At 41.9% G+C, this 60,402-nt stretch overlaps 5 protein-coding genes across 15 annotated transcripts; all 5 read left to right on the top strand.

The window, feature by feature from the left end:
- The first annotated feature begins 14,963 nt into the window (after positions 1-14,963).
- Positions 14,964-15,616, top strand: LOC130134478 (putative F-box/LRR-repeat protein At5g02930). The gene has a single exon (XM_056304022.1). It carries the CDS (start codon positions 14,998-15,000, stop codon positions 15,568-15,570), a length of 573 nt encoding a protein of 190 aa, XP_056159997.1. The 5' UTR covers positions 14,964-14,997; the 3' UTR covers positions 15,571-15,616.
- Positions 15,617-24,082: 8,466 nt separating this feature from the next.
- Positions 24,083-28,569, top strand: LOC115690192 (putative F-box/LRR-repeat protein At3g18150). The gene is made up of 3 exons (XM_056303979.1): positions 24,083-24,109; positions 26,196-26,504; positions 27,357-28,569. The coding sequence occupies exons 1-3, from the start codon at positions 24,083-24,085 to the stop codon at positions 27,573-27,575; spliced, it is 555 nt and encodes a 184-aa protein (XP_056159954.1). The 3' UTR covers positions 27,576-28,569.
- Positions 28,570-30,150: 1,581 nt separating this feature from the next.
- LOC115690191 (putative F-box/LRR-repeat protein At3g18150) lies at positions 30,151-41,480 on the top strand. Of its 2 annotated transcripts, none has more exons than XM_056304021.1 (3): positions 30,151-31,280; positions 32,160-32,299; positions 32,787-33,445. In XM_056304021.1, exons 1-3 carry the CDS (start codon positions 30,333-30,335, stop codon positions 33,214-33,216), a joined length of 1,518 nt encoding a protein of 505 aa, XP_056159996.1. In that variant the 5' UTR covers positions 30,151-30,332; the 3' UTR covers positions 33,217-33,445. The 2 variants fall into 2 exon arrangements, with proteins under 2 accessions (XP_056159996.1, XP_056159994.1); XM_056304019.1 differs by lacking the exon at positions 32,787-33,445 and adding an exon at positions 41,354-41,480 and having other exon boundaries at positions 30,250-31,280; positions 32,160-32,332.
- On the top strand, positions 38,459-43,000 carry LOC115669090 (F-box protein At5g03100-like). 7 transcript variants are annotated; one of them, XM_056304014.1, is made up of 6 exons: positions 38,459-39,481; positions 40,508-40,681; positions 41,168-41,631; positions 41,721-41,801; positions 42,262-42,376; positions 42,639-43,000. In XM_056304014.1, the coding sequence occupies exons 1-3, from the start codon at positions 38,528-38,530 to the stop codon at positions 41,555-41,557; spliced, it is 1,518 nt and encodes a 505-aa protein (XP_056159989.1). In that variant the 5' UTR covers positions 38,459-38,527; the 3' UTR covers positions 41,558-41,631; positions 41,721-41,801; positions 42,262-42,376; positions 42,639-43,000. The 7 variants fall into 7 exon arrangements, with proteins under 7 accessions (XP_056159989.1, XP_056159985.1, XP_056159984.1 ...); XM_056304010.1 differs by having other exon boundaries at positions 42,457-43,000; XM_056304009.1 differs by lacking the exon at positions 42,262-42,376.
- Positions 43,001-43,931: 931 nt separating this feature from the next.
- On the top strand, positions 43,932-60,181 carry LOC115664178 (F-box protein At5g03100-like). 4 transcript variants are annotated; one of them, XM_056304007.1, is made up of 4 exons: positions 43,947-44,386; positions 57,605-58,168; positions 58,939-59,112; positions 59,587-60,181. In XM_056304007.1, the coding sequence occupies exons 1-4, from the start codon at positions 43,994-43,996 to the stop codon at positions 59,983-59,985; spliced, it is 1,530 nt and encodes a 509-aa protein (XP_056159982.1). In that variant the 5' UTR covers positions 43,947-43,993; the 3' UTR covers positions 59,986-60,181. The 4 variants fall into 4 exon arrangements, with proteins under 4 accessions (XP_030441978.2, XP_056159981.1, XP_056159982.1 ...); XM_030586118.2 differs by lacking the exons at positions 57,605-58,168; positions 58,939-59,112; positions 59,587-60,181 and adding exons at positions 45,812-45,985; positions 46,469-46,968 and having other exon boundaries at positions 43,932-44,953; XM_056304006.1 differs by lacking the exon at positions 57,605-58,168 and having other exon boundaries at positions 43,940-44,953.
- The last annotated feature ends 221 nt before the right edge of the window (positions 60,182-60,402 follow it).

Raw genomic sequence — 60,402 nt, 5'->3', positions numbered from 1 at the left:
TACTTCTAACATGATATGTTTACGTGATAGAATAACCCTTCATAGTTTGATCCATTTGCCTTTTTTAGCCAAAAGGCTAAAAAAAGAAATGTGACTTTTTTATTTATAAATTTGTTAATGCATTTCTTTTACATTGTTCTCAACATTCAAATTGTAAAAGTTGTGGTCTTTTTTTAATTCCTATTTTAAACAAATTAAAAATTAAGAAGCTTAAATTGATCATAGTAAAGGATTTTTCAAATGTGTTTCTATCAAACCGCATTTAACTAAGAGTTGCTTCCAATGTTCTTTTAAATTACAATTTACAAAATAGTCTTTGCATTTCATAAAAACCCTTTAGATTAATGTCCTTTGTACTTACTCAAAGGCTTTTCCCAAATACTGGACCAAAAGTAGCCTTATTCACTTTCTTTTGATAGGAAAGTTATATGAACTATATGACAGTATTAGGTATTGGGTTTTTAACAATTACCGAATTTACTCTTCTTTCAAGCTTAGTTTAGTTGTAAATATGAACCCTCTAAGAAAAGAGTTTAGTAGCGATGTTTTGGATTATGGACATATGAAAGGGTGTTTCGCTTAAGAAATTGTTCAGCTCTCTCTTCTTTTTCAGTATATATCATTTATCTGCACTCTGTGAAGATTAAGGAAACGTCCTGATCATTATGATACGCATTTTGGAAATTTTCATGTATTTGTAGGCAATTGCATAGACATCACACAGGACGAAGCCAATTTTCTCTTTCTTCTTCTTCTCTGAAATGGGGCGAGGAACCTCGAGGGTTTCATTAATGTCTTTACTAGACGCCCTAATTCACATCTTTTCCTTCTTACGCATTGAAGACATTGTCAAGACCTGCATCCTCTCCAAGCAATGGCGATCCATTTGGACCACTACCACTGACCTCCTCTTCTCCAATGGCTTCGTCTGACAAAACAAACCATGGTAGATGTTACTTCAAGAGTTAATACCATGATAAATTTCAAATTGATATGTTATGGTACATTAACCTAAACTTAATTTTTTTATTTCAAGAAAAATTCCAAACTGGCACTTTATTTCACATTTACCTCAAATTAATTTTCTTTGTATTGTAGTAGGTTTTGTTTATTTACAAATTGATAAGAGATAGTTGCCCAGGGACGACTGTATATATTATTTGATTGTACACATACAAATTCACATGTAGTGTATATTTGATTGGTATCTTGTAGGCTATGAATGTATGACCCCAATCGTTTTTTTTATACTGAATAGAAAAGAGCAAAATTGCAAAGAAAGCCCAAAGGCCCTGTATAATCCCAAAACACCATTTACCTTCAAATGGGAATCCAAGATGTCTTTTGGATCATTAAAGAGGAACAGTTACATAAAGTTGGAAACATCAACTATCGGCTATAACTTAAAATTAGGAGTGCCGTGAGGATTTACACAGAGAAATTATTGCGGGGTGACGAACGGTTAATGACGAATAGTGTTTATTTTAACTGTCATGATTATCTGTCGATTTAACAATTGACCTTTTGATCTTATCATATGACCGTGCAAAAAATCGCAATATGGATAGATCCCATCTTCACTTGCTTTCACTCAATCCGACTACAAAACCCCCCAACTTCAAAAGTTCTTTTGGCGGCAGAATTCACATAAACTTGGGAACTAAAAATTCATGGCCGGATGCTTTGCCTGCAGCGTGGTCCAAGGCAAATTCTCTGGCGAACGACTGAACCATGCAAAAACAAAGCCAACGTCATTCTTCTTCCTCTCCTCCCAAACAAAACGAAGTGAGAACTCCGACGATTTTATCCTCATGATTGCATTAGCGCCTTACCTGAAGCCATAATCCGCCACATCTATCCCTCTTGCACATTGAAGACACTGTTAAGACCCGCGTCCTCTCCAAGCGGTGGCAATCCACCTGGACCACTGCCACCTACCTCCTTTTCTTTGGTGGCTTCGTGCGCCGGGATGCTTACACTTGCGAGACGATCAAAGCCTTCTCCACCTTGGTAGACGGGGTTTTGGCCCGTGCGCCTCGCCCATGATGAAGAGGTTCTGGATTAGCGACATCCTCTATCGAGAAGCAAATCACCCCATCCATTCCCTCAAGTTCATAACTCCGGTGAAGATGAATTATGAGACTCGCAACACGGGAGCATTATGTTTGTAGCAAATCTTATTAAGAGAGTTGAAACTGTTGATTGTGTGTCTGTCATCATGCTTTGAAGCACGTACACTTGTGCTAGAGAAGATGCTCATCAAAGCTACTATGCACATACCTTGTAGAGGAAAATCTTTCGAGGCAGGTGATCTTGGGGAGCTGCTTGATTTCCATGTGCATTGTTATTGCTTTTCTATGAGCTTTGTTTCGTTGGAACTTGACTTCAAGTAGAAAGGGATCATCTTGTGATTTTGTCAATGGTGAGAGTTCCCGACAGCTTTTGTTAAGTAATTGTAAAAAGACATAATCATAGTTATTAGTACACCGACTCCTTTGCTTAACAAATGTTCTTTGTGAGTCAAAAGAACCAATAAACATGGTTTTTGATAAGGAATTATTCATCTTGCTCTTTTTGGAGTATAGCCTCTGAACTGCAACACTAGTTTCCTTTCTCGAAGCCTTCATTAGAGAGTAAATGGGATTTGCAAACAAGGAAGAGAGATTTGCCCCCCATCCTCTTACGAGCTTAGTTATTATAGAATTCAAGCAGCTGCATCGGTTATGGGGTTGCTTTTGTATCATGACTTTTCAATCGTCGCAAAAAAGGTACGCTATGTTGAGGTGATCAGTGCACAAATTAGGAGGACCAAAAGTATGATATTTTCCCTTTCCTTGATCTCTTTTCTGCATTTTCTCTTCTTCTTTTTCCTCCTCACAACAATTCATGTCATCTGACCAAAAGTATGTTATTTTCCCTTTCCTTTATCTCTTTTCTGCATTTTCTCCTCCTCCTCCTCTTCTTCTTCTTCTTCTTCTTCTTCTTCTTCTTCTTCTTCTTCCTTGCAACAATTCATGTCGTCTCTTGATCAGTGCACAAGCTACGCATTTTCTCTTCTTGTTCTTTCCCTTATCTGGTTTTACTCTCTCTCTCTCTCTCTCTCTCTCTCTCTCTCTCTCTCTCTCTCTCTCTCTCTCTCTCTCTCTCTCTCTCTCTCTCTCTCTCTCTCTCTCTCTCTCTCTCTCTCTCTCTCTCTCTCTCTCTCGTCTAGCAATTCACGTCGTCTCTTCATCATTGCGTCTTGATATAATTACGTCGTATGAAATTTCGTCCAACTTGAACACGACAAATTTATCATTGACCTTTTTGTTTTTGACATGAACTTTCATTATTTTCTCTCTTCTTCTCTTTTAGATTGAATTGGTCATTATTCAGCCAAATTAACCTTTCGGGTCGGGAAAAATTGCTTTGAATTTTACACGAGTGATCCCGAGATCAAGACACGCAATTTTTTTTTTTTTTCCTTGTGCTGAGTATCACCATGTGCACATATGTCTAAGTGAAACTAACATCGATCTAATAATATAATTTGTGAATTTATGAACTAATTTCAAAAAAAAATTTCATCATGCTGCCTCCCCATTTGATTTTTTTATTAAGAGTCAGGTTAATAAATGCATGGAAAAGGTCGTCATATATACTTAAAAAGGAATAAAGAAGAAGGTTGATTGAGGAAGGAAAAACAAAGGGTTATTGGAGATGGATGACAGTGGTTGAATTTGCTCATGCACTTTGGTCATGGAATATATGATATACAATAGAGATAAATGCATGTAGACATTATTTGAAAAGGTTACATTTTCCATTCGCTTTTTCAATTTATAGAAAAAAAAATACAATTATTTGGAAAGATGACGAAGAGTAATGGACCTAGTCATTTTAGGTTGCTGGAACCGGGTCATGTTCTCTCGTCACACTAGGTTGATGCTCCATAATCATCTTACAGAGTGTTCTTACAATATTTTACAATGGCAATGAATGGATTTTCTTGGAAGCATTGGTCGATAACGAGGTTCGCTGTCTCATGTGACCAACTACTGGAATTGTCAGATCCTTCAAGTATCACAATTTTTATGTAAATAGTCTCAATTCTGAAAGAGATTCACTTGTTCAATTGTATTTGTAGTATCCTTATTGGTCTTTTCCCGCATGGAGACTGGGTCAAACGATATTGTATCTGGATGAACTGTAATTTTGTTATTTTTTATTCATGTTAAACAGGAACAGAAATACTAATTAGTTTTTCTATTTTGGTTGCTCAATGTGCTTAGATTCTACTTGCTTTGGAGAATGAAGGAGTGCCATCTCCATTGTCAAAATGTCAGAATTTGATACTACGCACAACAGTTAGTCAACCCGATCTTCCTGGGATAGCATACATGTGACGAAGTTCACAGTGCTTGAAAAAATTAGTCATACACCTGACTGGCTTTAGCCCATTGCCGGTTTGTTACTTTTCTATATTATTTTGAGTTCGCTTCTTGTGCTGACTTCCTCTTTGCATGAATGAGTTGAAACTTTAGAAGCACATAAAGATGATCAATCTCGAACTCTTATTTGTGCCAACAATTGAAATATGCCCATGACTGTTAGCCTACTTGACATTTGTGAAGGGCCGTTTTAAGCTGTTTTAGTTCATGTCCTAAGGTAACTGCAGTGTTATACTAGAGATTTTTTGCTGCCATGTAAGGTTAGGATCTTGAACTAATGAATTAGAGATGAGCACCTAGAAAGAGAAGATGTTTTACGTTGTAGACGAGTTTAAGAGCTCAAATTGACGAAGACTCGATATAAAGTAAAACTTTGACCATCATCTGAGGTGGACAAATGAAAGTTGTTTGTTTGAAATTTTAGTGAGGCAGCAAATTCTTTTTCCCGTGGATCCGCATCTAATATGAAGTTTCTTTCTTAAATGGGCTATCTATGTGCAGTTTAAGCTCGACGAAGAAATTATAGAACACTTTGATGAAGATCTTTTGTGTTCACGGAAGGGGAACTTTCAATATGTTTGGCGAAACATCTCAAGAGGGTGGAGATCATCGATTTTGCTTATGGTTTTGAGTCAAAACATCTGCTCGCCTTGATTAAATTTCTTCTTGGTGATGCACTTGCGCTGGAGAAGATGATTATCAAGGCTGATTTGCATGAACTACGTGGACAAAAACGTCTTTCCAAACTACTTGGTGTGAGCCGAAATGTGCTCAGCTATCGAAGAGCTTCCCAAAATGCCGAAGTTATCTTCGATTATCCTTTGGAAGAGGTGTCCTTTAAAAAGCACAAGAAGAAGATTCGGGTTTTCAAACTCGGATGAGCACTACGCTGCTCATTCTTATTCACTCTCTCTTGACATAGAAAATTTAGGGGTATATCATTTATCTAGATTTTTGGAAGATTAAGGAAATCTCCTGATCATTATGATATGCATTTTGGAAATCTTCATGTATTTGTGCGTAATTGCATAGACATCGTTATAATTGATTTCAATGACAGACTTGAAGTACTTCTTTGCTGCCCAAAAGAAAGATAAACTCGAACTTTAACATAACCCTTTTTGTGGTCACATTCAGTTCACCTTTTTGGAAACCAAAACAAAACTGCGAGATTAAACCGTGGTACATGCTTTAATTTTTATTATCCTTCATTAAGATTTGAAATGGCTTAGATTTTTTAATGAAGAGAAGCTGGAATTTTCACTATGAATAAATATGTCTATGAGGTTCATTTTCTTTAAGAGAATAGTAATTTATTGTTTGAGCTATGCCATGTTTGTGTGAATTTGTAAGTTTATTAAAAGAATCAAAGATTTTACCGTTAGTTTCGGTTTGATTCAAAACAAATTTGCTTTCACTTGAATACAATTGGGGCAAATCATGGTAATACAATTTGAAATAGGTGTCCTTTCAAAAGCACATGAAAATCCCGGTTTTTTGTTAATCTCATGGCAGGGGTATGTTGCCCTGGGCACTTCAATGCTCATTCTTATTCGCACTCTTTTGACAGTATAGTTATGTTAACTACATTATGACACTGTTGGGTTTTTAACATGAACCTAATTTACACTTCTTTGAAGTTTAGTTGTAAATAAGAACCTCTTAAGGAAAGAGGTTAATATAAGTGCTTTGGATTATCAACATAAGCTATTGCTCAGCTTTCTCTTCTTTTTTAGGCAAAATAGAAAACAAATGTTGTCACGCCCCGAACCCCCGTCGAGCCCGCGACATCCCACCTCCGGTCGAACAGAGTGCGACGTCCCAGGAATAACGTCGCCGACCCAACGATCCATCAGAGTTAACTCGCGGCGGAAGCAATCAAAAATCCCGGACATTAAAATTGGAGAACACCAGGAAGGAACAAATCATCAAACCACCAAGCATATATTACACTTCCAAATATTTACATCATCCGCCAATACAAACCACAAAATAATTTATAAGCACACCGAACTATAAACTCCAAACCACCAAAATATCAGGATCAGCTCTTTAGGTCAGCACTATCCAAAAATGGGGCGCATCCTCCTCCCAGAACTATCCCCTACGCCCTCTCGAAGGCGTCCACTCTGACTCACTGTCCTCGGCATCATCACCTGAATCCTCCGCAGCTGTCTGCTCACCCGACGACTCCGAGTCGACCTCAATCTCGACATTCAGGCGGGGGCTCTGAAATGGTTTGGTTGAAACAACCATGAGCTCACATCTCAATAAGTCACAACCTAAGCCCCACCTAGGCTATCACGTAATTCCAGACACATCCAAACGAGCAACCAAACAACCACACAACCAGCAATCAAACATTCACACATACCTGGACTCTCTGCATACGCACCATGCACGTTAGCTCACAATCCCAACATACAATTCTTGCACACATGCCATCACACACTTTCCACATATCAATACACGCGCCAATCATACCACAACAGTACATCACAGCCGCGCGCGTGCCTCGATTATAAAGCAAAACCTACTTGGGCACGTCCCATACCATGCCTAGCAGATTTTACCCCATAATCGCGCACTGCATTACGCGATACAAACACACTCGCACACCAACTCACACTACGCGTCACTTTCTCAAACCTCGCACCTCAAGCCAATTCCCGCTCATTCTCAACCTTTCCACCACTACCGCGCCTGCGTAAAACGCATCAGGCCAACGGTCTTCTGACCTCGTTAGGCATCGACACCCCGTCGGGCCGGGCATCGTCACCTCGTCAGGGATGGCATCGTCCCGCGTAAACGAACACGCCTCAGGACGGAATCCTACACACACTTTCCTTCTACCGCGCCCGCGTAAAACGCATCAGGCCAACGGTCTTCTGACCACGTCAGGCATCGTCACCCCGTCGGGGCGGGCATCGTCACCTCGTCAGGGACGGCATCGTCCCGCGTAAACGTACACGCCTCAGGACGGACCTCACCCCGCGTAAACGTACACGCCTCAGGGTCTCACCTTTCGAACCAATCCTACATTCCAGTACCTTCGTTCCACTCAAACCACATTTGTCACACGGCCACACCTACACACTGCCAAACACGCACACCTCACACACATTTCACAATTTCACATTCTCGTCACACGAACACGCCACCCAATCACACATTCTTGGCACGCGAATACAATACGCGAATGCACTATCACACCACCACATCTCACGGCCAAGCACACACTGCATATCACCAATCCACATTCAGCCCAAGCATAATCCAAATCAGCCCACGATCACAAATCACACAATCACGTACACAATTCAATTCATAGCATAATTCCCACTGATCGATTGCACAATTTAACCCCAATCCAGTCACAACATCACGGTCCTACCCAAGCTTTCTATACCTCAAATTTTCGTCGCCAAATCAGTCCACAACCACCAAATAACCAGTCTCTCAATTCAGCCCCAAACAGCCCCTAAAACAGTCACAAAATCCCCTAAACCGAACCCTAAACAGTGACCGGAATCCCATCAAAATAAATAGTAAACGAACTCCAAAAATTCTAAATTTTGGATATGTCACAAAAAAAATCCCGATAAACATTTCTTATCAAGAACACGAAATCTGGTTCAAACTGCAACCATGCCTTTTTGTCCCTCGAAATCAGACCAAAATCAGTTTGCTCCAACAGAATATTTTGTCCTCAAAATACATTTATTTCAACACCCCAATCACCTTGAAAAGCTTTCAAATTTTTATATGTTATAGCCACGAATGTACCCAACAACTTTTGTGAAGGAAGTATTTTGAAAATAGGCCTGGAAAAATTTATAAAAATTCGAACAGACCCGAAGGTCTGGTGAACAGTAAATCGGGCAGTTTTATTTTGGTCCAAAGATGAACTTCCGAATGGCATCAAATGATTTCCAAAAATTCCCAAATTAAAATATGTTATACTTCAAGATGTTGGGAGAAACTTTTATGAAGAAAACTTCCTCAAATTCGGCCCAAAATATTTTCTACGAAAATAGCAAACCGAGCGGGTACAGTAACCGCGAATCCGCGATTCACCCCGAACCTCACGGATTCAAGCCCGAACCGATTTCTACCGAATTCCAACCGCCAAAACTCATTTCCCGACGTCTAATACAACCCGCAACAACCACTAACAGTCATACTCAGCCACCAATAGCCATGATTAACCACCAATAACCATGATCAACACCTTAATCAACCTCTAATCACCCCAAACCGCACCCAAACGAGTCCGAAAAATACCCGACGTCCTAGGCGAGGTTTAGGGAGCGACTTACCAGACTCTAGACTAACGCGGCTAGAGCGGGAAGGTGGAACGGCTGGCCAGCGGTCACGGCGGCACACGGCGGCGGCAACGGCGAGCGGCGGCGCTCCGGCTTAGCTTGACTTCTCATGGCCAAATGAAAAAAAGAAAATGAAGAAGAAGAAGAAGAAGAAGAAGAAGAAGTGTTGGCGTGGGAGGAAGGGGGCTGCCGGCTGGAATGAAAAATGGGGGAGAGAGAATGGGAGGAGAGAGAGAAAGGGCAATAATAACTTTGACCAACTTTTCCCTTAATTCCAATTTTGCCCCTCTAATACTTGGTCCACATTGCTCCAAACCAAAATATCTAAGGGCGTTTTGGTCCAATATTTTGGGGCTGATATTCATCCACAATTAATCTCCAAATTCAATTTCCAAAATCCCCAAAATTCGGAATACCCAAAAATAGGCCTAGGGGCAAAATCGTAATTTTTCGGTCCCGGGTCGAAATTCCATTTTTCGACCGTACCAACTCCAAATGTGTGTGGCCAACATAATATGACGTCGGAATCGCGAAATTAGATTCTTAAGCCCTCGAAAATCGACTGCAAAGTCCTGGGAATAAAATAATATTATTTTTCCAATTTTTGTCGAAATTCTAATTTTTGACCGTAACCACTCCAAATATGCGTGGCCACCCTAAAATGACCTTGGCCTCGAAAAATAACCTCAAACGACCTCAAAATCCAACATCGGTGTCCACAGGGGCAAAACCGTAATTTTTCCGGCCCCAGACCGAAATCTATTTTTTTGCAGAAATGGGTGGCCCCAAGGTTGGCCAAGCCGAAAACGTCATTGGCCGCTCAAAATTGTCACTTTCAAAATTCTCGATTCCCGGGCCCGAATTCCAAGAAATGACTAAAATTGACCAATCGCGACTTTAGCTTATCTCTTGCTAACGGGTGGCTCATTAGGATTACGCGCTCTCGACCCGTGACCGACACTAAGTCAAATCACGTTTAAGTTTGCTCGAACCAAGGCGACCTCGATCGTCATATAATTGCGAGGGTCTGTCACTAGTGCCCTTCGGACACGATCAATCAAATAGACCGGTCTCGGTTGGCTCAAAACATTCCCTCGTCAATCCATATAGTCGAAGATCGAACCCAGATCGAGTTCTTTGGTCGTGCGAACTCAATCCCGTAATAGCCCTACCCCTAAGGTTAGCATCCCGAGAATGCGCGGTTCCCGGGTGAGATCTCACTATAGCGCATTGGTCAAATTCATTTCCTAAATCCCGGGAAAAAGGATCGAAAATTCAGACTGTTACAAATGTGGACTATCAATATGTTGGAAATCTTCACATAATTTGTGCGTAACTGCATAGACATCATTACAATTTGATATTAGTTTTAGCACAACCTTTTGTTTTCAAGTGAAGCAACTCCTTGCACTGTATGCAAATTTATGAATAAGCGACTAACTCCTTCGGTTGCTTTTGATTTCAATGACAAAACTTGAAGTGCTTCTTTGCTGCCCAAAAGAGGATGAACTCCAATTATTGTTAGGGTGTGGTTCATATTCCCCATCGACAAGAAGGCACAGGGATTCCACTCCCCAGTGAGCGGACGAGGGTCGCGGGAGGAGCGATCCCGAGCTGCTAGAGGGCTTTTATTGTTTGAGCCTGAAAAATGAAAGTTTTCTAATTCAGTTAGGTTTCCTATTTTGAATAGGTTTTCTAGAAAGAGGTTTCCTACTTTGAATAGGTTTCCTAATTGATTTCCTAATTATAGTAGGTTTCCAAGAAAGAGGTTTCCTATTTTGAATCAAACTATTGCCTATATATAGTATCTTTCTCTTATAATTGAGAAATGTAACAGAAAGGTGCAGGTGCTAATTATAGTGGAATCCTCTACTGGACATAGCCCTAGTTTAAGGGTGAACTGGGATAAAACCTTGTGTCTCGATTTTCTTTCTCGCTTTTACTCTCTATTTTCTTTGTGATTGTGCGGCGAATCCCAACATCTTGTATCAAAGCAAGGTTTTAGGTTAGGGTTTCTTGGTGAAGAGAGATCGGAAATATCGAATCTTGGGAAGATATCGTCGGCTCATCAATCACGGATTGAAGTAGAGAAGTTCGGAGAAAAAGGTTTTGAGTTATGGAAATTGAAGATGGAGGCTTTGCCCATGGACAGGGATCTATAGCACGTGATCGAAGAAGATAACCCAAGGAAAAATCCACGGAGAAGGCAAAGGAGGCCGAGTCCACATCTGATGAATTGAAGGCGTGGGATAGCAGCGATCGGAGGGCGCAAAGCCTAATTTGGTTATGCTTTGTGGATAGTGTTCTGGTGAACATGACCTCTGAGAAAACAGCGAAGGATTTCTGGACGAAGCTTGAAAATAATGCGTTGGAAGTGCAAAAAGCCTGGACACTTGAAGAAAGATTGCAGAAGCAAAAGTATAGGTACAGAGAGGCGAGATGAGGTATCATCCTCTAGTACAAAGAAGGTTGATGACGGCGGCACGGGAGACATGTATCTCGTCTGCAATACATCACAGGGTGACTGCAATGCATGGACAATTGATACTGGAGCATCTTTGCACGTGGTGCCTCATAGAGATTGGTTCTGCTATTACAAGCCATATCAGGGAGGTACAGTGCGAATGGGGGATGACACGGTATTTGACATTGTTGGTCGCGGGAAGGTGAAGATGAAGATGAAAGATGGGACAATCAAGAATTTTTCGGATGTGATGCATATTCCTGATCTTATGAGAAATCTTATTTCTATGGGAACTATGGCAGATGCTGGCATTACTTTCACCAGTGACAAATATTCATGCAAGCTAACCCGTGGATCTATGGTGATCGTCAGAGGTGAACAGTATGGAAAACTATAGAAGTCATTGGGAAGCACAATCATCAACGGTGAGAGTTATATCTCAAAGCAAGTGGAAGAAAATCTTTCGATGCTATGGCATCGGAGATTAGATCATACGGGTGAGAAATGGCTAATGACCCTTACCTCAAAGAAGATGATGGATGGAATTCCCAGCTGTTCTATGGGTTTCAAATTTTGTGAATATTGTTTACATGGAAAACAAAATTGGATATCTTTTGAATCCATAGGAGGAAGACTGAAAGGGATTCTGAATTTTATCGATAATGACGTCTTCAGTCCTACACTTGTAGCATCGTTTGGAAAATGAAGGTATTATGTTTCTTTTACTGATGAGTTTTCCAGATATGTGTGGATATATTTTCTCCAAAGGAAAGATGATGTGTTTGAAAAGTTTTGCGAGTTCAAAGCTTTGGTGAAAAATCAGTTTGATAGAAAATCAAAGTTTAGCGGACTGATAACGAAGGAGAATTTTGTTCAGCGAAATTTGATCAATTTTGTGCGATTAGTGGCATTGCTAGGCAGAAGACAACGCCTTATACACCTTAGCAGAATGGGGTGGCAAAGAGACTTAATCGGTCTCTCATGGAAAAGGCAAGGAGTATGCAAAGTGGTGCAAGCTTAGCAGCTGAATTTTGGGCAGAAGCAGTAGCTACCGGGTGTTATCTGAAAAATAGGTCTCCCACATCAGTTTTGAAGCATCAGACACCGTTTTGAGGCACTGTTTGAAAAGAAGCCAAATATATCCCATGTTAGAGCGTTTGGTTGTGAAGCATATGTACATGTACCAAAGGAAAAGAGGAACAAGCTTGATAAATAAGTCAGAGAAGTGCATCTTCATTGGGTACAAGGCTGGTGTCAAAGGGTATAAGCTGTGGAATCTTGATACTAAATGTATCATCTACAACAAGGATGTGGTGTTCAAAGAATCTATGACAAATTAGATTGTTCACCAAGCTCCTGAAAAACCACAGACGGTTGAGTTAGATGTTGGTTTAAAGGAATACACTAGCTGGAGTAGAAAATTCAGATTCTGAAGCTGATGAGCTTGAGGAGGCGGATGATGTAGTAGATTCTGAAATTGAGTTTGACGTTGAATCACCACCTGAACCGGTGTTAAAAAGGTCCACACAGCTGAGAAAACATCTAAGAGGTATGCCCTATTTGCCAGCAATGAGAATTTGTGCTCTAACTATTACAGATGATGATCCAAGTAATGTCGAAGAAGCAAGAAGCGCAGAGGATGCCAAACAGTAGGAGAAAGCCATGAAAGATGAGATGGCCTCACTAGATAAAAACGGAACGTGGAGTCTGGTAAAACTACCCGCTGATTGAAAGGCAATTGGTTGCAAGTGGGTGTTAAAAAATATTTACAGATGGAGAGATAGAACGATGTAAAGCTCGTTTAGTTGCGAAGGGATACTCGCAGATAGAGGGAGTCGATTATGGTGATATTTTTTCTCCTATTGATAAATTAAATTCCATAAGACTTGTCTTATCTGTAGCAGCTGCAGACAATCTGGAGGTAGAGTAGCTTGATGTAAAGACATCATTCCTCCATGGTGACTTGGAGGAAGATCTTTACATGAAGAAACTAGAAGGGTTTGCGGTCAAAGGAAAAGAAGATCTTGTTTCCAAACTGAACAAGTCTTTGTATGGCCTAAAGCAATCTCTAAGGATGTGGTACCAGAAGTTCGACTCCTATGTCTTGAAGCTTGGCTTTGTTTGCTGTGATGCTGATCATTGCGTCTATGTGAAAAGGTTGGATGATGACTTTATTATCTTAACCTTATATGTTGATGATATGCTACTAGTTAGAAATAGTTTTAAAATGATTAGCACCATGAAAGGACTGTTGGCAAAACAATTTGAGATGAAAGATCTAGGCCCGGCAAACTTCCTTGGGCATGCAAATATGTTGAGAGTGTGTTGAAAAAAATTCAACATGGCTGACTGTAAACCCGTGAAGACCCTTGTCCACAAGTTCCAAGTTATAAGCACTCCAATGTCCTCAGATTGAAGAGGAAGCTGTAGATATGGCAACAGTCTCATATACAAGTACAGTTGGGAGCTTGATGTATGTCATGGTATGTACTTATCCAGATATTGCTCAAGCAGTGGGAGTATTGAGCAGATATATGTCCAATCCGGAGAAAAAGCATTGGATGGCAGTAAAGCGGGTGCTTCGTTATCTTTGTGGTACATTTGACCTTGAGCTATGTTATGAAGGCATGAAAAGCTCAAAGGGACAACAAGCGTTAGAACTGAAGTCTTTCGGGGATGCTGATTGGGGAGGTGACATTGATAGCAGAAGGCCAACTAGCGGATGTGTTATTTCTCTATTCGGTGGAGCTGTGAGTTGGATGAGCAAGAGGCAAAGCACAGTTGCTTTATCTACTATTGAGGCAGAGTACATGGCCCTTATTCATGCTGCTAAAGAAGTAATCTGGATGCGCAAATTATGTAAAGAACTTAGTTTTACACAAGGAAGAGTGAATATTGGTTGTGATAACCAGAGTGCTATATTTTTCGCTAAGAATCCTGGATTTCATGCAAGAACAAAGCACATCAGCATACAATATCACTTCATGCGAGAAAAAGTGGAACAAAAGGTTGAAGTGCCAGAGAAAATTGACACACAGGTGAATAGTGCATATTTTTTTACCAGGGTAGTGAGTGCAGAAAAGTTTGAATGAGTAGATTCGAAGATAAGAACCTAATTATAGGGTAACCCTTAGTTTTATTTCAATATTATGATTAGTTTTACCATAATTTAATGAAGGCATGCTCAGTTAAATGAAATTTATACATAATAATATAACTCAGTCATTAAACTCAAATAATCAAGATGTTAATTATCATAATTAATTAATGTTATTTTTATTATACTTTATTAATAATAATTTATTGCAAAAACTGTTAGTAGTCCATAATTTGTATGATTGCACTCATCAAAAAAAATTTGATAGATTTTTAATAAAAGGTCGTAATAATTCTCGACTAACTTAGAATAACCAGAAATTATAATATAGTTCTAATAATTACTGTTTACGATTATGATTAGATGCGAGTAAATTGTAAGTTACGTATCAAATTTATAATTCGAAGCAACAATATTATGATATTAGGATTTAATCATCATATAATTAAAACTGATTAAAAAGAGTTTCAAGCTCTTGGATGTTATTCTTAGATTGTCCTATCAATTGAAAGAATTCGAATGAGAAAAATTAAGAAAGAAATTTCAAGCCACAAAAATGGAAAGTATAATTTTTTTTTGAGTTTTGAAGAAATAGGATTTAAGAGTGAAATAGAAAAAGAAGAAGAAATAGAAAAAGTAAAATCCTTGAACATCCCCGGAAAACCCCAGGATTTCGAGTCCATGGCGGAGACCACCGTCCACGGCGCCATCCGCCGCGACTCCTCCGGCGACCGGCCGAATAGCGCCAAACGAAACCGAACCCATCCTCCTCTTTTGAGCCCTAGGGATCTCATCAGTGACCTGCCAGACGCCGTGATCCACCACATCTTCTCCTTTCTGCCCCTGAAAGACGTCGTCAAGACCAGCGTCCTCTCCAAGCGCTGGCAGTCCGCTTGGACCACCACCGCCCACCTCGTCTTCCACGACACCTACTCCTCGGACTTCCCGTCCCTTGTCGACAGCGTCCTGATCCGGTGCACCTCGCCCACGGTGAAGAGGTTCCACATCACCATCTTCAAGTGCAACGCGGCCTACCGCCCCAAGCTCGACCTCTGTCTCCGCTTTGCAGAGGACCGCCGTGTGGAGGATCTTCGCCTATGTCTTCTTCAGCTGCGGGTTCATTATATACTGCCACGGTTCTTGTATTGCTTGAGTCGGTTGGTGCGCCTGGAAGTCTATAGCTGCTGTTTTTCGTTGGGTACTGCTATTAGGTGGCCTTGTCTTGTTGTTAGGATGTGCGCAGTTGAGAGATGATATCCTGGAGGGAATTGTCAGGGGAAGTCCTGTTTTGGAGTCCGTTGCGTTGCACTATGTCGCGACCGAACTCCCGAGCCCTTTTTAAAACGACATGCAAAAAAGGGGGGCTCGCCTGGTACGTGCTAAGTCTAGGTTCGGGACTTAACTCGGGCTCTCCCAAGCCCATACCATATCGCGACTTAGGGTTTAAGTGTTTAACATGCAAGTGGTTTATATCAAGGAGTCGCCACTAATCGATTTGGGGTGGGTCGATTAGAAACCCAAATAGGGTGATGGGAGAATCACCCTATTCCTACGAACCAGAGATTAAATGAGTTCGGGGACTTGGTTACACTAGTTGGATAACTAATGCCCTTTCGGTACCATTTTACCCTATTCATTTCTGAAAACATTTGTCAGGCAATTTGGATTGATTTTAGGACCTTTCTCCTAACATGTGAGGTGATCAAGCGAGTGCATAATCAGGAACGATCAGCAGTCAGGAACACAACAATTCATGCAGCCTAAGGTTCTAACCTTAACTAAGTCAGATGACATTCAAAAACACAACGCTCATGCAATTGTATTAAAAACATGCATAACAATACAGCGATAATAAACATAACATGCAAAATATTACCGCGCAATCTCAAGTTTGTCTAATTTAAACAAGACAAAAATATGCATAATAATATCACATTAGATTAAACATTTAGAATATATCAATCAAATTTTTTAAAAATTTTTTTTTTAAAATTTTTTTTTTTTTCGAAAAAATAAAAAAATAAAAAAAATTTAATAATAATAATAATACAAAAGAAAAGAAAAAGAAAAAAAAATAATAATTTTTTTTTTAAAATTTTTTTTAAAAAGTTTTTAAATTTTTTTTTTTAAAATTTTTTTTTTTAAAAATAAAATAAAATAATAATATAATATTAACCGGGTCGGGCGGATCCGGGTCGGAACCGACCCGGGTCAACGGATCCGACCCGGGCGTTGACCCGGGTCGGAACTGTTAATCCGGGTCGGTCGGAACCGACCCGAGTCAACGGATCCGACCCGGGCGTTGACCCGGGTCGGATCTGTTGATTCGGGTCGAATCCGACCCGAACAAACAGATCCGCGGGGAGGGGGGCGCCGGCGAGGCCAAAATTGGCCGTCCGCCGGCCGACCCAGGCCAGTGCCGCCCCCTAGTCGCCCGACCAGGACCGCCTCTGGCCGTGCCACTCACCTGAACCGCCGTCGGACCACCGTTCGCCGGCCGGCGATGGAACAAAAACCGGCGTGGTTGAGGCATTTCGTCGAACGCTTGGCGGGCGCGTGGAAAAACGGGGGATTCCGACCTCCTCCGGCGATCCGGTCGGCTCCAGCGGCTTGGGTTCGCTTCAGACGGTGAGCAGGGACCGGGACCGACGTCGGTATGGGCCGGGATTCGAGCAAAACGGCCGGCGCGAGTCCCGCCAAACCGAGGCAAAAAACGAGGGAAAACAGGGAGCTTCTCGGCCGAGGGGCTCACCTGGCCGACGGCGCTGCTCTGGATGGCCTCCGGCAGTCCGGCGGCGTCGACGACCGCCGCCGGGTTCTTCTTTAGCTCCGTGGCCTCGGTTTCCTCTCTCTCTCTATTCTCTCTGTGTTCTCTCTCTCGGTCTCTCTCTGTGTTTCGCCGACCGGGGGCTCTCTCTCTCTCTCACTGTGTCACTGCCGTCGGCTCGGCGGCGGGGATGGATGACTGAGGCGCGGTGCGAGCACGGCGGTCGCCGGAACAGCTCTCGGTCTCTCTGTCTTGCTCAGTCTCTCCGTCTCTGTTTTTTCTGGAAAGTGGCCGACCGGGGCGGCTTTGGCTCTCTGTGTCGCCGCCGTCGGCTCGGCGGCGGGGATGGATGGCTGAAGCTGAGGCGCGGTGGCCGCCGGAAGCCCTCTTTCTCTCTCAGCTCACACTCTCACGCTCTCTCTGTGTTTTCCTCTAAAATGGCCGCCGGGGACTCTCTCCGCTCAAATCGACCGAGAAAAACCCCCCCTCTCTCTCTCTCCTCTCTTTGGCCTGTATAGCCGACGACGACGCTCGCTCTCTGCTCCGTTGCGTCTGCTGACGACCGCCTGCACCGGCCTGCGCTGCCCCGCGACTTTCGCGGCCACTTAGGCCGGTGCAGAGCAGGGGGGGCCGAATCTGTGGGTCTCGAGAGGGAGGAGGAGGAGCGGAAAAACGGGGAGAGACGGCCGGGTTTCAAGGGAGGACGGGACTGGCAATTAATGCCAGTCCCGTCGGCGTGCTCGTTCGGCCCTGCGCTGGCCAGACAGCGACGGTGAGAAGCGGCGCCGCCGTGCGTCACGCTGCCGTCGGTGAGCAGAGACGAACAGGGCAGCGAGAGCGACGGGGGAGAAGGAAGAGGGCAGCTGGGCCGGGCCAGGCCCAGTCCGCGCGGAGGAAAAAAGAAGAAAAGGGCCGGGTCGGCCCAGCCCCGACCCGGCCCGAATCGATTTCGATTTTTTTTTTTTTTTTTAAATTTTTAAGAAAATATGCTCTAATAGGCCTTATTAATGCACATATGCCTAATGTCTATATGCAATGCATTTAAATAGAAATATTTTTTTTGTTTTAGGAATTAAAGAAATTAACTCCTAAATTTTGCAATTAATTTTGGGCAAATTAAAAATAGGTGTCAACAGCTGCCCCTCTTTGAAGGTGAGCTCGCAGAGATTGAGCTCGCAGAGGTTACGTTCAAAGATAAAATGGCACCTAAATTTGGCCCATGCATGCTCAATGAATGTTATTTTTTGCGAGACCGGAGTCCCATTTTTATGATGCGATATAAGATGATGCATGCTAAAGCAAATAAAAACATACCTGGGGCTACTTACCTTGCCGAAGGGTAGAGTAATTCCAGATGGTTGATATTGTGTGTCGAGGACCCGAACCTGTCTTCGGTCGCCTTGACGAAAAAATGGTTTGTCTAGGACCCGAACCTTTCTTCGGTCGCCTTGACGGGGATTGTTTTTGTCTAGGACCCGAACCTTTCTTCGGTCGCCTTGACTGGGGAAATCGTCTGTCTAGGACCCGGACCTTTCTTCGGTCGCCTTGACTGACTGGATTTTGTTTGTCAAAGTACCTGGGGGTCGTCGCTCGAGGGTTTGACGGTTTGCCTGGTGGGTCCTCGCCAGCAGGTCTTGAAAAGGCTCAAACGATGAGCACCTGGGGGTCCTCGCCCGAGGATTTGTTGGTTTGCCTGGTGGGTCCTCGCCAGCAGGTCTTGAAAAGGCTCAAACGATGAGCACCTGGGGGTCCTCGCCCGAGGATTTGATTGTTTGCCTGGTGGGTCCTCGCCAGCAGGTCTTGAAAAAGCTCAAACGATGAGCACCTGGGGGTTCTCGCCCGAGGATTTGTTGTGAACATGGGGGTCAGTCCCATGCTCAGAGGGTGAACAACGGGGTCAATCCGATGTTCAGAGGGTGAACAACGGGGTCAATCCGATGTTCAATTGGTGAACAACGGGGTCACTCCGATGTTCATAGGGTGAACAACGGGGTCAATCCGATGTTCAATTGGTGAACAACGGGGTCACTCTGATGTTCAGAGGGTGAACAACGGGGTCAATCCGATGTTCAGAGGGTGAACAACGGGGTCAATCCGATGTTCAGAGGGTGAACAACGGGGTCAATCCGAAGTTCAGAGGGTGAACAACGGGGTCACTCCGATGTTCAGAGGGTGAACAACGGGGTCAATCCGATGTTCAGTTGGTGAACAACGGGGTCACTCCGATGTTCAGAGGGTGAACAACGGGGTCAATCCGATGTTCAGAGGGTACCGTAACAATCGTAGGTACATAGATTTTTGGAATCGGGCATGGGTAGAATATACTTACCTGGGCACGTTCCTGCCTCTTAAGGGCGTGTCTCCTGTCAGACAAGTTTTTTGTGCAAAGACATACGTATTCATCGGAGAAATAGACAACTGAGGCTATTCTTGAATATCGTATGAAATATCTTGACCAGCTAGTCAAGATGCTTTTCTTTTTCAAAGGAGCACCCAATTTACCTTCTGGGTAGTTTGAAAAGAAATCTGATGAAATACCTGGGATTTCTTACCCGGAGGTTTGATGTATCATCTGCTGAATACCCGACCTTTTTCAGGGCATCTCTTTTGTGATGATAATGAGGGCTTTTCAGTGCCCGAATTTTCATGTTCTATCACTGGGGATTAGAACTCTGAGCTGCAAAAGCATGCTGTGTCAATTCCACTTGGGGAACAGAAAAAAATTTTTGTGACATCTTTGGAGACGCTCCAAAGGTCATATGTTCTTTGAGTCTTTGAAGATATTTTACCTATCAAAGAGAGTTAGCGCAAACATGCATGCATTCATCAAGGATAGACAAGCTATGCTATTCCAGAATGCGCATTTGAAAGTTCATGCATGATAATTTTGCCATGCTCATCACCAAACATCCACCGAGGGTAAATCAAGACAATTTTCGCTTGGGAGGTGGACTTCTCGAGATGCTGAACGAGGGATTCTCAGTCAGAAAGGACTTTCCACTCGCTCTCATTGAAAAGGGCTATTTGTCCCGTCCATTAATGCGGGAACATCGAAAACACTCAATCTGACCACTATCACATCCGTAAGGGTCTGAGTTTTCTCGCAAGCGGTACGACGCTGCCAATCTGAGAGGTCTTCTTCAGGGTCGTAATGTAGGCTTGGTCAATGGCTTAACGAAGGAGACTGTCCGAGTCAAGGCCATGAAAGAAAATATTCTGCAATCATTTCCGGGTTTACAAGTCAAGAACCTGCAAAACGAGATAGAAATAGTCTTGCTCGCACTTCCTCGAGCGTTGTTTATAAACATTTGAAATTCCACGTTAAATCAAATGCCCTAATCAGAAGAGACTTCATGAGGGACGTAACGTGGGCTCGGTTCACAGGTTGAGAAACGAAAGGATCGTTAGGCTCAAAAATGTGTGTAAGGGTGAGAGTTGGTGATCATCTTGGCATTGTCACCTGTCTTTTTCTTCATCATCAGGATCCTCTTGGACAACTCCCTGGGTAATCCCGTGTTTTAGCATCTTTGACAACATTTTCTTGAGGAGCTTATGCGTCAAGCATTTTCCTGGATACCATTCTATCATGTGACAGATCTTTGTCAAGACAGAGTTCCTAAAGTAGGAATTTGTATCGAAGAAGAACTCAAGTTTAACCCTTTGGGGTCGTCTTTTCATCGTTTTTCTTCTTCTCCTTTTTCTTTTTCTTTGTTTTTTATTCATGGGCATTGGCCTTGCTTTTACCAGGCACACTGCTTTTTCATGCCCCTAGTTTTCAGCATTTTATTGCTGCTCTTTTGGTGTTGTCAGGACTAGCCTAAACAAGCTTGAGCAGAATAATGTTATTAGGCTCTTGGAGTCTTCATCTTGATTCGGTATTTTGGACCCTGATGTTCAAGCTGTGGTGACTTTTGCCTTGCCCCGGTGTAGGGGATGATCACCAACTGGGTTGGTACGAAATGAAATCGCCGGCTCAATTGGGCTAGCAAGGGATATAAGTGTATGGGATAGAAGAAGAACCGCTCTTCGTCATCCTAGGGCACTTAAATTATTGTGAGAGTTCATCTGCAATAAAAACACTCAAAGATTAATGCAAATGAGAGCAAGAAAATTCCTATTCATCTTTGTCACCTTGTGAGAGCTGTTGCAGCTGATGATCATAGAAAATTTTAGATATTACAAACTCCTCATCCTTTCCTGTCTTGCTCAGTGACAACATCACTGTTATCAATAAGATATTGGCATTTTGGACAGGCTTTAGTTTGCTGCTCCTCTCTTGACAAAGCCCTCTTAGCCTCGACTGTCCGGCCGTCGATGGTGTGCTTGTCTTGGAAGACTCTTTCGAGAACCACCGGATCCGTGAAAACAACGAGGCCGAAGTCACAGGGGCGGTGATCGAAAGGGAGGGACGCTCTTCTTGCTCCCTCTGAATTTGAATTCTCCCTGTGATGTTGGTTTACCTCAAGCTGCCCCAATGTGGGGTGGTTCTTGACAGGGGTGATTTAAAAAGAACCTCCAAGTGTATGGGCTCAAATGGTCAAGCAAAGGATTAATGGTAGTGTATGGGGCAGAGAAATGAACTGCCTCTCGTCATTTTGGCTACCGTACCTTATGCGAGAAATCTCTTTACCTTGTAAAAGTGGAACCTTTTCGCTCATCTTACATGGGTTTGGTATTTAAGAATGTGTATAGGCTAAGGATTGCCTCTCATCATCCTGAGACACCTCGTTCAATACATCGGAGCAGTTCGATACCATTCGTCGAATTGTCAAAATTTTCACAGGGAATTGGTGAATTAAACAGGTAAAATTACCATGCGAAATTCTTTCCAAAAGACATGCAATGCACTTGAGGGAAGGTTAAGCATTTATTTGCTTTAACATGTTTCCTCCTTCTTTTGATTCTTTCAACTCTTAGAGTTTTAAGGGAAAGAAATACTTACCTACGCTGTAGCAGCGACGAGGTAAACCTGTAAAGCAATAAGAAAGACCGTGTCAATGAACGGCTCTTTGAGGGAATAGGAATTGGGAACGATACAACATTACCCTTCGTGATTCCCCTCATTTAAGATTAAATTGACAACTCCTTGAGTTTTCTCGGATGTTGATAATTCCCTTCTGACAAAAACAGGAGTTTATGTTAGAAATGAGATGATTGAGGGTAAATTGAGAACGATACAAATTACCCTTCTTCCATTTTGCCTTCAAAGCTAGCAGAGTCTTTTCTCCTCTTTACTTTGTTCAGCCTTCTCTGTCTCAGTCTGCTCCTCCATATTCTTGGTCATGAAGTTCGAATGAGATCCTCTATAATTAGGGGTGCTCCCGAATAGAGGGTTCTTTTGTCAACGGATGCTATGTCAATGCGATTCAAACATGTTGAGGAGTTTCTCGTGAATGCTCCGATTCCTGATTGCACAGGCATGTGCAATTGCTTGCATGGGGATCTTCGCAGCAAAGCTAATCTCTACTTTAAAGGTCTTTGACGAACATGGGCATGACTACCATCGATACTTCTGTGGTTGTCAGGATCTGCCTTGAAGTCATTTTGTCATGTGCGAAGTCTTTTCCAGCTGCTTGCACAGGATCTTTACTCAAATTTGTCCTACATAAAAGGAAAAGATATGTCATTTCTATGCTAAAGTGGATGAACTTTAGGAACGAAATACACCCTTTTTGATGGACTGGGAGATCGCATGCCCCCTAGTCTACTCTTCTAATTAAGCACTTCTTCGTCATGTTTCATTCGAGAGGTCGCGACATTGGTGCTCTATCCGGCTCGCTAGCACGTCAGAGTCTAGCATGTTCCCCAGTTCATTATCTGCAAAAGAAAAGGGATGGAATGTCATTTTCAAAATTTGTTAAGGAATAAGACATACCTTTTCTTTCAAAAGGGATAATCTTTTCTTGATCTGCCCCCGACTTTTGTACGAAATGATGTTTCGCTCATCATGGGGTCAAAGGATGCTTAGCATTCTCTTTGACTTTCTGGGGCTGATATCACCCACCGGTAGTAATGAAATTTGCCCCATGTTTCATTTGAAGGTTGGATGATCTTCGCTTGGACTGCTCCTATCAGATGAGTTGGTCCGCGATCATTACCAGGGGCTGATGTGCTCTTCAGTTTGTGTCATTTCCAAATGTCCCTTTCGTAATAATAAATCAAAAAGGAGTATGCTCTGAGACACGAAGTGAGCGAGTTAGAAAGACAAACAGGTCTATGAGCATACATGCTTTTTCACCACCGTTCTTTTTCGCCCTTTTGAAAAATGATAAAACGTTTGTTTTATTTTCAAAAGTTTAGAAACGAGGGAGCATTAGGAAGCCCGGGCCTCAGAACACTTTCCTTTACATGGCTGGATATCATCAACGGGCCGGTTTGGGGATACTTCCTCAGGCCCTCAAAACATTATTTATTTACAATACACGGATTTACAACCTCAAAAGAGGGTGAATTCAAAAAGACATTTCTTCCAGCAGAAATGACTACAAAAAACAAAACACAAGGATAGCCCCTTTTCCAGGGATTCATGCAGAAGGATGAGAGGAGTTCTACTCAAGCGGGCTTGCGCCCATTCCCTTCACTGGTCTCGAATGAGAAAGTCTTGGTATCCAGCAGGTTTTGAATTCGGTGCTTAAGAGTATAGCACCCATCAGTTGAATGCCCCACCTCGCCCATGTGATAATCACATTTTTTAGACGGATTGTAGTTTGAAAAGCTCTCAGGATTAGGTCGCTTTGGTTCAGTGGAGAGCAGCCCTTTCTTCCGGAGTATTGCCAGCATCTGAGACGGAGGTCCTGGGAGGGGAGTGAATTGTCTCCGGTTGTTTCGCTTTTGTGATGGAGGGATACTGGGTTTGTATTGTTCATGTTGCATGAACTTTGGGCATAGGGTGCTCAATTCCTTAGGATCAGGGGACTCGTGGACATTGTCAGCCATGACATCTTTACCCTTTTGATTGAGACCGGAGGTCTCCATTTGAATCATCACCCCTGGTCTTGGATGGCGAAGTGGAGTCATGGTGAGTTGGTCTAAGCGGACCGACAGATGTTCCACTTGTTTTGAGAGTCGTTGAAGAAAGGCGAAGACCTGCTTCATTTCGGTTTCCATGTTATTGAGACGGACGTTTTCTTCGGCCATTTTTTGTAACTACCTGCGAAAACGCGTATATGAATGAGTATAATGCTCAATAAAGAATCATTCTATGACTTAGTCATATTATTATTGCATATTTTCTTTATTTGCAAAGAAAAAATAAGCAAAAAAGGTTTTTATTAATATTAACATTACAGGCGGCGTCCCCGGGGTTCGAACCCCGGTCGCCTCGGACCGTGACTGCTCATCCCCGGATACCACTGGGCCGAAGGCCGCGATGGTGTCATTCAGGGGCAAAAAATTTTATTTAAAGCATAAAAAACGGCCCGAGTTATATTAACATTTGTACAACCCAAAAACATTTTTACAGGAGATAACCAAAATCCCTGAACATAATTACTAGGAAATATAAAAGACAGAGGCTTTTAACAAAAGGGTGCCCTTCCCGGATACTCATTTTATAAACGATGGGGAAATCACGGTCTCTCGGAGGCGCTTATTTTTACGGACAAGCTCCGCAATAAGCGTATCCCTGGTATATAGACTGCAATCAACGGGTGGCCTAACAGTAACAAATCAATTGAATAAGTAGGCCATATATATATAAAAAAAATGAGAAGGGATAGAATATATACCTTTCCTTGAACCATGGCAATCGCAACAACATGCACATGAGGAGTGAGGTTCGATTTCTATCTAGACTGGCTCAGCAACATGAAGTTAAAAGGGTGCCTGACCGTCGCAGTCTCGCGTTGGTGTCAAGTCCTTTTAACCTCGGCCAAATCGAAAGGAATATCTTATAGTCACGCGAATAGCGGCTAAAGATACTTCTTTACGATTTTTAGAAATAAATTTCGGGGAAAAGAAAGGCAACCTCTACATCGCGGACTCGCGTTCGAGGTCGTATCTTTCTTAACACCATCCTAAGATGCCCTATCGCGGCCCAGGTCCGGCAGCGTGGTTGTGTGTGCAACGGTGTAGTGCTAAATCATTAAAGCATGCACAACAAATTATAAACAATCAATTCGAACCTGCAAGACAAATAACACCTTAATGTCAGGATCATACCTGAAGTCCTTGCTGTCAAACAAAAATTATTTTGAACAGGATAAAAATTTTGGCTTAAGTCCACTTTGAAAAAAAACAAGTCCCCAGCGGAGTCGCCAGTCTGTCGCGACCGAACTCCCGAGCCCTTTTTAAAACGACATGCAAAAAAGGGGGGCTCGCCTGGTACGTGCTAAGTCTAGGTTCGGGACTTAACTCGGGCTCTCCCAAGCCCATACCATATCGCGACTTAGGGTTTAAGTGTTTAACATGCAAGTGGTTTATATCAAGGAGTCGCCACTAATCGATTTGGGGTGGGTCGATTAGAAACCCAAATAGGGTGATGGGAGAATCACCCTATTCCTACGAACCAGAGATTAAATGAGTTCGGGGACTTGGTTACACTAGTTGGATAACTAATGCCCTTTCGGTACCATTTTACCCTATTCATTTCGAAAACATTTGTCGAGCAATTTGGATTGATTTTAGGACCTTTCTCCTAACATGTGAGGTGATCAAGCGAGTGCATAATCAGGAACGATCAGCAGTCAGGAACACAACAATTCATGCAGCCTAAGGTTCTAACCTTAACTAAGTCAGATGACATTCAAAAACACAACGCTCATGCAATTGTATTAAAAACATGCATAACAATACAGCGATAATAAACATAACATGCAAAATATTACCGCGCAATCTCAAGTTTGTCTAATTTAAACAAGACAAAAATATGCATAATAATATCACATTAGATTAAACATTTAGAATATATCAATCAAATTTTTAAAATTTTTTTTTTTTTAAAATTTTTTTTTTTTTAAAATTTTTAAGAAAATATGCTCTAATAGGCCTTATTAATGCACATATGCCTAATGTCTATATGCAATGCATTTAAATAGAAATATTTTTTTTGTTTTAGGAATTAAAGAAATTAACTCCTAAATTTTGCAATTAATTTTGGGCAAATTAAAAATAGGTGTCAACACACTATTGCGGGGGCGTGAAGAACATTGTAATAGATTCGACCAGCGTGAAAGAGTTAAAACTCGTCAAAGGCCACAGGCTATCGGACTCGGAGACAATTTGGGCCCCGCATTTGCTGTCACTGCGGGTATCAGGGATTTGGCGTCTTGGTTCCGTGTTCAGACTCGACGACGTATCTTCTTTGGTGGAAGCCGAGTTAGATTTTGTTGTGCGCGGTGACAAGAGCCGCGACTTGATAAAGGAACTTCTTGAGAAGCTGCATGGAGTTTCTACAATCACCATTGGCAGTTGGTGTTTGGAGGTACCAGCTCAGTAGTTTTGCCCTTTCTAAGACGGACTCGTGTTGCATGGTTTCCGTGATTAGGGCCTTTTAGTGCTGTATGTTGCCCCGGGTCGAGTGACCTCTCAGCTCTCTGTGGCATTCTAGTCTTTCGTCAAGGGGAACCATTGTGAACGGGACTATTCATAACTTTGTGTTTTGAGTTGTTACGTAAGAACATATGGTGAACCTTGGAGCTTCTTCCCTCCATTTAATTTCAAATAAATGGATCTGGGATCACTCAATTAGGGACAACGAATGACACTAGATATTTCTATTTATTATGGATGCTACTCAACGCAATACTGATAGATGCTTGATTTTCACAAGATAAATGCATGTAGAGATTATTTGAAAAGGTTCTATTTTCCATTAGCTCTTTCAGTTTATAGAAAAAATACAGTTACCTGGAAAGATGACAAAGAGTAATGGACCTAGTCATCTTAGGTTGCTGGAACTAGGCCATGCTCTCTCGTCATGCTAGGATGATGCTCCATAATCATCGTACAGAGTGTTCTTACAATATTTTACAATGGCAATGGATAGATTTTCCTGGAAACTTTGGTCGATCACGAGGTTTGCTGTCTCATGTGACCAACTACTACAATTATCTGATCCTTCAAGTATCACAAGTTTTGTGTAAATAGTCTGGATTCCGAAAGAGATTCACTTGTTCATTTGTACTTGTAGTATCCTTATTGGTCTTTTCCTAGCTGGGAGACGGTCAAAGGATATTGTATCTGGATGAACTGTAATTTTGTTATTCTTTATTCATGTTAAACAGGATCATAAATACTAATTAGTTTTTCTATTTTGCTTGCACAATGTGCTTAGGTTATGTCTGCTTTAGAGATGGAAGGAGTGCCATCTCCATTGTCAAAATGCCAGAATCTAATACTACGCACAACAGTTAGTCAACGAAACCTTCCTGGGATAGCATACATGCTACGAAGTTCACAGTGCATGGAAAAATTAGTCATAGACTTGACTGACTTCCGCATATTTAAGGTTTATTACTTTTCTATATTATTTTCAGTTCGAATCTTGTGCTGACTTCCTCTTTGCATGAATGAGTTAAAACTTTAGAAGCACATAAAGATGATCAATCTCAAACTCTTATTTGTTCTAGCAAATGGAATTTTCCCATGACTGTCAGTCTACTCGACATTTATGCAGGGCCGTTTTAAGCTGTTTTAGTTCATGTCCTAAAGTAACTGCAGTGTTATACTAGAGATTCTTTTGCTGCCTCGTAAGGTTAGGACCTTGAACTAATGAATCAGCGATGAGCGCCTAGAAGGAGAAGATGTTTTACTGTGTAGACGAGTTTAAAAGCCCAAATTGATGAAGACTCGATATAGAGTATAACTGACGTGATTCTAAGGTGGACAAATGAAAGTTGTTTGTTTGAAATTTTAGTGAGGCAACGAGTTCTTTTTTCCGTGTATCTGCATTTAACGTGAATATTCTTTCTCAAATGAGGTACTCATGTGCAGTTTATGCTGGACGAAGAATCTATTGAGCGTTTTAACTTTGACAAAGATCTTTTGTCATGGAAGGGGAACTTTCAATGTTTGGCGAAACATCTCAAGAGGGTGGAGATCATTGGTTTTGCTGATAGTTTTGGGTCGAAACATCTGCTCTCCCTAATTAAGTTTCTTCTTGGTGATGCACTTGCGCTGGAGAAGATGATTATTAAGGCTGATGTGCATGCACGACGTGGACAAAAACGGCTTGGAGCCACCGATCTTTCCGAATTACTTGGTGTGAGCCGAAATGTGCTAAGCTATCGAAGAGCTTCCCAAAATGCTGAAGTTATCTTTGATTATCCTTTGGAAGAGGTGTCCTTTAAAAAGCCTCTGAAGTAGATCCAGGTTCTAAACGTGGATGAGCACTACAATGCTCATTCTTATTCACTCTCTTTTGACAGTAGATATACATGAACTATATGACAGTATTGGGTTTTTAACACGTACCTAATTTGCACTTCTTTCAAGTTTAGTTTAGTTGTAAAATATGAACCTCCTAAGGAAAGAGGTTAATAGTAGCGTTTTGGATTATGGACATATGAAAGGGTGTTTTGGTGAAGATATTGCGCAGCGTTCTGTCTTCTTTTTCAGGCAAAATAGAAAATATCTGCACTCCCGGAAGATTAAGGAAAAATCATGATCATTATGATATGCATTTTGGAAATCTTCATGTATTTGTGCGTAATTGTATAGACATCATTACAATTTGATTTCGAAGGCAAACTTGAAGTAAGTGCTTAATTTGCGGCCCAAAAGAAGATAAACTCGAATTTTAACATAACCCTTTTGGTGGTCACATTCGATTCAGCTTTTTGGAAACCAAAACAAAATGCGAGATCGAACCAGGGTACATGTTTTAATTTTTATTATACATCATTAAGGATTGAAATGGCTCAAATTTTTTTTTAATATAGAGTAGCTAGAAATTTTACTATGAATAGATGTGTCAGTAATTTATTGTTTGAGCTATGCCATGTTTGTGTGAATTTGTAAGTTCGTGAAATCAACAACGAAGAGCACATTAAAAGAATCAAAGATTTTACCGTTAGTTTCTGTTCAATTTGAAACATAATTTGCTTTCAGTCAATACAGTTGGGGGTCAAATCATGGTAATACAAATTCTTCGGCGAACAGAACGAAGCCAATTTTCTCCTTCTCCTCCGAAACGAAGTGAGAAACCCCGAGGCTTTCATTAGTGCCTTTGCCAGATGCCCTAATCCGCGACATATTCTCCTCCTTGCACATTGAAGACATCATCAAGACCTGCGTCCTCCAAGTAGTGGTGATCCACCGAGACCACCGCCACGGACCTCCTTTTTGACCGGTGGCTTCGTCCGCCAAAACAAACCCAAGGGTTAATACCATGATAAATTTCAAATTGATATGTTATGGTACATTTGCCTCGAATTAATTTTTTTAATTTCACAGAAAATTCCAAACCGGTACCCCATTTCACATTTGCCTCTAATTAATTTTCTTTGTTTTGTAGTAGGTTTTGTTTATTTACAAATTGATAAGAGATAATTGCCCGGAGACGACCATGTATATTATTTAATTGTAGACATACAAATTCACATGCAGTGTATATTTGATGTGTAACTTGTATGCTATAATTGGATGACCCCAATAGTCTTTTTATAGCGTGTAGGAAAGAGCAAAATTGCAAAGAAAGCCAAAAGGCCCCTTGTAATCGCAAAATACCATTTACCTTAAAATGGGAATCCAAGATGTTTTTTGGATCATTAAAGAGAAATAGTTACTAAGGGTGCATTTGGTTCGACTTTGCTAAAGTCCCTTGGCATTTGCATTTGGCATAATTTTTGGAGAGCTTTGGGGAGAAGTAATTTGCATCTCCAAAGCTTTCCAAAAGGATGTTAGGCCAAGAGAGGTCTCGAGGTACTTTGGAATGCTGCATTTTTGGAATGCAAATTTATTTAATTTTTTCTTTCAACTTTGTCATCGCTCAGCTTTCATAATTTCGGAAATATCCCCACCTCACGCGACCTCACCACCGGAGATGGTTCTGGCGACCGGTGATGCCAGATCTATATAGACGAAATGACTTGATTGGAAAGAGAAAAATCAATTGGCCGTTTCTTGCATGCTCACTAAGAAAATCGTGAAGAAGATTGAAAAAAGAAATGAGAAAAAAATAAATAAAACTAGACCAATTTTTTTTTTAAAAGGTCCAATCACGGTCACCGTGTAAAAATGGAGAAGTGAAAAGTAAAATCTCTGGAAAACTCGGGGGCAAAAATCGCAGAAACCCTAGGATTCCGAATCCATGGCGGAGACCTCCGTCCACGGCGCCGTCCGCCGCGAATCCTCCGGCGACGGCCGGCGGAATCGCGCCCAACGAAGCCTACCTCCTCCTCCTCCTCCTTCGAGCCCTGGGGATCTCATCACCGCCATGCCAGACGCCGTGATCCACCACATCTTCTCCTTCCTGCCCCTGAGAGACGTCGTGAAGACCAGCGTCCTCTCCAAGCGCTGGCAGTCCACTTGGACCACCACCACCCAACTCGTCCTCGACGACCTCCGGCCTCGCCATCGCGACCCCTACTACCCGGACTTCCCGTCCCTCGTCGACAGCGTCCTGTCCCGGTGCACCTCGCCCGCGGTGAAGAGGTTCCACATCACCATCTTCAAGTGCGACGAGGCCTACCGCCCCAAGCTCGACCTCTGGCTGCGCTTCGCGGAGGAGCGCCGTGTGGAGGATCTTTGTCTATGTCTTCATCAGCTGCGGGTTTATTATAAACTGCCGCGGTTCTTGTACTGCTTGAGTCGGTTGGTGCGCCTGGAAGTCAGGGGCTGCTGTTTTTCGTTAGGTACTGATGTCAGGTGGCCTTGTCTTAAGGTCTTGTCGATAAGAAATGCGGAGATGAGTGATGATATCCTGGAGGGAATTGTCAGGGGAAGTCCTGTTCTGGAGTCCCTCGCGTTGCACGATTGCGGGGGTGTGAAGAACATTGTGATAGATTCGACAAGCGTGAAAGAGTTGATACTCGCCGATGGCGGGTTCTCTGACTCGGACCAAATCTGGGCTCCGCATTTGCGGTCGCTGCGGGTATCGGGGATCTGGGGTCTCAGTTCCGTGTTGAGACTCGACGACGTGTCTTCTTTGGTGGAAGCCGAGTTAGATCTTGTTGTGTGTGCTGACGGCTTGTTAAAGGAACTTCTTGAGCAGCTGCGCGGAGTTTCTACAATCACCATTGGCGGTTTGTGTTTGCAGGTACCAGCTCAGTATTTTTGCCCATTTCTAAGACCGACTGGTGTTGAATGGTGTCCGTCATTAGGGCCATTTAGTGCTGTATGTGGCCCTGGCTGAGAGACCTCAGCTCTCTGTGGCATTCTGGTCTTTCGTCAAGGGGAACCCTTGTGAATGGGACGATTCATAACTTTGTGTTTCGAGTGGTTACGGAAGAACATATGGTGAACCTTGGAGCTTCTTCCCTCTGTTTAATTTCAAATAAATGAATCTGGGATGGCTCAATTAGGGACAACGAATGCCACGAGATATTTCTATTTATTCTGGAAGCTACTCAACGCAACACTGATAGATGCTTGATTTTCACAAGATAAATGCATGTAGAGATTATTTGAAAAGGTTACATTTTCCATTCGCTCTTTCAATTTATAGAAAAAATACTATTATATGGAAGGATAACGAAGAGTAATGATTCGCTCAAAAAAAAAAATCGAAGAGTAATGGACCTAGTCATCTTAGATTGCTAGAACCGGGTCATGCTCTCTCGTCACACTAGGATGATGTTCCATAATCATCTTACAGAGTATTCTTACATTATTTTACAATGGCAATGGATGGATTTTCTCAGAAACTTCAGTCGATAATGAGGTTTGCTGTCTCATGTGACCAACTACTAGAATTTTCAGATCCTTAAAGTATCTCAAGTTTTATGTAAATAGATTCTTAAAGAGATTCACTTGTTCGTTTCTACTTGTAGTTTCCTTATCGGTCTTTTCCTAGCTGGGAGACAGTGTCTAAGGATATTGTATCTGGATGAACCGTAATTTTGTTATTCTTTATTCATGTTAAACAGGAACAGAAATGCTAATTAATTTTTCCGTTTTGTTTGCTCAATGTGGTTAGGTTCTGTCCGCTTTGGAGATGGAAGGAGTGTTATGTCCATTGTCAAAATGTCAGAATCTGATACTACGCACGCCGGTTAGTCAATTGGAACTTCCCGGGATAGCATACATGCTACGAAGTTCACAGTGCCTGGAAAATTAGTCATACACCTTACTCACTCTTACCCATCGACGGTTTGTTACTTTTCTATATTATTTTCAGTTCGCTTCCTGTGCTGACTTCCTCTTTGCATGAATGAGTTTAAACTTCAGAAGCACATAAAGATGATCAATATCAAACTCTCATTAGTGCCAGGAAATGAAATTTGCCCATGACTGTCAGTCTACCCGACATTTATCCAGGGCCATTTCAAGCTGTTTTAGTTCATGTGCTAAAGTAACTGCAGTGTTATACTGGAGATTCTTTTGCTCCCATGTAAGGTTAGGATCTTGAACTAATGAATTAGTGATGAGCGCCTAGAAAGAGAAGATGTTTTACTGTGTAGACAAGTTTAAGAGCTCAAATTTATGAAGACTCGATATAAAGTAAAATTGACTATCATCTGAGGTGGACAAACGAAAGTTGTTTGCTTGAAATTTTTGTGAGGCAACAAATTCTTTTTTTCGTGGATCTGCATCTAATATGAAGTTTCTTTCTTAAATGGGGCATCTATGTGCAGTTTAATCTCAGCGAAGAATCTATACAACGTTTCAACTGTGACGAAGATCTTTTGTGTTCATGGAAGGGTAACTTTCAATGTTTGGCGAAACATCTCAAGAGGGTGGAGATCATCGATTTTGCTTATGGTTTGGAGTCGCAACATCTGCTTGCCCTGATTAAGTTTCTTGTTGGTGATGCACTCGCTCTGGAGAAGATGATTATCAAGGCTAATTTGCATACACAACGTGTACAAAAACATGTTCGAGTTGCTGATATTGGCATACTACTTGGTGTGAGCCGAAATGTGCTCAGCTATCGAAGAGCTTCCCAAAATGCCGAAGTTATCTTCGATTATCCTTTGGAAGAGGTGTCCTTTGGAAAGCATCTGAGGAAGATCTCGAATTATAAACGTGGATGAGCACTACCCTGCTCATTCTTATTAACTCTCTCTTGACAGTATTACATGAACTGTATGACAGTATTGGATTTTTAACATGTACCTAATTTGCACTTCTTTCAAGCTTAGTTTAGCTGTAAATATGAAGCTCCTCAGGAAAGAGGTTAGTAGTAGGTGCTTTGGATTGTGGACATATGAAGGGGCGTTTTGGTTAAGATACTGCTCAGCTTCCTCTTCTTTTTCAGACAAAGTAGAAAATTTAAGGTTATGTCGTTTATCTGCACTCTTGGAAGATTAAGGAAACGTCCTGATCATCATGATATGCATTTTGGAAATCTTCATGCTTTTGTGCGTAGCTGTATAGAGATCATTACAATTTGATTTCAAAGACAAACTTGAAGTACTTATTTGCTGCCCAAAAGAAGATGAACTCGAATTTTAACATAACCCGCCGTTTGAGAACAGTTTTGCAAAGCCCTTTGGACCTCTAAAGGCCCTTAGGCAAATGCTAGTGTGTTTGGCATTCATTTTTTGGAACCTATTTCCCAAATGCTAGCATTTCCGACCTTAAGCACAAGGCTCCTGGACACCCGCTTTGGCTTTTTGGCTTTCTCGGTAAGCAACAGTAATGATTAAGTAATAAACATTTCTTCCAAAACTACCCTCATCTATTTTTTGATTTTCCGATTTTGCCTTTGTCTTTAACTGTTCATCATCTTCTTCGCTTACCTCGGCCGGTGTGGCTATGAGTGGATGGCGACAGGCCGAAGAGGGGCCGGCGTGGTTGCGCAACCCAACGACCGTCGCCTCGAGTCGCACAATCGCCGCGACGGGCCATGCGACCCAGGCGAGGGCCGCTTGATGTCGCGCGACCTAGACGGCCCTCGCGGGGAACTTGCACGACCTCGGAGAGGCGACGCGTGATTCCGACTGAGGTCGTGCTACGCAGACAACCCTCGAGGGTCGGCGGCCGTCGTCTGAGGTCGTTCGGCATCAGACGACGGCCGCCGGCGCCAAATCTGGGTCGCCGACGGCCGCCAGCCCTTCACCAACTCCGGTGAGGGGTTTCAACTTTTCTTTAATAAAAAATAATAAAGTGCCTTGCAAGTATAATTTTTTCAAATGCTATTTTACCGAAAGTTGCTTTGCAATGGACTTTTAAGTTACAACTTACCAACACACAATTTGTATTTTGGAAAACTCCTTCAACTTAAAGTCCTTTGCATTTTGCCAAAGACTTTCCCCTAGAGTGTTCCCAAATGCAGCCTAAGTGGTCACATTCGGTTCAGCTTTCTGGAAATCAAAACAAAAGTGCAAGATTAAACTATGGTGCATCCTTTAATTTTTGTTATCCATCATTAAGATTTGAAATGGCTGGAATTTCACTATGAATAAATATGTGTCCACGAGGTTCATTTTCTTTAATCAAACTTTGGTGCATCCTCTGTCAGTCATCGACTACGGTGATGGTCGGCGACTGGCCATGGGCAAGGGTCAGGCTCGCTTGCCCAAGGCCAGCGAGCTCGAGCCTTGCCTCGCTTGCCCAAGGCCGGTAAGCTTGAGCCTTGCCTCGCTGGATCTAGCGAGGCCAACAATTATATAAAAGAATAAAAAAGAAGAGAAAAAGAAAAGAAAAGAAATATTTAAAAATTAATTTAAAAAGAATTAAAAAAAATTATTAAAATGAGTGTAAGGAGGAAAATTAAATTAGATTTTCCATGTTGAACGACGGAAAATATTTTCGAATTCATTTTCAGGTCTCGGCGGAACACCGGAAAATATTATCATTTTCCTAGAAAATGATTTTCCGAAAAATATTTTCTAAAAACATCACATCTATCTAAAAAGCCCACGATATGCCTAGTAAGTCTCGCGAACCCATTAAATTCGGGCCCTCGATTTATGCAGGCGGGTTTGACTCGGAGTGGCTTACACGCATTTAAGAGATCTGAATGCGCGGCTTCCAGTTTCCGAGTTAAGAATCTCTCCACATCTCAATTAACTGCACCAGTGTTGAGAGTTATAAGTTGGCATTTTTGTACGGAAATATTAAAGAATACTCATTTGGGCATTTGTTAGTTCTTACTCAATATACTTAGGAAATTTAATTTATTGTTTAAAGTGACCTTATTAAAACATAAAACTAAAATTCACTTTCAAAGCGTCTTGGAAAGTCTTATTTCCATTTTCAATTAATTTAATGAGTGCCCTAGAGGCACTTGTTAACAATTCCCTTTTTGGTGTATCCGGCTCGAAAACGAGAGATGTCTATGTATGGATACAAATTTTGAAGCTTGAATATGACTCGGTAATTAGGGAGACGCAACATTTTTTTAACATGCCTATGAAATTACCCTAGATGTAATTTTGTGAATATGTTTAAGCATGTATAGACGTGTTTAAAAGTACATGAATTCACTATGTGTTGACACGAGCGCTACATGAACTTGTTTCAATATTATTAAACACATCGAAGTGTGTCCAAACGGTTTTTAAAATGTCAACTCGTACATGACATGTTAAGTATTCGTATATAAATGGGTTGACGTGATTGCAGCTAAATATTCAAGTTAAACTGGAATCCATATCATATGTGCATCATGCAAATGAGTTATGCCTTCTGACCAAAAAAAGAGAAATGAGTTATGCCTAGCATTGCCAGCTTCAAGGCATATAGTTTATGCTGCGATGCTTTTCAAAAAATTTATGCTTTGTATGTTGCTAAATTTTCGTAGGCTTTCTAGCGTTGCACTTTTAAGAGGTTGGGATTCTTTAAATTTAGCAATCTCTGTACTTAGGTAAAATTAACTATTGTACCAAAACATCCTTATACACAGAGATAAATTACACCAAATACCAAAATGCATTCATTTCCTCTCTCTTTTTCTCTCCATCTCCTCCTCCTCCACACCCGCATCACTAGACCCACCATGTGCCACTACCTTCATGACCCGTCACCGCCCACGCCTCCCATCATCCTCTTGCGTCGGCCTGATCTCTCTCTCTCTCTGTGAATTCGTGGTTGCCTTGCAAAACATAAGGTCTCAACCACCTTGGTGTCGCCCCAGATCAGACGGCGTGGTGAGGCTTCAATCTATGCTTTGTATATCGATATTGTCGGTACTTTCATCTAAATTTAAAGGATCTCAATACATCACAAGAACTTAGAATGGCAGGTGATGGGTTCCCAAAATCATACATGGAAATCCATTTCTATATAAGGAATGAATGCATGGATCAAAAAATTTCCAACAAATCATCGCACGCATGAAATTATTAAGTATCAAGCCAAATCCTTTCTTAATTCCCTATCCTTGATAGGAATTGGCATTTGCTTTTTTTTTTTTTTGGTCGGTCCTACTTTATCTCTCACTCACGATACACATTCAGACTTGCGCCCCATCTCTTGCAGGGCGTGGGCGTCGAAACCAACATCTTAAACTACGCGGCCCCACCCCTACCCCCTGCGAAGGTGGGAATTCGAACTCCCCACCTCCCCTTTCTCAAGTGAGAAGGATGGCCACTGGAGTAAACCCCCAGTGGCATTTGCTTTCTTTGAAGTTGTTTGCTTTCTTGGCTAGGCAACAATTTGGACTTTTACATAAAAGACGGGAGAGTAGTTTGACCTGAGCTTTCATCATTTTCTCTCTTCTTCTGTTCAAGGAGAATTGGTCATATTTCAGCCTAATAATGATATAAATGATTCATCAACTTTGATTTAATTGCAATATAGTCTTCGAATTTTTAATTTATTCAATATTATCCTTCAATTTTACCTCCATATGTAATGTGGTTCATGACCTTTTAATTTATTCAAGGGAAAATTGTCAAATTAGTCCTAAACCTATTGTACAGCGGCCAATTCAGTCCTAAACCTTTTAATTTTGTCAATTCAGTCCTAAACCTTTTAAATTCTTACCAATTGAGTCCTTCCGGCCAATTTTGGCCGGCCGGCGCTGACGTGGCCACCGGCCGGCGCCGGCCGTCCGGTCAACGCTGACGTGGCAATTTTTAATTATTTTTTTTTTCAATTTTTTAATCTTTTTTTTTCTTTTTTTTTTTTCTGGTTTCTCCCCTTTGGCCGGTCCGTGCGACCGGCTGCAGGGGGAGGCCGACAAGGCCTCTCGGCGGCCCGCCCGCCCACGGCGAGGGCGAGCCTCGCCGGCCCCCGGGCCGGGCGAGGCGAGGTCGGCCTCGCCTCACCGTCGTGACCCAGGCGACGGCGAGGCGAGGCGTGGCGAGGTCGAGCCTCGCCGTCGCATGGGTCGTGACAGCGAGGTCAAGCCTCGCCGGATCCGGGCGAGGCTCGACCTCGCCGTCGCGATCCGAGGCGACGGCGAGGCTCGGCGACCGCGAGCTCGGCGACGGCGAGCGAGGTCGAGCCTCGCCGTCGCTGGGTCGCGACGGCGAGGCGAGGCCGACCTCACCTCGCCCTCGCCGGTGGCGGGCTCGCCTTCTAGGTGGCCCGGGGCAAGCTTCGCCAGAGGCCTCGCCGGCCCTCCCCTCTGGCCGGCCGCCGGTCGCCGGACCGGCCAGAGGGGAGAAACCAGAAAAAAAAAGAAGAAAAAGAAAAAAAAGATTAAACAATTGAAAAAAAATAATTAAAAATTGCCACGTCAACGTTGACGGACGGCAATGGCGCGGCCGGCGGCCACGTCGGCCGGGCCGGCCAAAATTGACCTAAGGACTCAATTGGCAAGAATTTAAAAGGTTTAAGATTGAATTGGCAAAATTAAAAGGTTTAGGACTGAATTGGCTGCCGTACAATAGGTTTAGGACTGATTTGACAATTTTCCCATTTATTCAATGTAATCAATGAACTTTTTGTACGTGCTCAATTTAGTTCATAAATTATATAAAAATATTTAATGTTATTATTCTATTAAAAAAAATATTGATTAATCAATAGTTAAGGTGGTAGTCGTGTGACATTCTATTTTGTTGGAATAATTCAGACTCATTTTACACATGTACTGATAAACTCTTCGCTCTATTTTCTTTCCGTCTTTTCAATTGAATGTCAGGTCAACATCACGAAAGAATTTCGCTTCATTTGGACGGTATTATTAGCTATTTTTCCGGATATATAGACGGTAGATGGCGGCGAAATGACTCGATTGCCCCAGAAAAAAAATCAATTGCTTGCTTGCTGAACGAAGAAAATCGTGATGAAAATTGAAAAAGAAATAAGAAAAACACAAAACACAAAAAGAAAAAAGCTAGACCAATTAAAAGGTTCAAATTTCACTACTATGTAAAAAGGAGAAGCAAAAAGTAAAATCTCCGGAAAAAATCGGGGCAAAAATCGCAGAAACCCTGCGATTCCAATTCCATGGCGGAGACCTCCGTCCACGGCGCCGTCCGCCGCGGATCCTCCGGCGGCGACCGGCGGAATCGCGCCAAACGAAGCCGACCTCCTCCTCCTCCTATGGGCGCTAGGGATCTCATCAGCGCCTTGCCAGACGCCGTGATCCACCACATCTTCTCCTTCCTGCCCCTGAGAGACGTCGTGAAGACCGGCGTCCTCTCCAAGCGCTGGCAGTCCGCTTGGACCGCCACCGCCCACCTCGTCCTCGACGACCTCCGGCCTCGCCGTCGCGACACCTACTACCCGGACTTCCCGTCCCTCGTCGACAGCGTCCTGATCCGGTGCACCTCGCCCGCGGTGAAGAGGTTCCACGTCACCATCTTCAAGTGCGACGAGGCCTACCGCCCCAAGCTCGACCTCTGGCTCCGCTTCGCGGAGGGTCGCCGCGTGGAGGATCTCCGCCTGTGCCTTCATCAGCTGCTGGTTCATTATAAGCTGCCGCGGTTCTTGTATTGCTTGAGTGGGTTGGTGCGCCTGGAGGTCTGGAGCTGCTGTCTTTCGTTGGGCACTGCTGTCAGGTGGCCTTGTCTCAAGGTCTTGTTGTTAGGATGTGCGGAGTTGAGCGATGGTATCCTGGAGGGGATTGTCGGGGGAAGTCCTGTTCTAGAGTCCCTTGAGTTGCACCATTGCAGGGGCGTGAAGAACATTGTGATAGATTCGACAAGCGTGAAAGAGTTAGTACTCGCCAATGGCGGGTTATCTGACTCGGAGCAAATCTGGGCCCCGCATTTGCTGTCGCTGCGGGTATCGGGGATCTGGGGTCTCAATTCCGTGTTCAGACTCGACGACGTGTCTTCTTTGGTGGAAGCCGAGCTAGATTTTGTTGTGTGTGCTGACAAGAGCCGGGACTTGTTAAAGGAACTTCTTGAGAAGCTGCGCGGAGTTTCGACGATCTCCATTGGCGGTTGGTGTTTGCAGGTACCAGCTCAGTATTTTTACTGCCCCTGTCTAAGACGGTACTCGTGTTGAATGTTGTCTGCAGGTGCCAACTCAGTATTTTTGTGGGAAACAACCCTTTTTTTTTCCTTTCGCTATTAACGGATCCAATGGAAACTACTCGTACAGTTAACCTCGAATGCAGAAACTAAAGCAGAGGAGAGAAGATAAAGTGTTAAGTACTCATGTTGAATGTTTTCTGTGATTAGTGCCATTTAGTGCTGTATGGTACTTTTGTTTAGTCTTTTGTTAAGGGGAATCATTTTGAACAGGATGATTCTTAACTTTATGTTTCTAGTTATTACGTAAGAAAATATGGTGAACCTTGGAGCTTCTTCCCTATGTTTGATTTCGAACAAATGGATCTGGGATCACTCAATTAGGGACAACGAATGCCACTAGATATTTCTAATTGTTATGGATGCTAGTCAACGCAACACTGTCAGATGCTTGTTTTTCACAAGAAAAATGCATGAAGAGATTCTTTGAAAAGGTTACATTTTCCCATTCACTCTTTCAGTTTATAGAAAAAATACTATTATATGGAAAGATAACGAAGAGTAATGATTCGCTCAAAAAAAAAAAAAAAATCGAAGAGTAATGGACCTAGTCGTCTTTGGTTGCTGGAATCGGGCCATGCTCTCTCGTCACACTAGGCCGATGGTCCATGATCATCTTACAGAGTATTCTTAAAGTATTTTACAATGGCAATGGATGGATTTTCTCGGAAGCTTCAGTCGATAATGGGGTTTGCTATCTCATGTAACCTACTATTAGAATTTTCAGATCCTTCAAGTATCACGAGTTTTATGTAGATAGTCTTGATTCTTAAAGAGATTCACTTGCTCATTTCTACTTGTAGTATTCTTATTGGTCTTTTCCTGGCTGGGAGATAGTGTCAAAGGAAATTGTATCTGGATGAACCGTAATTTTGTTATTCTTTATTCATGTTAAACAGGAACAGAAATACTAATTAATTTTTCTGTTTTGCTTGCTCAATGTGGTTAGATTCTGTCCGCTTTGGAGATGGAAGGAGTGCAATGTCCATTGTCAAAATGTCAGAATCTGATACTACGCGCGCCAGTTAGTCAATGGGAAGTTCCCGGGATAGCATGCATGCTACGAAGTTCACAGCGCCTGGAAAAATTAGTCGTACACCTGACTCGCTCTCGCCCATTGACGGTTTGTTACATTTCTATATTATTTTCAGTTCGCTTCTTGTGCTGACTTCCTCTTTGGATGAATGAGTTAAAACTTTAGAAGCACATAAAGATGATCAATCTCAAACTCTTATTTGTTCCAGCAAATGAAATTTGCCCTTGACTGTCAGTCTACTCGACATTTGTCCAGGGCCGTTTTAAGCTGTTTTAGTTCATGTCCTAAAGTAACTGCAGTGTTATACTGGAGATTCTTTTCCTCCCATGTAAGGTTAGAATCTTGAACTAATGAATTAGCGATGAGCGCCTAGAAAGAGAAGATGTTTTGCTGTGTAGACTAGTTTAAGAGCTCAAATTGATGAAGACTTGATATAAAGTAAAACTGACTATTATCTGAGGTGGACAAATGAAAGTTGTTTGTTTGAAATTTTAGTGAGGCAACGAATTGTTTTTTCTGTGGATCCTCATCTAATGTGAAGCTTCTTTCTTAAATGGGGGTATCCATGTGCAGTTTAAGCTCGACGAAGAATCTATAGAACGTTTTAACGAAGATCTTTTGTCACGGAAGGGGAACTTTCAATGTTTGGCGAAACATCTCAAGAGGGTGGAGATCATCGGTTTTGCTAATAGTTTTGGGTCGAAACATCTGCTCACCTTGATTAAGTTTCTTCTTGGTGATGCACTTATGCTGGAGAAGATGATTATTGAGGCTGATTTCCATGCACAACGTGGACAAAAACATCTTGAAGCCGCTGATCTTTCCAAACTACTTGATGTGAGCCGAAATGTGCACAGCTATCGAAGAGCTTCCCAAAATGCTGAAGTTATCTTCGATTATCCTTTGGAAGAGTTGTCCTTAAAAAGGCATATGAAGAAGATCTGGGTTTCTGAACTTGGATGAGCACTACACTGCTCATTCTAAACAGGCGCTGCGATTTCCCAATTGGTGTGGACTGCTATGCCCTTTCTTCTGAGGTATGTCTAATTCTGATAACTTATTGAAGTTTCCTTTTCGCCTTTCAATCATGAATATGAGTGTGTGTTGCTTGCTCCGATTGTTGTAGATGAAGGATAAATTCGATGCTTTGACAGCAAGAATTTTGAATGGGGAGTTGATCCCTTCGTCAGAGCCCAAACCTGCCCAGGTACTTCACATTCATCTGATAGTTTATTTGTAGTTTTATAAATTCGATTTAATGTGACATTTTTGGGTGTAAAACTGCAATTTGGGTGGGCATGGTCATTGTTCAATTGGCTTTTGTCTGTGATTTGTAGCCTGTCCTGTTCATTAGGAGTAAAGATATTCTACCGGAATGATCTACAAGTTGCTCAAATTGCAGTTGCCAGATTTCTTTTCTCAGTTCTTGCATTTAGTATGACATTGCAGACCTCTGATTGCACTGTAATTTACCTGTGAAACTTAACTGTAGGGAGAGTCCTTGTAATTCCACGTTTTGATCTGGGCATTGAAAATGATGTGAACTTCTATTTGGCTTTGTGGGATTGATAACATTTGGTGGTGGCTGCTTCATTTGAGACCCAGCAATTTATGATTTGTGCAGCAATTAGAGATTCTCTCGAGTATGTTTTTGGTATCCTTTGCAGGACCATCACGTTTCTTTGTTGTGCTGAACTGCATAAGCATGGAAAAAATGGGCTTGCTGTGATGGATAGCTCTTGTATGCAGTTGTTGTCGTTGCAGCTTGTAGTCAGTTTGGAGGTCAAAAGCCTAAAACTTTAGGATTTTCTATTTGTAATACTCACATCTGCAACTGGGTTTTGACTCTTTCTTACGTGTAGCTGTTGACACCTAATTTCACGGGGAGGACAGTATCAAGTTCTAATTCGCTCTTGTTGTGCTAGTAAACATGTTTGACCTGTCCGAGAGGAAAGCCAATATTTTGGAGCAAGATTCGAACTTCAAATTGTCCAAACTATTTAGAGTCGAAGTAATGACAAGAAATGTTTGCAATGTGTTGCAGCCATTTGAGGGCATTTTGTAAGAGAGAAAAGTTCCGGGGATCAAAGAAAGTCGAAGGAGGGCAGATGGCAGAATGAGCAAGATGAAGGATGGCTTTTGACTTTTGAGACGATGAAACTAGCTATCCTGACTTAGTGCAGCTTCTCGGGTTTTGCGTTATGAGCATGCACTTTTACATTAGGTGGGATCAAGTTGCAAACTTTTATTTGCACCAGCAATGTGTCTTTGGGACTCGTACAGTTCACTGGTCCTTCTAGTATCAACAATGCTATTTTTTGATGTTGAATTGTTGGTGGATACAACTATCTTATCTTGGGTGTAAGCAGGTTTTTTCGGAAACTAATGTCACTGGCGTTATACTTACATAGATATTCGTCAGAAGTTCTTCATACACGGATTTATGGAGCAAGTATTGGGTGAGTGCTGTGCACGTCATTTACCGTAAGTTATTACATGTAAGTTGTGACGAATTGTCGGAATTTGTTTATCTAGCACCAAAAGCATATATATATGTTTGAGCAACAACCCGCCATTGTTCTGATCCAGTTCATGATTGAAATTTGTCCTCCTCAGAACAACTCCTGAATTTGAAGTTTTATGATTTCATCCGTCTCATTAGATCCCGATTATGGATATATAGTTGACTTAATTGATGTAAATAAGGGGCTAGTGTTGCCAATTTATAATTCGAAGCAACAATATTATGATATTAGGATTTAATCATCATATAATTAAAACTGATTAAAAAGAGTTTCAAGCTCTTGAACGTTATTCTTAGATTGTCCTATGAATCGAACAAATAGAATCTTTCCCGTATTTATTCCGAGTTTAGTTTCTCTTCATGAGATTATTATTTATTCCCTTGCCATTTCATTTTGCATATCAAAGCCCGACGGATTCGCGCTCTCCGGCACTCAAAAATAGGGAAGAGATGAGGGAGTCAAAATTAGAAATTTTTTACCCAGAGAGTTTGATGAAATCGAATTTTATAAGGAAAAAATGAAAAAGAAAATATCGAGCATATTCTTTTTGATAGTTTACATTTGTTTTTTGATTTTTGATAGTTAATATCGAGCATATTAGCGTACCACGTAAGTCGATTACTCGATACGTTTTTTTTCTCTAAGCATAAATTTTTAATTGTAATCCTCCACCTCTTTTTTCACATTGAAATATTCTTTATTTAGTCATGATTGCACAAAGAATTCGAATGAGAAAAATTAAGAAACAAATTTCAAGCCACAAATTGGGAAAAGTATGATTTCCTTTTTGAGTTTTGAAGAAATAGGATTTAAGAGTGAAATAGAAAAAGCAAAATCATCGAACCTCCCCGGAAAACCCTAGGATTCCGAGTCCATGGCGGAGACCACCGTCCACGGCGCCGTCCGCCGCGAATCCTCCGGCGACGACCGACGGAATCGCGCCAAACGAAACCGAACCCTTCCTCCCTTGAGCCCTGGGGATCTCATCACCGCCATGCCAGACGCCGTGATCCACCACATCTTCTCCTTTCTGCCGCTCAAAGACGTCGTGAAGACCAGCGCCCTCTCCAAGCGCTGGCATTCCGCTTGGACCACCACCGCCCACCTCGTCTTCGACGACGTCCTGCCTTGCAATCCCGACGACACCTACTCCCCGGACTTCCCGTCCCTCGTCGACAGCGTCCTGATCCGGTGCACCTCGCCCACGGTGAAGAGGTTCCACATCACCAACTTCGAGTACGACGAGGCCCTCCACCCCAAGCTCGACCTCTGGCTCCGCTTCGCGGAGGGGCGCCGTGTGGAGGATCTTCGCCTGGGTCTTGTCACCCGGCAGCTGCAGTTCTTCTATAGACCGCGGCCCTTCTTGTATTGCTTGAGTTGGTTGGTGCGCCTGGAACTCAGTTGCTGCTGTTTTTCGTTGGGTACTACTGTTAGGTGGCCTTGTCTCAAGGTCTTGTTGATGGAAGTCGTGGAGATGAGTGATGATAACCTCGAGGAAATTGTCAGCGGAAGTCCTGTTCTAGAGTCCCTTGAGTTGCACTATTGCTGGCGCTTGAAGAACATTGTAATAGATTCGACGAGTGTGAAAAAGTTAATATTCGCCAATGGCGGGTTCTCTGACTCGGAGCAAATTTGGGCCCCGCATCTGCTGTCGCTGCGGGTATCAGGGATTTGGGGTCTTGCTTCCGTGTTCAGACTCGACGACGTATCTTCTTTGGTGGAAGCCGAGTTAGATTTTGTTGTGTGTACTGACAAGAGCCGCGACTTGTTGAAGGAACTTCTTGAGAAGCTGCGCGGAGTTTCTACAATCACCATTGGCGGTTGGTGTTTGCAGGTACCAGCTCAGTATTTTTACTGCCCCTTTCTAAGACGGTACTCAGTGTTGAATGTTGTCTGTGATTAATGCCATCTAGTGCTGTATGGTCCCCCGGTTGAGTGACCTTCCAGCTTTCTGTGGCATTCTAGTCGTTTGTCAAGGGGAATCATTGTGAACAGGATGATTCAGAACTTTATGTTTGGAGTTATTACGTAAGAAAATATGGTGAACCTTGGATTTTCTTCCCTATGTTTAATTTCGAACAAATGGATCTGCGATCACTCAATTAGGGACAACGAATGCCACTAGATATTGCTAATTGTTACGGATGCTACTCAACATCAACACTGTCAGATGCTTGTTTTTCACAAGAAAAATGCATTAAGAGATTGTTTGAAAAGGTTGCATTTTCCCATTCGCTCTTTCAGTTTATAGAAAAAAAATACAATTATATGGAAAGATAACGAAGAGTAATGATTTGCTCAAAAAAACAAAAAACCAAGAGTAATGGACTTAGTCATCTTTGGTTGCCGGAATCGGGTCATGCTCTCTTGTCACACTAGGCTGATGGTCCATGATCATCTTATAGAGTATTCTTACAATATTTTACAATAGCAATGGATGGATTTTCTTGGAAGCTTCAGTTGATAACGAGGTTTGCTGTCTCATGTGACCAACTATTAGAATTTTCAGATCCTTAAAGTATTACAAGTTTTATGTAAATAGTCTTGATTCTTTAAGAGATTCACTTGTTCATTTCTACTTGTCAAAGGATATTGTATCTGGATGAACTGTAATTTTGTTATTCTTTATTCATGTTAAACAGGAACATAAATACTTACTAATTTTTCTATTTTGCTTGCTCAATGTGCTTAGGTTCTGTCCGCTTTGGAGATGGAAGGAGTGCCATGTCCATTGTCAAAATGTCAGAATCTGATACTACGCGCGCCAGTTACTCGATGGGAACTTCCCGGGATAGCATACATGCTACGAAGTTCACAGTGCCTGGAAAAATTAGTCATACACCTGACTCACTCTTGCCCATCGACGGTTTGTTACTTTTCTATATTATTTTCAGTTCGCTTCCTGTGCTGACTTCCTCTTTGCATGAATGAGTTAAAACTTTAGAAGAACATAAAAATGATCAATCTCAAACTCTTATTTGTTCCACCAATTGAAATTTGCCCATAACTGTCAGTCTACTCGACATTTGTCGAGGGCCGTTTTAAGCTGTTTTAGTTCAAGTCCTAAAGTAACTGCAGTGTTATACTGGAGATTCTTTTGCTGCCATGTAAGGTTAGGATCTTGAACTAATGAAATAGCGATGAGCGCCTAGAAAGAGAAGATGTTTTACTGTGTAGACTAGTTTAGGAGCTCAAATTGATGAAGACTCGATATAAAGTAAAACTGACTATTATCTGAGGTGGACAAACGAAAGTTGTTTGTTTGAAATTTTAGTGAGGCAACGAATTGCTTTTTGTGGATCCGCATCTAATGTGAAGCTTCTTTCTTAAATGGGGTATCCATGTGCAGTTTAAGCTTGACGAAGAATCTGTAGAACGTTTTAACGAAGATCTTTTGTCATGGAAGGGGAACTTTCAATGTTTGGCGAAACATCTCAAGAGGGTGGAGATCATCGGTTTTGCTGTTAGTTTGGGGTCGAAACATCTGCTCGCCCTGATTAAGTTTCTTCTTGGTGATGCACTTGCGCTGGAGAAGATGATTATTAAGGTTGATTTGCATGCACAAAGTGGACAAAAACGTCTTGAAGCTGCTGATCTTTCCAAACTACTTGGTGTGTGCCGAGATGTGCTCAGCTATCAAAGAGCTTCCCAAAATGCTGAAGTTATCTTCAATTATCCTTTGGAAGAGGTGTCCTTTTAAAGTTCTAAAAGCATATGAAGAAGATTCGGGTTTCTAAACTTGGATGAGCACTACTACACTGCTCATTCTTATTCACTCTCTTTTGACAGTAGACTTACAAGAACTACATGACAGTATTGGGTTTTTAACATGTACCTAATTTACACTTCTTTCAAGTTTAGTTTAGTTGTAAATATGAACCTTCTGAGGAAAGAGGTTAATAGTAGGTGTTTTTTTATTATGGACATATGAAAGGGTGGTTTGGTTAAGATATTGCTAAGCCTTTTCTTCTTTTTCAGGCAAAATAGAAAATCTGGGGCTATATCATGGATCTGCACTCTTGGAAGATTAAGAAAACGTCTTGATCATTATGATACGCATTTTATAAATCTTCTTGTATTTGTGCGTAACTGCATAGAAATCACTATTTAAAGATAAACTTGAAGTACTTTGCGACCCAAAAGAAGATAAACTTGAATCTTAACATTACCCTTTTTGGTGGTCACATTCGGTTCAGCATTTTGGAAACCAAATTGAAAGTGCGAGATCAAACCATAGTACATGCTTTAAATTTTTATTATCTATCATTAAGATTTGAAATAGCTTATATTTTTTTAAATAGAGTAGCTGAAACTTTTGCTATGAATAAATATGTGTCTATGAGGTTCATTTTCTTTATGAGAATAGTAATTTATTGTTTGAGCTATGCCATGTTTTTGTGAATTTGTAAGTTAATGAAATCAGAAACGAAGAGCACATTAAGAGATCAAAGATTTTACCTTTAGTTTGGGTCTGATTCGAAACATAATGTGCTTTTGCTTAATACAATTGGGGTCATATCATGGTAATACAAATTCTTCGGCGAACAACCAAATCGCACAGGATGAAGCCAATGTTCTCCTTCTTTTTCTCCTCCGAAATGAAGCGAGGAACCCTGACGGTTTCATTAGTGGCTTTACCAAACACCCTAATATGCATCCTCTCCAAGCGGTGGCTATCCACCTGGACCATTGCCACCTACCTCCTTTTCTTTGGTGGCTTCGTGTGCCGAGATGCTTGCACTTGCAAGATGATCAAAGCCTTCTCCGCCTTGGTAGAGGAGGTTTTGGCCCATGCGCCTCGCCCACGATGAAGAGGTTCTGGATCAGTGACATCTCTAGCGAGAAGCAAATCACCCCATCCATTCCCTCAAGTTCATAACTTCGGTGAAGATGAATTATGAGATTTGCGGCACGGCAGCATCATGTTTGTAGCAAATCTTATTAAGAGAGTTGAAATTGTTGATTGCGATGTCTATCATCATACTTTGAAGCACGGACACTTGTGCTAGAGAAGATGATCATCAAAGCTAGGTAATTGTAAAAAGACATCTTGCGATTTTGTAGAAAGGGATCATCTTGTGATTTTGTCAATGATGAGAGCTCCTGACAGCTTTTGTTAAGTAATTGTAAAAAGACACAATCATAGTTATTAGTACACTGACTTCTTTGCTTAACAAATGTTCTTTGTGAGTCATAATAACCGACAAAAATGGTTTATGTTAAGGAATTGTTCATCTTGCTCTTTTTGGAGTATAGCCTATGAATTGCAACCCTAATTTCCTTTCTCGGAGCCTTCATTAGAGAGGAAATGGGATTTGAGAACAAGGAAGAAAGATTTGCCCCTCTATAACCTCTTACGAGCTTAGCTATTACAGAATTCGAGCAATTGCATTGGTCATCGTGTTACTTTCGTATCATGACTTTTCAGTCGTCGCAAAAAAGGTATGCTATGTTGAGGTGATCAGTGCACAAATTAGAAGGACCAAAAGTATGTTATTTTTACTTTCCATTCTCGTTACCGCATTTTCTCTTCTTCTTCTTTCCCTTATCTGGTTTTACTCTCTCTCTCTCTCTCTCTCTCTCTCTCTCTCTCTCTCTTGCGTCTAGCAATTCATGTCGTCTCTTGTCTTGATATAATTATGTCGTATCAAATTTAGTCAAGATCATTGACCTGAACTTTCATCATTTCCTCTCTCCTTCTCTTTCAGATCGAATTGGTCATTATTCCAGCCAAATTAACCTTTTTGGGTCAAGGGAAAATTGCTTTGAATTGTACACAAGCCATCCCGAGATCAAGGCATGCAATTCTTTTTTTCTTTCTTGTGCTGAGTATCACCGTGCGCACACACGTCTATGTGAAACTAATATCGATCTAATAATATAATTTGCAAATTTATGAACTAATTTCAAGAAAGAAAAATGTTCATCATGCTGCTTCCTCATTTGGTTTTTTATTAAGTGTCAGGTTAAGAAATGCATGGGAAAAGCTCGTCATATATACTAAAAAAGGAATAAAGAAAAAAGGGTAGGTTGAGGAAGGAAAAACAAAGGATTATTGGAGATGGATTGTCACACCCCGAACCAAGGCCGTAGTGTTCGGTCTTAGGCCTGGTCGTGATTGCCTTTATTGTTTTGGGGATTTGTAACGTGACGTCCCGTTATTGTTTTCCTTAATTAAGCTCAAGCGGAAGCAACTAACAACAATAACGAGAACACAACATGAGCAAAGAAGCTTATCAAACAAGCACACGTAATTTACATGATAGACGATTATGTTACAAGCCCTTCTTTACATAGGCCTTTTTGGTTATTTATTTACACCCGGATCTCGTCCGGTGCTTCACATACTATCCGCTCACATAATATCTACATGGCTGGGTTATCCTAACTTCACTACCACCGTCCCTTCACAAAAAAACAAAAGCTAGCTTCTTCTCGAGCTTCTTCAACTAACTATCGTTCGCTTGCACTCCCGTTGGGCGTGCCATCACAAGCGGCCCCGGGTGGTCCACCAAAATCGACAAGGGATCCCAAAAGGTCTCCGTCGAACCACACGAACCATGCCTTGTAACGGTGGGGGGCTAGCTCTTCCGCACCCTCTTGGACCCAAACGATTGTACTACATTTACGATATGTGGTTTCGGTCTCAACATCAACAACATCTATCACTCGCACATGCATTTCAATCGGAAGACCAAAAACGAACCGAAGGTGGTAGGGCCATACCTATAAAATTGAAAATATAAGGAGTGAGTTACACAACTCAGTAAGTTAAATTCACTATATCTCGGCTAAGAAATAGCCTCGCATTAAACAAGAGAAATAACCGTTACTGTTGGCTTGTCGACGGTAGATCAATAGCAAATGCTTTTTACCTTGATTATGTACTAAACATGACATGTTCAACAAACAAGAAAATATCAAGCATGGTTTTCAATGTTGCATGCAAAGATCAACACACGGGATTCATTATTCATCAATCGAAATCCATCGGTTCCTCCGGTTTTCACTGGGCATCCGGCCTCCCTTGGGCATTGCCTCGAAATACATCGATGACGGCATTGTCGCGAAATCCATCGATAACGGTATCACCCCGAAATCTATCGGCGGCGGCAACGTCCCAAAATCCTTCGGTAATGGCCTTAGTCCCTCGTGTGATCATGCAACAAACATCAAACAATTCAGTTCTTATCTTGATAACATTAGTGTTGACACCTAAATTTTGATTAACCATTTAGTGATTAATTGCATAGAAAATTAGGGATTAAATTTTAACCCCTAAACAAAAATATTAAAATTGCATAGCATATAGTTAAGGTTCATATAGGTTAATTGCATTCCACATCGAACCAGCGGTGGCAAGTAAGTTGAAAATTCATCGTGTAAACCGAGCTCGGGCGCCGAACGAAATTCTGCTCATTCAGAGGATGGGGCAATGGGTCTTGGTTGTCTTATTTTGAGCTTAAGTTAGCCCATTGAGCTTAATTAGAGAAAAGCTCAAATTAATTGAACCCATTTAGAATTGAAATAAAATTAGATGATAAAGCCTAAGCTGAAACCCACTAGGATTAGAAAGCCCAGTCAATTAACCTAGGTATGCGATATAAATATGTCGTTATGCGTCATAATCAAGGGAGACTCATAATTTTCGGAGAACACAATTTCGGAGAGCAGGAGAGACACACGTAGATGAGAGAGAAGACAACAAAAGAGAGAGACTTAGCTGGATCCTCACAGTCTCATCCCCGAGCTCCCTCTCTGTCGTGCTTTCCACGTTGCACCGCCGTTGCTCGTCACTTGCTTCTGACGACGTTCACTGCTGTCGCTGTCTGGAAGCTCCTGTCCATGAAGTTACCAGAATACAGAGAGAGAACGACGTCCATCGGGGGAGCGTTAAGAAGGGGCAGCCACAATTTAGAGTGGGTGTCGTCTGTAGAAGATACAAGCGAGAGATTGAGGAACGTGTGCAGTGAAGGGGGCCCACTCTCCGTCAATTCTCATCTTCATACCTCAGTGTGATTCATGTAGAAGACCATCTCAAGCATTGACTTCACACACGGACGCACGTTCAACACATTGGAGTAGACTTGTGACGTCCGTTCCAGCAAACCGTGAGCCCAACCGTGACGAAGTTGCAGCCCCGGTTCACACCCTCACCGTCCACGACAACTCCAGCGGTTACGCCCCCAGTCAACCATCAATTGTCGGTATCGCCACTCGCGATCCATCGTGAGCCATCATCCACCGTCCCCAATTAATCCCAGGTGTTCCTTGTTGCTCGTGTGGCCGCGGCGTCCCTACACCAGCGCGGCTTGTGTCTTTGTTCTGCAGATTGACCGGAGCGCCACTACGTTATTGCTGCCATGCCCACCTTCGGTCACCATCCCGATCCGCAAGCCTCAGTTCAATCCAAGTTCGAATAGGAAATATCCGTCAAATTAGGTATGATCTATCCAATATTTTTTCAGAATATTTTAAATTCCTAGTTTAGGTGTTTTAAATATTCTGTGAATATTTGGTGGATTGCTAAATCTTAGGGATATTGTTTGCTCTATCCACAATATTCTAAAACACTCAAAATTAGGAATTATTCCTAATTTGGCAACGTATCTGGACGACTATCCGACCTTATCCATAAGGTACGATACGCGGCGATACGGAAAATCGTTATCTTATCCATAATCACTTGGATACGATAATAGATTTTATTCGCTTTCCAAATTCGAATAATTAGTTTTCCGTCGATATCTATAACCCTATAGATATGACTGTTAATTTGATTTCTTTTCCTAATTCAAATTTGATAAGAAAAATCTTGCGGATTGCGTGGATTGTTTGAATGCGGTTGTTATCTTTGTTTGATTGTTTTTTTTAAATAAAGAAAATAAAAAATATGTTAGTTAGGATTTAAATTAGAGGTTTTGCATGTTTAGGAAACCCTAAATGTATCTAGAAGATAGAATAATTATTTAATTTAAATTAGGACTTGAGATAATTTATTTCCTAGTTTAAATTAGGTGTTATTCTAATCCTAATAGATTATTTAGGTTATTTTAAGATTCCGAATTTCCATGAAAATCCCAAAAAGAATGAGTTACTTTAGGATAGATTAGGATCGATTGCATTCTTAACTTGAGTAACTTTTAATTTCGAATTTTAATAAAAAAATATCAAAAAAAAAAAGAAGTTGTTAAATTGCATGTTATTTTAGGCATTTTTTTTATTCCGAATTTCATTGGAAAAGTACCAAAAATAAATCATTTGTCCGTCATTAGAATTAGATCACGTCGACGCATGACATATAGTTCGCATGCTAGGTTGCATTAATCGCATGTCATTTTTGCACGTCATTGCATATAGGTTAGTTTGCATTTTAATAAAGCGCAAACCCTAAAGAACACCTTGAGTGCCTTGCTTTGTTAATTAGAAATCATATTAGGATTGTCTGTATGATTTTCTACTAACAATGCAGATGCTTGCGTTGCATTAAGGTACGTCATTCTCCTAATCTTGTAATCTATTTATTGCTTTCTTGGGTGTTAAATTGGTGGTTTGCGCACCCGTATAAACACCTCACATGTTAGTGATTAGGTAATAAAATGGATTCAGACTGCCTGCATAGACATTTTTTTTAAAAGAAAAGGTACCGAAAGGGCATTAGACTAGATCTAGCGTAATCAAATCCCCGAGCATAGAATCTCTAGTTTGTAGGAATAAAACATATCTCCCTATGTTTTATTTAGGTTTCTAATCGACCTACCACAAATAGATTAGTGGCGACTCCAAGCATGAAAAACTTTTGCATGTTAAAAAAAACTTAAACCCTGAGTTGCGAATTGGTAGGGTTTGGGAGGGCCCGAGTTAAGCAGACTTAATAATCCATTAGCCTGAGAAATTTAGGTCGCGACAATTAGCCCCTGCGATCGTGCGATACTTGTGTGATTCATGCTCTATAGGGCGAATTGCCTAACATGAGGGGCGCGGTCGAAGGCACGTGGCTCGGTCTTCCATGCCGATGGTCGGCTTGGAGCCGGATTTGGCCCGGGTCTACATGCCTCAATAAAAACCCGCACCAAGCCAAGCTCGTCCTATGCTGCCACAACATGAGTACGAGACTATACGACACCTCGTTTCGTGACCCGTACGTGCCTTGACTCACGACCATGTTGTACAATGACAAGCACACAACAAGCATCAAACAAGATTACCACTCGAGTCCAAACGCGCAACACTACGTCCTAACCCAAAGTATAGGGAATTCACTTGCTACACGGGCTATCCTAGGGTGTTTGGTGATGGTGTAGCGGGTGAGAGGGAGTGACCGGGAGTGATGTTGGGACAATGACTGAGAGAGAGAGTGCGTGGCCGAGAAAAGGGAAGGAGACCGAGGGGAAGAGAAGCTGGCCGAGAGAGAAGGGGGAGAGAGTGGGCTGTTCAGTTTGAGGAAAGAGGAGAATGAATTGGTAATCTTCCTATTTATAGGCCAAGCTCTCATGATTATCATGCCAAATGGTCCAATAGTACTCATTCATGTGGCATCTAATAATAGAGGCAGTCTTGTGGAAATCTTTTCCAAATCTTTAGACCTAATAATTGGATGGTCTAAATGATCACCAAGTGTCCTATTAGGGTCATTATGCCCTAACTTAGGGTATATGAGTCACCTAAGGCATAAATTTTTTAGTGGACACATAAGCCTCTAATAATGGTCTCTTAATAATTGTTCTTATCTTGGCCTCCATTATTGTTCTCCAATCTAGGGGGCGCGTGATACTCTCTAGATCATGCAAGATCACTCAAGATTCTCAATTAATGAAGATCTTGCAAGATAACATCTTCCTAATTCTAATAATTGGTTCAATGTTGACTTAGTCAAAATTGGCTTATTGCTCCCCAAGCTTGGCCGAATCTTACTTGTTCTTGACACTTAATAATCCACTAAGGACAATTCGCCTATGGTCTGCCCCTTCATTAAGGATAATCTTCAATCATGGTACTAAGCAAAATGACTAAGTGAATGGGGAATTTCAGGGTTTAATCCGATTGACCAATTCATTCGAATTAAGATTTGGTGTAGGAATACCTCCCAATATGACCAAATATAACCAAGCAAAATTCCAAGTCCAATTGTGCAAGTTCAGGCCAGTCGGACTGACCAGGCGCGTGGCTTGTGCGGTAAGGTTTGACCGGGCACGGGGCCTGAAACACGGGCACGGGGCCAAGCCACACGGGCACGGGGCCAGGTCACACGTGCACGGGGCCGGGCACATGGCCAAGTGCACGGGCACGATGCCGGGCTACACAAGCGGTGTGCCGAGCACAATGCTGGGTCATACGAACGAGAGACCGGTTCATGGACCAAACACGTGCATTGGCTCGTGAATGGGCACAATGCATGACTTATGGCCAAGTTCATTAGACACGAAACTAGGTCAAAGCCAGATCTGACGGGCACGATCCTTGGCACAAGGATCAGGCACAATAACTGGCATAAGGCTGGGCACAAGGCCAGTCCGTGGCCTAGCTGACGGGCACAATGGCTGATCATGTCCAGGTATAAGGCTTGACTGGCGCGGCGGGCATAAAGCCTGGTTCGTGACCAAGCCACTAGGCTCATGGCTTGGCACATGGCTCGTCCATGGCCTATCCGACTTAACACGATGATCATGACCGATTCGAGACCGGTCCACATTCGAGTATGAACGATCCATGGTTGACCCTTGGTTGTCATGTAACCTTGTGAAATCCAATACCACGGGATTAATTTATGGTCATCCGAGACCGATGCATGGCCGTGCGGAATCACCCGCGACCAACACATGCTGACATGTCACTGATCCATGGTCGTCCCGGACCTTCCCACTAACAATCCTTATGGTTGAAGGGTTAATCCACAGTCGTATCACTCTAATCGATTTGCATGATTAGAGAGTCATTCCATTGTTGATCCCATGGCCAATCCATGAACAATCTTTCGATCGAACCATAACTAACCCTTAGTACACTCATTCCGACTATGTTATCCATTCCATTACTGACCCTCGGATCAAACTGCTTGTTCATTCTATTATCATTTACCTTTGGTCATGTAAAACCAAATTCGGGGATGTCACATGGATGACGTGATTGAATTTGCTTATGCACCTTGGTCATGGAATATTTGATATAGTACTAGTAAAGATGAACTGCTAGTGATCCTTTTGTAATTAACTCCATTTGTGCAAAACTATGGACCCAATAAGCAATTTTAGACTAGTATCAAGGTGCGGTATGTCTACACTTCTCATCATATAAGAATTAATATTGCTACTCACTTTATATAATGAGATAAACGATAGTACTTATCATTTCACGATTGAAATTGCTAGGAAAAAAGTCACAAAAAATTCAAAACTATGCTCACTGTGACACATTTATCTTAATATTTTTTCTGTTATTAAAAATTTCAAACATGTACCCATATGACACTTTTACTCTTTGTCAACGTTATGTCAATGAGTATCGTTAAAAATCTGACTATATGGACGTCGGAAAAAAAACGGTGTTGACATGGCGTCATGCGGCATAAGTGAAATAAGAATGACGTTATTTTGATTGAAAAATCATCTGACGGAACCTTAACGGATAAATGTGTCACATAGGTACAAGTTTGAGACTTTTATTTCATAAGAAAAAATTTATGGTAAATGTGCCACAGTAGACATAGATTGGGGTTTTGGATGTTACAAAAAGAGTTCAAGGTAAATTGACACAGTGGGCATAAGTTGAGATTTTTTGTGGCTGTTTCTCAAATTACTAAACCATGTGATCCGGTCATATGGTTTTTCTTGCATAAAGATGATTATCAAAGATTGAAGAGTAATGTGCATATGGGTCCAATCAATTTTTGATAATGCACTAAAATCCAAACCAACATAGAGCAAAAATTTGTCGAATCAGATCCTTTAGTGAAATTATCGTAATTAAGCCGGATGGAACAAACCGATTTTGTTCGCAAAGTCAATTATTTGAACGATCGACAAACAAGCCGTACCAAAATAAGCATTAGCTCAAGCTCTATTCAATCGAAATGCATCAAATTGGATTTAAACTCAAATCAACTCAAATTTTTTTTAATTCAAATGAACACGAAATTGGAAAGGAAGAAATGGAATTTGACAAAAAAAAACAAGAGAAACAGAAAGGCACATATTCTCTCGAGCAGAAAGCATCACACAACAAATATCAAATACCACTAACTAAATAAATGTTAACTTTCTGACCAAAATAAAAATAAAAACAAAGGTTAACTTGTTTAATTAAACGTTTCTACGGACGTAATAAAATCGCTGAAAGGTTCAAATTCGTGACTTCATGTTTAATTATGTGTTTAAACATGTTCATCAATTCATGTCATAGTATTGATTAAGCTTCGATTGAGCACGCTCACCTTGGTGCCATTTAAACACATTACGTTTTCTGAATAAAAAAAAAAACACATTACGCCTCAGTTGGAGGCGACCGGACTCCAAAGTATGTTCGGAGGTAGAGGGGGGCCAAGTGGCAGCGGCGATGGCTATGGCGGAGTTGACAGAGGAAAGAGAGTTAGGAACATTGGAAATCAGAAATATTTTATCCTAAAAGTTGACGAACCTGCATTTCTATAAGGAAAAAATAAATATTGAGTAGGTTATGACATCACGTAAATTTTGTATGAATTACTTAATATTTTTTCTCTAAACTCGAGTTTAATTTCGATCTTCTTCTTTTTTTTTTCACATTGGGATCGTCTAATTTGTTTTTGCAGCGAATTATGGAGTAAACAAATTATATGTTTCCATAAAAAACTCCAAAGACAAAAAAGAAAAAAAAAAAGAACAAAAACTCTTATAAATTTTCATTGTTCTTCACCTTTACCTTGCTCGATGCTCGGCTATGTAAAAAGATGCAGACAAGGAAAAACCCTTCGGAAACTCGGCCGGAAAATCCGCGGAAACCCTAGGATTTCGATTCCACGGCGGAGGCCTCCGTCCACCGCGCCATCCACCGCGAATATTCCGGCGAACGGCGGAATCGCGCCAAACGAAACCGACCTCCTCCTCATTTGCAGCGGCGACGCAGAAGCCCTAGCGATCTCATCATGGCGGAGACCTCCGTCCGCCGCGAATCCTCCGGCGGGAACCGGGGGAATCGCGCCAAAGGAAGCCGACCTCCTCCTCCTCCTCCTCCTATGAGCCCTAGGGATCTCATCAGCGACTTGCCAGACGCCGTGATCCACCACATCTTCTCCTTCCTGTCCCTGAGAGACGTCGTGAAGACCGGCGTCCTCTCCAAGCGCTGGCGGTCCACCTGGACCACCACCGCCCAACTTGTCTTCGACGAGGCCTACTCCTCGGACTTCCCGTCCCTTGTCGACAGCGTCCTGATCCGGTGCACCTCGCCCGCGGTGAAGAGGTTCCACATCATCCGCTTCACGTACGACAAGCTCCTCCGCTCCAAGCTCGACCTCTGGCTCCGCTTCGCGGAGGAGCGCCGCGTGGAGGATCTTCGCCTATGTCTTCATCAGCCGAAGGTTCATTATAAACTGCCGCGGTTCTTGTATTGCTTGAGTCGGTTGGTGCGCCTGGAAGTCAGGGGCTGCTGTTTTTCGTTGGGTACTGCTGTCAGGTGGCCTTGTCTTAAGGTCTTGTCGATAAGATATGCGGAGATGAGTGATGATATCCTGGAGGGAATTGTCAGGGGAAGTCCTGTTCTAGAGTCCCTTGAGTTGCACAATTGCAGGAGCATCAAGAACATTGTTATAGATTCGACAAGTGTGAAAGAGTTAATACTCGATAATGGCTGGTTGTCTAACTTTGAGAAAATTTGGGCCCCGCATTTGCTGTCGCTACGGGTACTGGGGGTTTGGCGTCTTCATTCCGTGTTCAGACTTGACGACGTATCTTCTTTGGTGGAAGCCGAGTTAGATTTTTCTGTGTCTGGTGACGGGATAGGGCACGACTTGTTAAAGGAACTTCTTGAGAAGCTGTGCGGAGTTTCTACAATCACCATTGGTGGTTGGTGTTTGCAGGTACCAGCACAGTATTTTTGCCCTTTATAAGGCGTACTCGTGTTGAATGGTGTCCGTGATTGGCACCATTTAGTGCTGTATATTGCCCTGGGTTGGGAGACCTCAGCTCCCTGTGGCATTCTAGTCTTTCGTCTAGGGGAATCATTGTGTTTAATTTCGAATAAATGGATCTGTGATTGCTCAATTAGGGACAACGAATGCCACTAGATATTTCTATTTATTATGGATGCTACTCAACACAACACTGATAGATGCTTGGTTTTCACAAGATAAATGCATGTAGAGATTATTTGAAAAGGTTGCATTTTCCATTCGCTCTTTCAGTTTATAGAAAAAATACAATTATCTGGAAAGATGACGAAGGGTAATGGACCTAGTCATCTTAGGTTGCTAGAACTGGGTCATGCTCTCTCGTCACACTAGGCTGATGTCCCATAATCATCTTACAGAGTATTCTTACAATATTTTAGAATGGCAATGGATGGATTTTCTCGGAAACTTCAGTTGATAACGAGGTTTGCTGTCTCGTATGACCAACTACTAGAATTTTCCCATCCTTCAAGTATCACAAGTTTTATGTAAATAGATTCTTAAAGAGATTCACTTGTTCATCTCTACTTGGAGTATCCTTATCGGTCTTTTCCTGGCTGGGAGACAGTGTCAAAGGATATTGTATCTGGATGAACTGTAATTTTGTTATTCTTTATTCATGTCCAACAGGAACAGTAATATTAATTAATTTTTCTATTTTGCTTGCTCAATGTGCTTAGGTTCTGTCCACTTTGGAGATGGAAGGAGTGTCATCTCCATTGTCAAAATGTCAGAATCTGATACTACGCACGCCAGTTGGTCAATGTGAACTTCTCGGGATAGCATACATCCTACGAAGTTCACAGTGCCTGGAAAAATTAGTCATACACCTGACTCGCTCTTGCGTATCTAAGGTTTGTTACTTTTCTATAGTATTTTCAGTTCGCTTCTTGTGCTGACTTCCTCTTTGCATGAATGAGTTAAAACTTTAGAAGCACATAAAGATGATCAATCTCAAACTCTTATTTGTTCCGGCAATTCAAATTTGCCCAGGACTCTCAGTCTACTCGACATTTGTGCTGGGCTGTTTAAGCTGTATTAGTTCATGTCCTAAAGTAACTGCAGTGTTACACTGGAGATTCTTTTGCTGCCATGTAAGGTTGGGGTCTTGAACTAATGAATTAGTGATGAGCCACCTAGAAAGAGAAGATGTTTTACTGTGTGGACGAGGTTAGAGCTCAAATTGATGAAGACTCGATATAAAGTAAAATCTGAGGTGGACAAATGAAAGTTGTTAGTTTGAAATTTTTGTGAGGCAACGAATTCTTTTTTCTGTGGATCCGCATCTAATATGAAGTTTCTTTCTTAAATGGGGCATCTATTTGCAGCTTAAGCTCGATGAAGAATCTATACAACGTTTCAACTTTCACGAAGATCTTTTGTGTTCACGGAAGGGGAACTTTCAATGTTTGGCGAAACATCTCAAGAGTGTGGAGATCATCGATTTTGCTTGTGGTTTTGAGTCGAAACATCTGCTCGCCCTGATTAAGTTTCTCGTTGGTGATGCACTCGCTCTGGAGAAGATGATTATCAAGGCTAATTTGCGTGCACAACATGTACAAAAACTTGTTCGAGTTGCTGATATTTGTCAACTACATGGTGTGAGCCGAAATGTGCTCAGCTATCGAAGAGCTTCCCAAAATGCCGAAGTTATCTTCGATTATCCTTTGGAAGAGGTGTCCTTTGAAAAACATCTGAGGAAGATCTTGAATTCTAAACGTGGATGAGCACTACCCTGCTCATTCTTATTAACTCTCTCTTGACAGTAGAGTTACATGAACTGTACGACAGTATTGGGTTTTTAACATGTACCTAATTTGCACTTATTTCAAGTTTAGTTTAGCTGTAAATGTGAAACCCCTCAGGAAAGAGGTTAGTAGTAGGTGTTTTGGATTATGGACATATGAAAGGGCATTTTGGTCAGGATACTGCTCAGCTTCCTTTCTTTTTCAGGCAAAGTAGAAAATTTAGGGGTATATCAGTTATCTGCACGATTAAGGAAACGACCTGATCATTATGATATGCATTTTGGAAATCTTCTTGTATTTGTGTGTAACTGCATAGAGATCATTACAATTTGATTTCAAAGACAAACTTGAAGTACTTCTTTGCTGCCCAAAAGAAGATAAACTCTAATTTTGACA

The sequence above is a fragment of the Syzygium oleosum genome, unplaced genomic scaffold (genome assembly GCF_021117445.2).
Source record: "Syzygium oleosum isolate NSW1041296 unplaced genomic scaffold, Sole_v2.1 Sole_v2.30, whole genome shotgun sequence".
Lineage (NCBI taxonomy): Eukaryota > Viridiplantae > Streptophyta > Magnoliopsida > Myrtales > Myrtaceae > Syzygium > Syzygium oleosum.
Note: the sequence above shows the minus strand (reverse complement) of the source record. Positions and strands in the feature narration are given on the sequence as shown.

Coding starts and splice junctions, on each gene's coding strand:
- LOC115664178 (XM_056304006.1), top strand. CDS start 43,994: ATGGCGGAGACCACCGTCCACGGCGCCGTCCGCCGCGAATCCTCCGGC. Junction 44,954..58,938: donor TTGGCGGTTGGTGTTTGCAG/GTACCAGCTCAG, acceptor CAATGTGCTTAG/GTTCTGTCCACTTTGGAGAT. Junction 59,113..59,586: donor CTCGCTCTTGCGTATCTAAG/GTTTGTTACTTT, acceptor ATCTATTTGCAG/CTTAAGCTCGATGAAGAATC.
- LOC115690192 (XM_056303979.1), top strand. CDS start 24,083: ATGGCGAAGTGGAGTCATGGTGAGTTG. Junction 24,110..26,195: donor AGTGGAGTCATGGTGAGTTG/GTCTAAGCGGAC, acceptor AATTAAAAATAG/GTGTCAACACACTATTGCGG. Junction 26,505..27,356: donor TTGGCAGTTGGTGTTTGGAG/GTACCAGCTCAG, acceptor CAATGTGCTTAG/GTTATGTCTGCTTTAGAGAT.
- LOC115669090 (XM_056304015.1), top strand. CDS start 38,528: ATGGCGGAGACCTCCGTCCACGGCGCCGTCCGCCGCGGATCCTCCGGC. Junction 39,482..40,507: donor TTGGCGGTTGGTGTTTGCAG/GTACCAGCTCAG, acceptor CAATGTGGTTAG/ATTCTGTCCGCTTTGGAGAT. Junction 40,682..41,167: donor CTCGCTCTCGCCCATTGACG/GTTTGTTACATT, acceptor ATCCATGTGCAG/TTTAAGCTCGACGAAGAATC.
- LOC115690191 (XM_056304021.1), top strand. CDS start 30,333: ATGGCGGAGACCTCCGTCCACGGCGCCGTCCGCCGCGAATCCTCCGGC. Junction 31,281..32,159: donor TTGGCGGTTTGTGTTTGCAG/GTACCAGCTCAG, acceptor CAATGTGGTTAG/GTTCTGTCCGCTTTGGAGAT. Junction 32,300..32,786: donor TCACAGTGCCTGGAAAATTA/GTCATACACCTT, acceptor TCTAATATGAAG/TTTCTTTCTTAAATGGGGCA.
- LOC130134478 (XM_056304022.1), top strand. CDS start 14,998: ATGGCGGAGACCACCGTCCACGGCGCCATCCGCCGCGACTCCTCCGGC.